Source organism: Anser anser, assembly GCF_964211835.1.
Source record: "Anser anser genome assembly, contig: HAP1_SCAFFOLD_51, whole genome shotgun sequence".
NCBI lineage: Eukaryota > Metazoa > Chordata > Aves > Anseriformes > Anatidae > Anser > Anser anser.
In genome coordinates this window covers 1111237-1180637 of record NW_028154169.1, presented here as the reverse complement: position 1 = coordinate 1180637, position 69401 = coordinate 1111237, and the positions used below count along the sequence as shown (strand labels likewise).

The window sequence follows — 69401 nt, the reverse complement described above, 5'->3', positions numbered from 1 at the left end:
GCCGTTTATCTGCCTCCTCCTCCTGTTGATTTTGGTCAGGAGTTCCTTTCTCAATTCGTGCCAGCCTCCTGCCACTTGGCTTACTTCCCGTGTGTCAGGTTGGACCGTTCATGAGCTTGATGAGGAGATGATAGACCAAGGAGGGAGCAATGGTTTGAATCCAAAAGAAGGGAAGATTTAGATTAGATATGAGGAACAATGGACAAGAAACAAAGAACCACCAAAAAACCCCACCAACACTTTTGATTAAAACTTCAAAAATTATTTGGTATTCATTACCTGTGAGGTTTACAGAAGTTGCCAGATATATTTTTTTCTTGGGGGTGAATCTGATAAATTCTTTTAAATTGAACTGTCACTGACAAACCTGTGAGTCCAAAGAAATAAATGCTTAGAGGTGCTGCAGTGCACAGCAGGGTAGCAGTGGCTATGTCACCCAGGTGTCCCAGTGGGGCCGTGACACGGCAGCCCAGCTGGGATAAAGCGCCAGGGATGCAGGCAGGCCCCAGTTGGGATGGAAGCCCCTGGCAGCAGGCAGCAGACGGCAGAGCAGGGCAGGACAGGGAGGTGAGTGCGCGATGGAGCAGGGGCTGAAGCAGTGTGCGAGGCTGAGCAGGGCCAGAGTCCCGCTGCAGCCTGAGCAGGGGCTGGAGCTCAGCAGCTGCTCGAGCAGGGGCTGGCTTTGAGCAGTCCCACAGCACAACGGGAACCAAGTGTCTGCTGCACAAACGGTGTTGCAGACGTTCAGCCTCAGCGGTGACAGGAAGGATTTTGGGTGTCCTGGGAAGATGCTTGGATGTCTTGGGGAGATCCTTGGGTGCTCCGCGATGAGGCACGGGTGCTCCAGGGCTATGTTTTGGTGTCAAGGAAGGTGCTTGTTTGTACCAAGGATGTGATGGGTGACACAGGGTGATGCTTGGGTGTCCTGAGGATCTACGTGGTGCCCCAGGGAGAAGATAGGGTACTCCAGAGAGGTCTTGGCATGCTTCAGAGAGGTGCTTTTTGAACCATTAAGATGCAGAAAGATCTTAAAGATTGCGTGCTCCAGAGAGATCCTTGTGTGTCCAGGGAGACAGTCAGGTGCTGCAGGGAGCTGCTTGGGTGCTCCCGGTTGGTGCCTTCTTTTCTCTGGAGGTGCTGGGGTGCCCTGGACAGATACCGGAGAGCTCCAGCGAGTGCTGTGTGCTCCGTAAAGCTGCTTGCTTTCTCTGGGGAGATGCCTGAGTGCCCCAGGAAGTTGCTTGGGTTCTCCAGAATGGTACTTCGATGTCGTGGGACATTCTTGGAGGTGCTTGGCTTCCCTGGGAATAGGGTAGTGTGTGCTGTGGAGAGAGTTGGGTGCTCCCAGGATGTTTTTGGGTGTCCCCAGGGGATGAGGCAGTAGCCCTGTAGATTCTTTGGTGTCCCACAGAGGTGGTTGGGTATTGAAAGGAGAAACCTTGGTGAGCAGGAGGGCAGCGGTGGCTGTGTGATCGAGGTGTCCCAGTGGGCAGGGGGCAGCGGTGGCTGTGTCACCCAGGTGTCACAGTGGGTGGGGGGCAGCGGTGGCTGTGTCACCCAGGTGTCCCAGTGGGGCCGTGACACGGCAGCCCAGCTGGGATAAAGGGCCAGGGTTGCGGGCAGACCCCAGTCGGGACGTAAGCCCCTGGCAGCAGCTCTGAGAGCGGAGCAGGGCAGGACAGGGAGGTGAGTGCGCGATGGAGCAGGGGCTGAACCGCAGTGTGAGCCTGAATGGCCCAGGAAACTCAAAGGATGTGCTGGTGTGTGCAGAGGAGATGCTTGTGTACTCCCCTGAGATGCCTGGGTGCCTCAGGAGATGCTTTCTTGCTCCATGGAGATTCTTCGCTATCCCAAGAATATTCTGGGTGCTCCCCAGGCTGCTTAGCTGCTCTATCCAGATGCTCCCTGGGTGTGCAGGGAGATGCTTGGTTTCTGCAAGAAGACACCTGGGTGATGCAGGGAGTTTCCTGGATGTCCCAGGAGGATGGACTGGTGATCCTGAAAGTTTCTTGGTGGCTGCAGACAAATGCTTGAGTGCTATCTGGGGATGCTTGTGTACCCTAGGAGATGTGCTTGTGTGCCCAAGGGAGAGGTTTGTTTGATCCAGGGCAAAGCTTTGTTTCTCCAGGGAGGATTTTGGGTGCTCCAGGGAGATGGTTGGGTGCTTTCTGTGTGATGCTTGGCTCCAGGGAGACGCTGGAGTGCTGTGGGGAGATGCTTGGCTCCTGCACGTTGGTGTTTGTGTCCCCTGGGGGATGCCCGGGTGCCCACGGGGACATACTTGAATGACTGTGGCAGGTACTTGTGCACCCCATGCAAGCTCTTGGGTGCCAAGGGAGGTGCTTCCCATCTCCAGTGAGATGTTTGTGTGCCCCAGGTGGTGTTATGGAGCCCTGGGGAGATGGTTGAATTCTCCACTCAGATGTAGGAGTGTGCTGGGGAGATTCTTAGGTACTGCCATGAGGTGCTTGGGTGTTCCAGGGAGGTGCTTGTGTGCTGCAGGGAGACGCTTGGGTGACTGGGGAGAACTTTGGGTGCTCCCGGGAGGTGTTTGTGTGTCCCAGGGATATGCTTTTTTGCCCTGAGGAGATACTTGTGTGCCCTGGGAACATCGTTGGGCTCTCTAGGAAGATGTTCCTCTTCCCCTAGGGGACACTTGGATGCCCCAAGAGGTGCTTGGGTACTGCAGAGAGCCGCTTGCATCCTCAAGGGCTATGCCTGAGTGCTCCAAGTGTGTTGTGCAGTGCCTTAGGGATGTGCTTGGGTGCCCCTGTGAGAGGTCTGTGTGTGCCTGGGGGTACATGTGGCCCCGAGGCAGGTGCTTGTGGTCCCCAAGGATGTGCTTGGGTCCCCCAGGTGGTGCTTGGGTGCCATGGGAAAATGCTTCCCCAGGGAGATGCTTGTGTACCCGGGGAGATGTTGGCTGACCCAGGCCCACGGATAGTTTCTCCAGAGAGGTGCTTCATTGCTGGAGGGAGATTCCTGGGTGCTCAGAAGACGTTCGGGGTGACCTATGCAGATGCTTGAGCACCCACGAGTGAAGCTACTGTTCCCCAGGCAGGTGCTTGGCTCTTCCAAGGAGGTGCTTGGCTTCTCTCTTTAGGTCTGTGGGTGGTTCAAAGTAATGCTTGTCTGCCTTTGGGCGGTGTTGGAGTGCATCAGGAGGTGAGAGGTTGTCCTGGTTCCAGTTAGGACAGAGTTAAGTAGCTCATAGTAGCTCATAGTAGCTGGTAGGGTGCTATGTTTTGGATTAGGATGAGAAGAGCGCTGATAACATGCTGATGTTTTAATTGTTGCAGAGCAGTGTTTACACCAGGCCAAGGACTTTTCGGCTTCTCGCTCTGTCCTGCCAGCGAGCAGGCTGGGGGTGCAGCAGGAGCTGGGAGGGGACAGACCCAGGACAGCTGACCCAAACTGGCCAAAGGGGTATTCCATACCATCTGACGTCATGCTAAACAATATATAGGGGTGGCTGGCCGGGGGGGGGGGCCGGCTGCTCGGGAATAGGCTGGGCATCGGTCAGCGGGTGGTGAGCAATTGCATTGTGCATCACTTGTTTTCTTACACATTATTATTGTTAATACTATTACCATTATCACTATTATTATTATTATTGTTATTATTATTTTCCTGTCTTAATAAACTGTCTTTATCTCAACTCACAGGCTTCACTTTCCCGTTTCTCTCCCCCATCCCAGAGAGGGAGGGGGGAGGGTGAGCGAACGGCTGTGTGGTGTTTAGCTGCCAGCCGGGTTAAACCACAACAGAGGTTTAGACAGTGCAAATTCTCTGTGCTCCAGTGAGGTGCATGAGAGCCGTGGGGAGGTGCCTGTGTCCTCCAAAAAGAAGCTTGGGTTCCCTGGGGAGAATGTTTGTTGCCTCAGGGACAGAGCTGTGTTCCTGGGAGTTTCTTTGGAGCTCCAGGGAAAGGCTTGGGTGCTCCAGGGTGACCCTTGGGTTTCTTGGGGAAATCCTTGGCATGTCCTGAACAATGTTGGAGTTCCCAGGGGCCAGGGAGTTCCTTCCGTGTCCAGTAAGATGCTTGGTTTGTCCCGCAGGATGCTTCTGTTCCCTTGGGAGATGCCCGCTCTCCACAGAGAGATGCTTTGATGGTGAGTGTGATGCTTGGCTACTGGCATGAGATGCTTGTGATCCCCATGGACGTGCTTGTGTTTCCAAGGGAGGTGCTTGGGCTGCCCAGGAAGATCTTGGCGTTTCCTGAGAGGTGGTACTCAGTGGATGCTCGTTGGTGCTGCTGGAGTGACTCAGGAAGATGCCTGGGTTCTCTGGGGTGGTGCTTGGTTCCTCAGGAATATCCCTGGGTGCCTGAGGATACGCTTCGCTCCTCCTATGGAATGCTTGGGTCCCTAAAATGTTCATGCTTGTGTGCCCTGCAATGATGCTTAAAGAAATGGCTGCAGGGAGCTCCAAATGTTTCCATTGGTGTTCCAAAGCAATGTGCCTGGGGAGGAACTGTGTAGCTCCAGGGAGAGGCTTGAGTGCTGTGCAGAGATGCTTGGTTCCTCCAGAAGGATGCTTCTGTTCCCTAGGGAGATGCTTGTTTTCCCAAGAGAGGTGCTTTGATGGAAAGTGTGCTTTTTGGCTACTGAAATACTGAGATGCTTTTGTTCTCCGAGGATACACCAGAGATGCCTGCGTTACCGAGGAAGATCTCTGTGTTCCCTGAAAGATGGACTCAATGGGTACTCAGTGGAGATGCCGGGGTGACACAGGAAAATGCTTGGATTCTCAAAGGATCTCCTTGGTTGCCCCAGGAAGATTCCAGGGTGCTCCAGGGAGGTTCCTGAGTAACCTGGGAAGGGCCTGACGTGCCCAGGGGAATCCTTGTCTCCTCCAAGGTTCTTCAGGGCTGATCCAGGGAGTTTACCCCGGGGGCATTCTTTGGAGCTCCAATGGAATGCTTGGCTTCCTGGAATTTTTTTTTCCAAGTTGCTTTAGTGGTTCAGAAAGACGCTGTTGTTCCCAGGGTGTATTTGAGGGTCCTCCAGGGAGGTCCATCCAAGGTCTTCCCTGGACAAACCGTGGGGAGATGATCAGAAGGTGCTTGGTTTTCCTGGGGATATGCTCAGGTGCCCAAAGAGGTGCTTGTGTTCCCCGAGAGGTGCTTGGGTGCTCCAGGGCAGGAGCCTGGCTCTTAAAGATTGCATGCTCCAGGGAGATCCTTGTGTGTCCAGGGAGACAGTCAGGTGCTGCAGGGAGCTGCTTGGGTGCTCCTGGTTGGTGCCTTCTTTTCCCCAGAGGTGCTGGGGTGCGCTGGACTGATCTTGGAGTGCTCCAGTGAGTGCATTTGTTCCTCAGTAAATCTGCTTGCTTTCTCTGGGGAGATGCTTGAGAGGTATTCGGGTGCTTGAAGGATGTACCTTGGTTCCCTGGGGAGATGCTTAAGCACTCTTGGTATTTTCTTGACTTTTCTAAACAACCCTTTAGTGGTCTGGGACAATTTTTCAGTGCATCCGCAGTGAGATGCTTGAGTACTAGAAGGAGATGCCTGGGTCCACAAGGAAAATGCTGATGTTCCCTGGGGTGCCCACGGGGACATACTTGAATGACCTAAGGAGAGTCTTGTGCACCCCATGGAAGCTGTTGGGTGCCAAGGGAGGTGCTTCCCATCTCCAGTGAGATGTCTGTGTGCCCCAGGTGGTGGTATGGAGCCCTGTGGAGATGCTTGGGTTCTCCACTCAGATGTAGGAGTGTGGGTTTGAGATTCCTGGGTACTGCCATGAGGTGCTTGAGTGTTCCAGGGAGGTGCTTGGCTTCCCTGGGGAGATTTTTGGATAATACAAAGAGAGGCTTTGGTGTTCCAGTGAGGTGTTTAGGTGCCCTAAGGATATGCTTGAGAGCATCTCCTTCATATACCAAACACCTCCCTGGGCAACCAGATCAACACCTGTAGGTGCCCAAGGATCTGCAAAGGCCACCCAAGAATATCTTTCAAGCAGCCAAGAATCTCCCTCCAGCAATGAAGCACCTCTCTGGAGAAACCACACATCGCCCTGGGTAAGCCAAACATCTCCCTGGGTACACAAGCATCTCCCTGGAGAATCCAAACACCTTCCTGGAGCACCCAAGGAGTTCCTCGGGGTCTGTAAGCTTTTTCTCATGGTACACAAGCACCTCCTGGGACAACCAAGCACCTTGCTGGGGACCGGAATCACCTGCTTGTGAGTCAGAATTTCATCCAGAGTCACCCTAGAATCTCACAGGGGCAACCAAGCAGCTCTCTAAGGGACTCAGCAGCACAAGTGGAGCACTCCAGCACCTCCCTGCACCACACAAACTGCTCTCTGCAGTACCCAACCACCTCCTGGGGCTTCCGAGTGTCTTCTCAGAGGAACTGAACAGCTTCCTAGAGAGCCCAAGAATATTCTCAGGTCAAACAAGCTTCTCCCCAGAGCACATAAACATATCCCTGAGGCACACAAACACCTCTCTGGAGCATCCAAATTCTCCCCAGGTCACCCAAGCATCTCCCTGCAGCACACAAGCACCTCCCTGGAACACTCAAGCACCTCATGGCAGTACCCAAGAGTCTCCCCACTGCACTCCTACATCTGAGTGGAGAACCAAAGCATCTCCCCAGGGCTCCATAACACCACCTGGGGCACACAAATATCTCACTGGAGATGGGAAGCACCTCCCTTGGCACCCAAGAGCTACCATGTGGTGCACAAGCATCTAGAAGGGTCATAATATGTCCCCGTGGGCACCCACGCATCGTGACAGGGCACATAAGCACCTCCTTGGAGATATCAGGCACCTACCTAGAGCATTCAAGAACCTACCCTAAATAAGAAGAATATCCTTCAAGCACCCCAGCATCTCCATACTTCTATCTAATACCTTCTTGGAAGACCCAAGCACCTCTCTGTGGAAGAGTAGCATCAACCGTGGGCACCCAAGCATCTCCATGGGGCACCCAAGAAAATCCTTGCAGGACCCAAGCATCTCCACACAGCAATGAAGTACCTCCTTGGAGAAACCTGACAAACATCTCCCTGGGGAACACAAACACTTTCCTGGAGGACCCAAGGATCCCCCTGGAATCCCCAAGCATTTTTCCAGGGCACACTAGCATCTCCTCGCTTGACCCAGACAACCTTCCTTGAGCGCATGAGAATCTCTCTGGAGCACCCAAGCATCTCCACAAAGCATCCATGCACTTTTGTGGGACACCCAGGTTCCTCCCATTGATGACAAAGCCTGTCCCTGGGGTGTGCAAGCAATCCCTTATGAACCCAAGAAATTCCCAGATCACACAAGCATCTCCCAGAGGCATCCAAGTACATTCTGAGAACACCCAAGCATCTATTTGGAGCAATAACGCACTCACTGTGGCACCCAGGCGTGTCCCTGGAGCACCCAGACATGCCCCCGGGGCACCCAGGCATCTCCTTTGAGCATTGTAACATCTCCCCAGGGCACACAAGCACCTCCTGGTACAAACAAAGATTGCCCTGGACACCCAAGTCTTGACACGGAACTCAGAACCGTCTCCCCAGGGTACACAAGCACCTCAAGGGATAGCCGAGATCCCCCATGGGGACCTCCAGCCCCTCCCCATGGTTCACTAAAACCTCCCTGGGGTACACAGATATGTCTCTGGGAACCGAAAGCATCTCCACAGAGCATCCAAGGCTTTCTCTGGAGCACTAGGAACCTCCCTGGGGTATAAAAGCATTACAGGGGCACCCAAGAACCTCCCTAAGGCACATCTGTCCCCAGGCAGAGCTCCAGGCACTCCAGCTGCTCATTGACAGGGAGGGCGATGCCCCCTCCTCGTGTCCTTAGCCTGTCCTTCCTAAAGAGTCCGTGTCCTTCCATTCCAACACGCCAGTCATGGGAGGAACCCCCCCACATCTCCTCAGTGCCAGAGGTCATTTCATAGCAGCGGGCACAGATGGGGCTGAGGGACTCAGTGCGTTCTTCTTGCCTTAGTCTTTGCCAAAAAGCTCCCTCTCCTCTGAGCTCAGGGATATGGGAGAGAACCAGAAAATGGAAAGAAATTGTCGGTTGAGGTGAAAATTGTTGAAGGGGACAGAAAAGGAAGGGAGAATAATAACAACGGAATTGTACCAAGCAAGGACAGCCAGCAGCATCCTGGGCTGTGTGAGCCGGGAATGGCCAGGGGATACAGGGAAGGGATGATCCGGAAGACGGCATCCAGATTTTGGGTCCCCAGGACAGGAGGGATGTCAGCAAGCTGCAGCGGGTTTGGCACAGGGCCCCCAAGATGCTCTGGAGCACTCTGCCTGTGAGGAGAGGCTGAGGGTGCTGGGCTTGTCCAGCCTGGAGAAGGGCAGGACGAGGGGGACCTCCTCTGGCTGTAGCTCTGAGGGGGTTGTGGAGGATGCAGAGCCAGGATCTTCAGCTGGGTTCAGGGTGGGAGGGCAAAAGACAACAGCTGTGAAGGTGAAAGAGGAGAGCTTCAGGCTGGAGAGAAGGCAAAAAGCCTTTTCACCATGAGCTCAGCCAGGCGTCACCTGGAGGCTGTGCAGTCTCCATCTTTGCTGGTTTTGCAAAATGCAACAGGATCATGCCTTGAACAGCCTGTTCTGGCTGTGCTTGTGACAACTTGGGCTGCAGGCCTCCTGAGGTCCCTGCCAACATGCCTTGTGGTCCTTTGACCTCAGGCCCAATTTCTGCTGGCGACAGAGGAGATGCTGTGGGGCCTGAATCCTCCTGTGCTGTAGGGGACCATCTAAAGCCAGGCAGGTGAACTCCGTCTCTTCACCTGTCTGAAGGGAATGCATACTCTGTCCTGGCCCTAAAGGACAGCTGAGCATCGTTTCTACTTTTGCCACACTTTCCTTTCACCTGGAAAAATGAATATTGCATGCAGGTTCATGGCCCTGATTTCCTCCATCTGTGCAGCGAGGTCAAAATCTCAGTGTTATTTACTTTTCTGCAAAGACTGTGAATTGTCATGGACCTTGCATGGGCAGATAAGATTTGGGGGGCAAGGGGGGGGCGGGTCACAGGGCTTTGTACAAGATGCAGAATGATCTTATTTAATGGTGTTGGCCTAACAATACTAGAAATGTTTTGAAATGTCAATAAAAATTAAAAAAAAAAAAGAAAACAAAACTAAACAGAAATAAAGGCAAACTTCTAAAGCATTGATAGTTTACGATTGATGCACATTTCCGCTTTTACAATTTTTGTGATTTTGTTTTCCTTTGTTTTAATAGTTAATAATGGCCAATGTTGATGATCTGAGACACACTGCCCAGCCTCCACCTGCAGCTCCTGAGGGCCTCCGGTCTCCCACAGGTCCTCTTGACAGCTCCCAACCCCAGTACAGAGGGGCCTCTGAACCTAGCAAGGTCTGCCTGGAAGGGTGAACAAACTATTCCAACATAGGAAAGAAAATAAAAATAAATAAATAAAATTTAAAAAAGAGCACACGTTCATCACCTCAAACACTCTGTCTAAAACAGTTCTTGTATGGCCATCCCTTGTGGAAGGTGACCGTCATTAGCTGCAGCTTGCACTGGGCACACAGCTGAGGAGAGTGTTTTACTGTTTACTGAACTGCATCACACTTACCTTTGGTTGGTTTTCAATGGGGAGCAATCCTTCTGTGCCTGCGTGCAGGCAGTTCTGTGGGGAAAAGGTCTGGGAGTTGGTGCAAAGGAGCTGTAACATGCAGCTGCAGCCCCGACTGGAGAAGTCTGATGGGAGGAGAAGTGCTGCAAGTCCCAGGTGGCTCCTGAGAGAAATGGTGGGGCTGGGGAGGTGAGGAGCAAGGTTGCCCACAGACTGTCTGGCCTCAAGGGACTGCTCTTCCAAGCTGACCAGGCCTCTTTAGGAGACCCTCTGGATCAATAGCAAAGGGAGAGGGCAGGGAATCGAAATACATCAAGAAAGAATCCAACCTGAAGGGAAAACTCTCTTGTTATCAACTGTTCATTGAAATCTGCCTCATTCGCTACCGTCCCGAAATCTCCCCACTTAGATGTACAAGCCCTGAAGCCTTGAAGGAACTGCTGGGCAGAAAGAGGGCACAGGAGGGCTCTCTGCATTGTACTGAGCCCCAGGGTGTATTTGGTGCTGAGTCCGTGGACCTCTGGTCCTGAGAGGAGATAGCGCCGGGCGCACAAGAAGGTAAGGCCAGAAGAAATGCTGAAGTTTCTGGGAGTGTTAATTGGTCCCACTGGGGGCCATTACCACCACAGCTCCCCCACGGACCTGTTAGAGAAGGAAATGGGAGGCAGTGACGACAGGCAGGCAAAGGCAAAGTAAAGGTGGCCCTGATGCCGAGCAAAACCTTCATGTGTTTTATCAAAGCAAACACCAAGGCCTGACACCCAGCTCTGGGAAGAGAGCTTCTGTCCCTCATGCTGCTCTTCAAGGGGCAGTGGGATCTGGGCTGTGTGATGGCAGCTAAAGGACAACAGTACAACACCAGTGCACAGGGCTGCAGGGAGGCCACATGGTTTCAGTGCCAGGAGCACAATGTGTCGTCTCCTGGGTCCCAGTGACAGAGACAACAGTCAGAGCCAAGGGGACAAAGACCTCTGCTCTGTCAGGGCCTTCCAGCCCTGTCAGTGCCCTTGGACGTCTCCCCACAGGTTGTCCTATCCTGCCCCATGCCTGAACCATTTTCCCTGCAGCCTGGGGACATCCAACCTGCTTCCCCACCGCAGCATCTCCCTACCCATACTAGGAACTGCTTGTGCTCACTGTCTTTGACTTGAAACGCAAAGCCATCGGCTGATCCAGACTCCCTCTGAGTCACCACAGCACTGCCCTTGGAGTGCCATTTCTTTCTGCTCATCACCATGCTGGACCTCCAAAACGGAGATTGTGGTGGCTTTCCTTTCTCACGTTCTTTCTCCCTACCCAAAATGGGCCACCATCTCTGAAAGCAGATTTCCAGCTCTCAGGAGCTCCTACAAGAGTGCCCTGAGCCTGAGCTTCACCAGGCCTAGGAAGCGCAGGGCTCTCAGCCTCCACACGCATGACCCCTAGCCCTGTCTTGGCACACCTCCTGTGAACCCTCTCCATTCCTCACTATTCCTTCAGAAAAGGAGCCTCATACTGGGAAAGACTCTTCCAGTTAGGGCCACACCAGTGTGGAGTCATGGAAGATGAGAAGTGCCTTGCCTGGGTGGACACAATCCTCCTAGTGCAGCCCAGTGTGGACATGACCATATCCGTGTTTAGCACTGCCGGCTCATATGGCATCCCTGGTTGTGCCCAGGCTCTTTTCCTCCTGGTTGCTCTTCCTGCAGTCCGGTCCAAGCCTGCTGTCATGTATGGAGCTGTTCTGCCCCTGATGCAGAGCATCACAAGGTGGGAAAGAGAGGCTCTCTTCTCCTTGGAAAATGCAATGAGATTTATTCACCAAATCCAAGAGTTTCACAAGAAACTGCCCATTCTGAAATGTACCGCAACGGAACCTGGTCATGGAAGTCATCTTCAAGCATGTAGAGGATATGTTGATCAGGAGTAGTCAGCATGGATTCCCCAAGGAGAAATCACGCTTAACCAACCTGATAGCCTTCTATGATGAGTCGACTAGCTGGGCAGATGAGGGGGAAGCAGTGAATGTGGTGTTCCTTGATTTCAGAAAGTCCTGTCCCCCAGGGGTAATTACTGGGTCCAGTCTTGTTCAGCTTATTCACCAATGACCTCCTTTTCTTTTGGCTCTATATCAGGATCTGCCTTTGTCCCAGCAGCTGCAGTGCCTTGCAAGGGGCTGGGGCTGTGGTGGCCATGCCCGAGCTCTGCAGCAGCCTGTGGCAAGGCAACCGTGAGCGTGGTTGCCACGAGCCCTGCCTGCCCTCCTCCTGCCACGCTCCGTCAGGCGGCTGCAGCAGAGGGGACCCACAGCCAGCCCCTGGCTGTGCTCTGCCACCCGCCTCTCCAGTGCCATCCCTGCTGCCTTGGGGTGCTCTGTGACGCGCTGGGTGACCTCACAAGGCCTGCCGGCCAGCACATCTCCTGCGGGGCAACCAGGCCGCACAGCGGCAGGGACCTCACCACCGCCCTTCCAGCCTCCTCCCCTCCCCTCGGCCACGGCCTTGACTCTGCTGGCAGGAGCGGCCTTGGGAGGCGCTTCCTGGCCTCCTCTCGATAGCGAGCTGAAAGGAAAAATGGTCTCTTCCTTGACAGAACAATGGCATCAAATTTGAAAAGCTTCATTGGCAGGTAGGTGAAACCTTTACTAGGTTTTGTTAGATAGAAGGAAGTTTAGAAACTTTCATGCCTGATGTTAGCTTACTCACTAATTAGTCAGCTTTATCTATAAGAGCCTCCAGACTTGTATCTCAGAATGAGGGCAAGCCGACCCAGGCCTAGAGGATGTGTCAGAAGATTAGGCGAGGAACTCATGCTCTGCGTATATCCTTGGATGTGTAAGCAACTAAGCTTTGTATGCATGCCTAAGATGAAAGAAGAAGAGAAGAAAGATTTAGATGGCTTGAGCATGGAGAAGAACTGGATTCAACTAACGAACATAGTGAGGAAGATTACCGATGACCACCAGAGACCCCTGAAAGACCACCAGTGGAAACAAATGTGCATGGGTCAGAGACATTTACTGATTTTAATGAGTTACAGGAAATAGTATGAATATGTTTTGGGGAAATCTGATTAACATGTATGTTTTGATTGTATATAACCCCTATAGCTCAAACAGTTCTGTAAGCACACTAGGTGGAGTGATCCCCACTAAGTCCAGCACCTCAATGAAAGAACGCCTGCTTTCTAAAACTCCAAATTGAGTCTTAGAGAGTTCCTTTGACTGGCTTTTACAGTATCACCCTCGCCTCCTGCCAGCTGCTGCCCACTCATGCTCCTGGCACAAACGTGGCCCCGCACCAACACCACCGCTCGTGCTGCCTTTGCCTCCTTACCCTGTCCTCTCCCTCGACTCCTTGTCTCTGCCAGGCCCCCCTTCCACACCCAAATTCATCCTTTTGCTCTCACCACCCTCTCCCCTGCCCAGCAGGATGGCAGAGCCAGGGCAGGACATGGGAGAGTTAGGCCCTGTAGCGCCCATGCAGAACGCTTGTGGCAAAGTGGGAGCTGAGATTGGGCTCTGTGGTGCAGAGGATGCCCCATGCAGAAAAGATGAGCTTAAACAGCAACTTTGCAGGGGGGGTCTCCAGCTTGGTTTGGCACGGGAGGCTTCTGGCCACAAAGGGGCAATGGATGGGTCAGCCACAACTTCTCTGGGCAACCTGTTCCGTTGACCACCACCCCCAAAGGAAAGAATGTCATCCTTATACCTAATTTTAAAGTACCCTCTTCTAGTTTTAAAACATTACCTAAAGGCCCCTTTAGGTACTGGAAGGCTGCTATAGGGTCTCTCCAGGCTGAAGAGAACCAGCTTTCTCAGCCAGTCTTCATTGAAAAGGTGCCCCAGCCCCTCTGTCATGTTTTGGGCCTCTTCTAGACTCCTTTGAATACTTCCATGTCCTTCTAGAGTTCGGGGCCCCAGAGCTGAATGCAGTAATCCAGGAGGGGTCTCCCGAGAGCGGAGTGGAAGGACAGAATCACCTCTCTCAAGCTTTGGGCCAAACTTCTTTGATGCAGCCCAGAATACAGTTGGCTTTCTGGGCTGCAAACTCACATTGCCGGCACAGGTTGAGCTTCTCATCCACCAACACCCCAGGTCCTTCTCCTCAGAGCTGCTCTCTAGCCATTCTCCAGCCAGCCGGTAGTTGTGCTTGCGATTGCCCCAATCCAGCTGCAGGACCTTGCACTTGGCCTTTGGGAACCTCATGAGGTTCTCACAGGAAAATCTCTCAAGCCTGTCCAGGTCCACCTGCATATCATCCCCTCCCTCCAGTGTATCGACTGCACCACCCAGCTTGGTGCCATCAGCATACTCGCTGAGATTGCACTCAATCACACTGTCCGTGTCACTGACAAAGTGTTAAAACAGTGCTGGTCCCAATACTGGCCCCTGAGGAACACCACTCTTTACTGACCTCCACTTGGACATTGAGCTGTAGACTCCAGCTCCTTGAGGGTGACCATCCAGCCACTTCCTTACCCACCAGGTGATCCATCCATCACATGCATGTCTCTCCAATTGAGAGACAAGGATATGGTGTGGGACAGTGTCAAATGATTTGCACAAGTCAAGGTTCATGACGTGAGTTGCTCTTCCCCTCTCCACCAATGCTGTAAGCCCATCGTAGAAGGCTACCAGATTTGTCAGGCACGATCTAGTGAAGCCATGTTGGCTGTCACCAAGAGCTACCAGTTTGCTGTCGCCACCAGTCCAGAAGGCAGGGTAGCGTGATATGTCAGAGAGAGGCATTTGCAATGAACGTGTGCAAGGAGGGTGACAGAAATCTCATGGGAACACTGGGGGTAATTACTGGAGTTCTGCACAGAGAAATGTCAGGGCTCTGTGAGGTGCCCACATCTGAGCTGGCCTCACGTACTGCTCATACACACTGGGCTCTTCAGAGACACGGGTCCCTGCCTTGCACACACACAGGCAGTGCACTGCACACTTGCAGGGTCCCTCTGGCTCCTGCAGCCGCTGCCAGAGGCTGGAAGGCACCTCAGCCCTGCGGTGCATCGCCCTGCTCTGCCCTCCTCTGAGATGCCCCAAGGCACGAGGAATGGGCACAGGGACCTCGGAGGTGCAAGGAAGCACATCTCAGAGCTGCGTTCAGGTCTTGCACTTTGGACTAGATGATCTCTGAAGGTGCATTCCACCGGGCCTGTTCTGTGCTATTCAGGCAGATGCCCCGTGGTTGTTACTCTCAGGATGAAGGGACCTGAAGACACTCTGCCCCACTGGTCTTCATGACACCCCTAGGGATAGCTGATGGCCTTTGTGCTCGCTCTTGTTCCTCTCTCCATGTGCGTACGATGTGCCTGCAGGTAGCAGCAGCAGCAAAGGGTTTCTGTTCCCATGTCTCCCTTGGGGGAGTCCAGCTGTGTCACCCAAGTGCCCAATGCCTGTCCCTGCCTGCGGTCCCAGCATGGCCACACAGCAGCACTGGCACCAAGCTGCAGGAGCAGCCAGGCCTTACACCGCCAGCAGGGCTCAGCAGGAGAGGGTGGCAGTGGCAGGAGAGCAGCTCTGCATGGACCCAGCGCTGGTGCTCCGGGGCTGGACTGCTGGGCCACGACTCTTTTCCCCTCCACCTCTGCACACAGGAACTGTCCGTGCAGCTACAGTAAAGGCCCTGGAGGAACGATATAAGAAAAAAATGTTACTTTATTTGGTTTAAATGGAAAACCAAAATGAAGAATATTATTTCTAAGTGAACAAAATTACTCAGAATATTAGTGGAAAGTACCAGCAACAGCAGAAAAAAGGGCAGGCATGGCCTATCGTGAGTAACGTTTTCAGGTGTTCTCAGAAGAAGAGAGGCAAGAATGTTTTTTGGTTATGAAAAACACCTGGTCATCAGTGTCCATATGGCATTCTTGAGCTCCTGGTTCCTCATGCTGTAGATGAGGGGGTTCACTGCTGGAGGCACCACTGCATACAGGACTGCCAGCACCATGTCCAGGGATGGGGAGGATATGGAGGGGGGCTTCAGTTGGGCAAACATGATGGTGCTCATAAAGAGGGAGACCACAGCCAGGTGAGGGAGGCACGTGGAAAAGGCTTTGTGCCATCCCTGCTGGGACGGGATCTTCAGCACGGCCCTGAAGATCTGCACATAGGACAGAGCAATGAAAACGAAACAACTCCCAAATAGAAAAGCACTAACCACAAGAACTTGAACTTCCCTTAGGTAGGAGTCTGAGCAGGAGAGCTTGAGAATCTGGTGGATTTCACAGAAGAACTGGTTGAGGGAATTGCCACAGCAGAGAGGCAGTGAAAATGTATTGGCAGTGTGCAGCACAGCGTGGAGAAAGCCACTGCCCCAGGCAGCTGCTGCCATGGTGGCACAGGCTCTGGTGCCCAGGAGGGTCCCGTAGTGCAGGGGCTGGCAGATGGCGATGTAGCGGTCGTAGGCCATGATGGTGAGAAGAGATAATTCTGCTGAAATCAAAAAGACTAGCAAAAAGACCTGTACAGCACATCCTGGGTAGGAAATGTCCCTGGTGTCCCAGAGGAAATTGGCCATGGCTTTGGGGACAGAAGCGGAGATGGAGCCCAGGTCAAGGAGGGCGAGGTTGAGGAGAAAGAAGTACATGGGGGTGTGGAGACGGTGGTCGCAGGCTACGACTATGATGATGACCCCGTTGCCCAGGAGGGCAGCCAGGTAGATGCCCAGGAAGAGCGCGAAGTGCAGGAGCTGCAGCTCCCGCGTGTCTACGAATGCCAGCAGGAGGAACTCGGTGATGGAGCTGCTGTTACACATTTCTTGCCTCGGAGCAAAGGAGCCTGTCCAAAAGAAGCAAAGACTGTGCAAAATTTAAGGACTTCTTTGACTGCAATCCATTGAATGACTCAACAAACACCACACAAACTAAAACACTGCCTCACTGTGCAGCAGCCAGTCCTGGTCTGCAGCAACAGGTAAAAGGGAACCCGGAGTGATCTGAGAAGTCCACAGGCCAGGGACATGTCCCTGCTGCAGGACATGAGGAGAAGGTCAAATACTTCCCTAAGAAACAACAAAGGTGATGTCGGTACCGTCTGTATGCTGAGGTGTGTGAGGTGCCTCAGAGCAGCAGCAATGCTCAAGGAGCCTTAGTCTCTAGTACAGATGTTCCTACTCCATTACCACCCTTCTGCCTCAGCACATGGGCAGGAAAATGAAGCAGATTCTAAAAAGTGCACTGCCTTCAGGTACCTGTTGCTGAGCAGTTCTGCTGTGCAGTGCCCTGGGGAGGTGTGGGGCTGTGAGCAGCCTGCCCCAGGCAGCAGGCTCTGGGCAGCAGCAGGACCCTGCCCTGCCGTGCCGTGCCCTGCCGGGGGGGCTCCTTCCAGCCGCAGCTTCTCCCCGCAGCCCCTGGGCAGCTCCCCGGGCAGGCTGAGTGCTGAGCCTGGCAGGCGGCAGAGGCCCTGCCCCGCCACACAGCCCCTGGGGCACAGCAGGGACCCTGCTCTGCACCACAGCCCTGGGCACCCCTGCCTGCACCCCCGGCTGCACAGCCTGCAGCCGGCCCCAAGAGAACAGAGCCCTCGGGCCCTGCACGCTCACCCTGCAGCACACAAGCCCTGTGTCCTTCAGCTCCAACACCGAGCGTCCTCCTGACAGCTGCCATCGCCTGAGGGCTGTGCCAGCTCCAGGAGAGCCTGGCAGGGTGCGCAACGGCATTGCCCTGCACCCAGACACTTACCGTGGGGAGGTGGCTGTGAGTATTTCTCCCTCTGCCAGCTCTCCCCTGCCTTTCTATGCCAGGCTGCCCTGAACCTCTCTCCCCCTCCTCTCCTCTCCCCATGCCAGCTGCATGCAGTGTCCCCAGCCCTGCTGTGCCTGGCACAGGAGCTGCTCGTGGGTGGCTGAAGCAGCTTCTCAAGTAGTCCAAGTCTGATGCAAACTCCAAAGCCTCTCCCAGTGTTAACGGTGCCACTGAGGGACATTACTGACAAAGCCTCCCCATGGACTTGTTAGAGCAGAAAAGTGCAGGCAGTAATGATGGGGAGACCAAGGCCCAGGAAAGGTGGCCCTGGTGCTGAGGAAACCTTGATGTGCCCATGAAGTCCAACAGTCGGGCCCTGACCCCAGCCTCTGGGAAGGGAGATCCTGACCCTCCAGCAGGGTTTAGGGCTCTTTCTGGGTCAGTGCGCAGTGGGTAAGGGCAGTGCCAAGTACAAGGCTACAGGAGGACATCTCCTAGGCTCCTGGAGGGGGACGAGGAGGCATTGAGACCCTAATGCTGTAAGGATGAGGTGTCTCCTCATAGGCCTCACTGACAAGAGCCAGAGCCCAGCAGACAAAGCTGTTGGCTCTGTCGGGGGCTTTCATCTTCCAAAGGATCCTTAACAATAACCATCACAGGCCGTCCTATGCTGTCTCATGTCTGCACCTGTTACCCTGCAGGACTTAGATACCCACCTTGCTTCCCCACCTTGCTCTCACCTGAGCACCTCCCTGCCTTGACTGATGTCTCTCCATCTGCCCTCAGTAATCCATGAAACACAAAGCCAGGGGCTAATCCTGACACCCTCTGCGTGACGTCTTGCACCATAGCTCTGCTCTTCAAGAAGCATTTCACCTCAGCCCCCATCTCACCACCCACACCCAGTCTGAATTTTGTGATGTCCTTTCTTTCCCATGTTCTTTCGGACAAAGAGGAAAAACTCCACCATCACTGCAAGCACCCCTCGAGCAGTCTCAGCCTACTTCTCTACTGCCCAGAGCCTGCAAGACACAGGGCCAAAGAAGCCCAGGTCCCTCAGCCTGGGCCACCCTGCTCCAGAGGTAGCCACATCAGCACTGAGTCGAGGGGGACAATAACCCAAGTGGTCTGGGTGGCCCCCACTGCTGCTAGTGCAGCCCCGTAAGGAGCTGGCCTTGCTCCCTCTCAGCATGTCCCACTGGCTCCTATGGTGTCCTCGTAGCACCCACACCTTCTCCTCAGGGTCCCCCCGCAGCTGCTCACGTCCAGCCCTGCCCTGATGGATGCAGGTATTCTGCCCCACGTGCAGCACTGGCCACGTCTCCTTGCCACCTCCAGGGGGTTTCTGTTGGCTGAAGGCTGGACATTCCCAAGGTCCCCCTGCCCTGATGCTCCCTTTTGTCTCCTGTTCATGGTTGGGTGCCGATGGCTCACCCTGATGGTGGTGACTCTCACACGATAACAGCGTGAGGAGTGTCAGGACTCTACAGGCACTAAGGGAGGTACTTGTTTAGTGGAATTTCTGACCAAGGCAAGAATTACCATGAGAACCATCCCTGAAACACCCAATGACACTACAAAGCAAGCAAAGCCAGGACCAGAGGGAATGTGTGTTGGGCTCTTTGTATGCTAGGATATTTTCTGGGAAAACCTACACCTACACAGACACACGTGGAATATGGATCCCTTCAGCACGAGGAGCAATGGTTTGAATTCCAAAGAAGGGTAGATTTAGATTAGATATGAGGAAGAAATTCTTTTCTTATCTGGGTGGTGACTCCTAGGAACAGGTTGCCCAGAGAAACTGTGGATGCCCCATCCCAGAAAGTGTTCAAGGGCAGGTTGGATGGGGCTTTGAGGAAGCTGGTCTGGTGGAAGGTGTCCGTGCCCGTGGCAGGAGGGGTGGAATTAGATGACCTTGAAGGTCCCTTCCAAGCCAGTCCATTCTATCAGTCGATGCTCAAACATCAACCATCTCCCTGCACCCCTCCTCTCTGCAGGGACGGGACCATATCCCAAAGGAATCCTCCAAGCAGGTCCCTCAGCAGGCCCAAGGCTGCTCACCTCAAGTCCTCTGCTTTGCCTTGTGCAAAAGAAGGGCAACGGAGCTTGTGAATGCTCAGCAGAAGTGCTGAGACACAAAGCTGGCCAAGCAAACCCAGACACAAGGACAAGACACAAAGCAGGAGGATTCCTCTTAACAGAAGAGTAGAGCAAGCAGCTGGAAATGGAAGATCTCTTTATAAGAGAACTTTCCAAACTAGAGAAGGAGAAAAGCGTATGTGTGGACCTTTAACAAAAAAGGAAAACTTGCTAAACGTGGACAGGAAGCAAAGAAAGAAATAAGAACACCAATACTTTTGATTAAAACTTCAAGAATTATTTGGTATTCATTACGTTTGAAGTTTATGGAAGATGCCAGAAATATTTTTCTTGGAGGTGAATCTGACCCATTTTGTGTCACTGACAAAGCTGTGAGTCCAAAGAAATAAATGCTGAGTGGTGTCCCAGTGGGCAGGGGGGCAGCGGTGGCTGTGTCACCCAGGTGTCACAGTGGGCAGGGGGCAGCGGTGGCTGTGTCACCCAGGTGTCCCAGTGGGGCCGTGACACGGCAGCCCAGCTGGGATAAAGCGCCAGGGATGCAGGCAGGCCCCAGTTGGGATGGAAGCCCCTGGCAGCAGGCAGCAGAGGGCAGAGCAGGGCAGGACAGGGAGGTGAGTGCGCGATGGAGCAGGGGCTGAAGCGGTGTGCGAGGCTGAGCAGGGCCAGAGTCCCGCTGCAGCCTGAGCAGGGGCTGGAGCTCAGCAGCTGCTCGAGCAGGGGCTGGCTTTGAGCAGTCCCACAGCACAACGGGAACCAAGTGTCTGCTGCACAAACGGTGTTGCAGACGTTCAGCCCCAGCGGTGACAGGAAGGATTTTGGGTGTCCTGGGAAGATGCTTGGATGTCTTGGGGAGATCCTTGGGTGCTCCGCGATGAGGCGCGGGTGCTCCAGGGCTATGTTTTGGTGTCAAGGAAGGTGCTTGTTTGTACCAAGGATGTGATGGGTGACACAGGGTGATGCTTGGGTGTCCTGAGGATCTACGTGGTGCCCCAGGGAGAAGATAGGGTACTCCAGAGAGGTCTTGGCATGCTTCAGAGAGGTGCTTTTTGAACCATTAAGATGCAGAAAGATCTTAAAGATTGCGTGCTCCAGAGAGATCCTTGTGTGTCCAGGGAGACAGTCAGGTGCTGCAGGGAGCTGCTTGGGTGCTCCCGGTTGGTGCCTTCTTTTCTCTGGAGGTGCTGGGGTGCCCTGGACAGATACTGGAGAGCTCCAGCAAGTGCTGTGTGCTCCGTAAAGCTGCTTGCTTTCTCTGGGGAGATGCCTGAGTGCCCCAGGAAGTTGCTTGGGTTCTCCAGAATGGTACTTGGATGTCGTGGGGCATTCTTGGAGGCGCTTGGCTTCCCTGGGAGTATGGTAGTGTGTGCTGTGGAGAGAGTTGGGTGCTCCCAGGATGTTTTTGGGTGTCCCCAGGGGATGAGGCAGTAGCCCTGTAGATTCTTTGGTGTCCCACAGAGGTGGTTGGGTATTGAAAGGAGAAACCTTGGTGAGCAGGAGGGCAGCGGTGGCTGTGTGATCGAGGTGTCCCAGTGGGCAGGAGGCAGCAGTGGCTGTGTCACCCAGGTGTCACAGTGGGGCCGTGACATGGCAGCCCAGCTGGGATAAAGGGCCAGGGATGCGGGCAGGCCCCAGTCGGGATGGAAGCCTCTGGCAGCAGGCAGCAGAGGGCAGAGCAGGGCAGGACAGGGAGGTGAGTGCATGATGGAGCAGGGGCTGAAGCGGTGTGCGAGGCTGAGCAGGGCCAGAGTCCTGCTGCAGCCTGAGCAGGGGCTGGAGCTCAGCAGACTGGCTTTGTTGGGGAGATCCTCGGGTGCTCCGGGAAGAGGCATGGGTGCTGCAGGGATATGCCTTGGTGTGAAGGGAGGTGCTTGCTTGCCCTGAGCGAGACAGTTGGGTGCCTCAGGAAGGTGTTGGATTCCTTGGGGAGATGCTTGGCAGTTCCACCAAGATGGGTGGTGTGCCCAGGGAGGTGCTTGCGTGTTATGCCAAGATGCTTTAGGACCTGCAGGGAGATGCCTGAGTGACCAGGGCAGAACCTTGGATGCAGCAGGGTTATGCTTCTGTGCTCTGGGGAGGGAGGTGCTTGTGTGCCCTGGGCATGTCCTTGGGCTCTCTAGGAAGATGCTCCTATTCCCCTAGGAGATACTTGGGTGCCCCAGGAGGTGCTCGAGTACTGCAGAAAGCAGTTTGTCTCCTCCAGGGAGGGTCTCCAGAGACATGATTGGGTGCCCCCGTGTTGTGCTTTCTTGCTCGAAATTGATGGTTGGGTGCTCTGGGAATGTTCTTTTGTGCCTCCAGGAGAAGACTGTGTGCTCCTGGAAGGTGCTTGGATGCCCTGCGGAGATGCCAGCATGCCCTGGGAAAATGCTTGGGTACCCCAGGGAGATCCTTGGTCTTCAAGAGAGGTTCCTGGGTTCCCCAGAGAGATGTTTGGCTGTCCCCCAGAGATGGATGGTTTCATTACCCTTCAAAGTAATGTTTGTTTGCTTCTGGTTGATGTCTTAGTGAGTCAGGAGGTGAGGGGTTCACAGTGGAAAGTTTTCAGCGCCCCAGTGAGATGCTTGAGTGCTGTGGGGAGGTGCATGGGTCCTTCTGGAAGATGCTTGTGTTCCCTGGGGAGAAGACTGGTACCTCCGGGATCAAACTGTGTTCCCGTGGAAATGCCTTGGAACTGCAGGGAGATGCTTGGGAACTCTAGGGAGCCTTGGATGTCTTGGGTACATCCCTGAATTGTCCAAGAGATGTTGAGGTTCCCAGGAGACATGTGAGGGTGTCCCAGGGAGGTGCAACAAGCTCCTCCCTGGAGAAGCAAAGCATTGCCCTGGTTCACACCAACATCTCCCTTAGGCACACAAGCACGTCCCGAGGGTACCCAGGTTGCTCCATGCAGCACACAGGCATCTCCCTGGAGCACCCAACAGTCTCCCCACACCACCAACCTGTCTTCCTCGCAGGACCCAAGCACCTCCCCAAAGCACATGATCTTTCTCAAGGAGCATTCAGGCACCTCCCTGGAGAAGACAAGCACCTCCCTATTGAAAGCCAAAATCTTCGCTGGGAGCACAAGCATCTTCCTGGAGCACCCTCCACAGCACCAAAGCATCTCCGTGGAGCACCCAAGCACCTCCCAAAATACGCTAACGTATCCCCAGAGCTCCCAAGGAAGTTCTTTGAGCATCTGAGCAACTCCCCAGGGCACTGAAACATTCAAACATTTCCCAAGGTCATCCAAGCATCTCATAAGAATATCCAAAATTCTCCCCAAGGAAACAAGCCCCTGCTGAGAGCCACCCAGAGCACCCCAAGTCCCATAGCACGTCCTAGCTCACCCAAGTCTTTCTGTGGGGCAAGCAAGCATCTTCCCAGGGCACCCAGGCATCTCGCTGGTTCCATTTGCTGGGACAGCTATGCATGTCCCCAGGACACCCAAACACCTGACTGGGGCATTGAGGAACCTTCCTGGAGCATCCAACTGTCCCACCAAGCCACCCTGGTTTCTCCTGGAGCATGCATATGAGCCAGCAGTGTGCCCTGGCAGCCAGGAGGGCCAACCGTACCTGGGATGCATCAAGCATGGCATTGCGAGTCGGTCGGGGGAAGTGATTGTCCCGCTCTGCTCTGCGCTGGTGCGGCCTCACCTCGAGTACTGTGTGCAGTTCTGGGCACCGCAGTCCAAAAGGACATTAAACTGTTGGAGAGTGTCCAGAGGAGGGCGACGAAGATGGTGAAGGGCCTAGAGGGGAAGACATATGAGGAGCGCCTGAGGGCACTGGGCCTGTTCAGCCTGGAGAAGAGGAGGCTGAGGGGGGACCTCATGGCAGTCTACAACTTCCTCGCAAGGCGGTGTGGAGGGGCAGGGGACCTATTCTCCGTAATCATCAGAGACAGGACCCACGGGAACGGTGTTAAGCTGAGGCAGGGGAAGTTTAGGCTGGACATCAGGAAGAGGTTCTTCACCGAGAGGGTGGTCGCACACTGGAACAGGCTCCCCAGGGAAGTAGTCACTGCGCCAAGCCTGTCTGAATTTAAGAAGCGTTTGGACTGTACACTTAGTCACATGGTCTAAAATTTTGGGTAGAGCTGTGCAGTGCCAGGAGTTGGACTTGGTGATCCTTATGGGTCCCTTCCAACTCGGGATACTCTATGATTCTATGATTCTATGATTCTATGCCTCAGGGAGCCTTTGGGACTCTCTTTGAGCAAGTTCTGATGTGATGGCAACTCCAAAAGATGACGTGAGCCTTCAGGCACGGCCCTTTTAGGAGGGAAATGCTGTTCTGGAAGCCAGCTGTGTCACTCAAGTGCCCACTGCCTGTCCCTGCCCGCGGTCCCAGCACGGCCACACAGCAGCACTGGCACCAAGCTGCAGGAGCAGCCAGGCCTTACACCGCCAGCAGGGCTCAGCAGGAGAGGGTGGCAGTGGCAGGAGAGCAGCTCTGCATGGACCCAGCGCTGGTACTCCCGGGCTGGACTGCTGGGCCACGACTCTTTTCCCCTCCAACTCTGCACACAGGCACTGTACCTGCAGGCACTGGAAAGGACCCAGAGGAAGGGCATAAGAAAAAAAGGCACTTGAATTGGTTTAAATACATAAGCAAAACGAAGAATTATATTTGTTTGTGGATAACATTTGAGAAAATAAAATTGTAAAAAAAAAAACAACAACACAAGAACATAAGACCCAGGGGCTTCGCCTATCATGAGTAACATTACGAGTGATTTACAGAAGAAGGCGGGCAATCTATTGCTCAAGAAAAACACCCAGACATCACTTTCCACATGGCAACCTTGATCTCCTGGTTCCTCATGCTGTAGATGAAGGGGTTCACTACTGGAGGCACCACCAAGTACAGAAGTGCCAGAACAAGATCCAGGGAAGGGGAGGAAATGGAGGGGGGCTTCAGGTGGGCAAAAATGACTGTGCTCATAAAGAGGGAGACCACAGCCAGGTGAGGGAGGCACGTGGAAAAGGCTTTGTGCCGTCCCTGCTGCGAGGGAATCCTCAGCACCAGCCCTGAAGATCTGTACATAGGACAGTAAAACGAAGACAAAGCACCCCCCAAACAGAGAACCAGTAACCGCAAGAACTTGAACGTCCCTTAGGTAGGAGTCTGAGCAGGAGAGCTTGAGGGTCTGGGGGATTTCACAGAAGAACTGGTTGAGGGAATTGCCACAGCAGAGAGGCAGTGAAAATGTATTGGCAGTGTGCAGCACAGCGTGGAGAAAGCCACTGCCCCAGGCAGCTGCTGCCATGGTGGCACAGGCTCTGGTGCCCAGGAGGGTCTCATAGTGCAGGGGCTGGCAGATGGCAACGTAGCGGTCATAAGACATGACAGTGAGAAGAGAAAGTTCTGCTAAATTGAAAAAGATTATCAGAAAGATCTGTGCAACACATCCCACATAGGAAATGGCCCTGGTGTCCCAGAGGAAATTGGCCATGGCTTTGGGGAGAGTGGTGGAGACGGAGCCCAGGTCGAGTATGGCAAGGTTGAGGAGGAAGAAGTACATGGGGGTGTGGAGGCGGTGGTCGCAAGCTATGGCAGTGATGATGACCCCGTTGCCCAGGAAGGCAGCCAGGTAGATGCCCAGGAAGAGCGCGAAGTGCAGGAGCTGCAGCTCCCGCGTGTCTGCGAATGCCAGGAGGAGGAACTCGGTGATGGAGCTGCTGTTACTCATTTCTTGCCCCTGGACAAGGTAGTATGTCCAAAAGAAGAAATGACATTGTAAAATTCAAAGACTTCTCTTACCAAAATACTTTGCATATCTCAAAGAGCAGCCACACACAACACATTCTTTCGCATTCCTTTCACAGGAAGAGCTTTCTGCAGCTGCTTGTCTTTTCTCTGGTTGGTGCTCTGAGGGTGCCACAAGAAGCAGGGGGCTGTGCTGTGGGCTGTGCAGCAGTCAGTCCTGGTCTGCAGCAACGGGTAAAAGGGAACCCGGAGTGATCTGAGAAGTCCACAGGCCAGGGACATGTCCCTGCTGCAGGACATGAGGAGAAGGTCAAATACTTCCCTAAGAAACAACAAAGGTGATGTCGGTACCGTCTGTATGCTGAGGTGTGTGAGGTGCCTCAGAGCAGCAGCAATGCTCAAGGAGCCTTAGTCTCTAGTACAGATGTTCCTACTCCATTACCACCCTTCTGCCTCAGCACATGGGCAGGAAAATGAAGCAGATTCTAAAAAGTGCACTGCCTTCAGGTACCTGTTGCTGAGCAGTTCTGCTGTGCAGTGCCCTGGGGAGGTGTGGGGCTGTGAGCAGCCTGCCCCAGGCAGCAGGCTCTGGGCAGCAGCAGGACCCTGCCCTGCCGTGCTGTGCTGTCCGGGGGGGCTCCTTCCAGCCGCAGCTTCTCCCCGCAGCCCCTGGGCAGCTCCCCGGGCAGGCTGAGTGCTGAGCCTGGCAGGCGGCAGAGGCCCTGCCCCGCCACACAACCCCTGGGGCACAGCAGGGACCCTGCTCTGCACCACAGCCCTGGGCACCCCTGCCTGCACCCCCGGCTGCACAGCCTGCAGCTGGCCCCAAGAGAACAGAGCCCTCGGGCCCTGCACGCTGGCCCTGCAGCACACAAGCCCTGTGTCCTTCAGCTCCAACACCGAGCGTCCTCCTGACAGCTGCCATCGCCTGAGGGCTGTGCCAGCTCCAGGAGAGCCTGGCAGGGTGCGCAGCGGCATTGCCCTGCACCCAGACACTTACCGTGTGGAGGTGGCTGTGAGGATTTCTCCCTCTGCCAGCTCTCCCCTGCCTTTCTATGCCAGGCTGCCCTGAACCTCTCTCCCCCTCCTCTCCTCTCCCCTTGCCAGCTGCACGCAGTGTCCCCAGCCCTGCTGTGCCTGGCACAGGAGCTGCTCGTGGGTGGCTGAAGCAGCTTCTCAAGTAGTCCAAGTCTGATGCAAACTGCAAAGCCTCTCCCAGTGTTAACGGTGCCACTGAGGGACATTACTGACAAAGCCTCCCCATGGACTTGTTAGAGCAGAAAAGTGCAGGCAGTGATGATGGGGAGACCAAGGCCCAGGAAAGGTGGCCCTGATGCTGAGAAAACCTCGATGTCTTCCTGCAGGATCCATGGATCTCCTCACAGCACTCAGGCATCTCACTGGAGCACCAAAGCATCTCCTCAGGGCACCCAAGAACCTCCTGAAATACTCTAATATATCCCCAGAGCTACCAAGGAAGTTCTCCGAGCATCTCCCCAGGGCACTGAAACACTCAAACATTTCCCAAGGTCATCCAAGCATCTCAGAAGAATATCCAAAATTCTCCCCAAGGAAACCAGCGCCTCCTGGGAACCACCCAACAGCACCCCAAGTCCCATAGCATGTCCGAGCTCACCCAAGTCTCTCTGTGGGGCAAGCAAGCATCTTCCCAGGATACCCAGGCATCTCGCTGGTTCCATTTGCTGGGACAGTCAGGCATGTCCCCAGGACACCCAAGCATCTTCCTGGGGCACTCAAGAACACCCTGGAGCACCCAAGTGTCCCAACAAGCCACCCTGGTGTCTCTTGGAGCACGGAAGCATCTCTGTGCAGTACCCAAGCATCTTCCTTAGGCATATTAAAACCTCCTAGGGCATTTCCCTGGAGAAGTCAAGCACCTAGCTATTTGCACCCAAGCATTTCCTCAGGGCACCCAAACACCTCCCTGGAACACCCAAGCACCTCACTGGAGTACCCAAGGGTCTCCCCTCTGCAATCCTACATCTGAGTGGAGAATTCAACCATCTCCCCAGGGCTCCAAAACACCACCTGGGGCACACAAACATCTCACTGGAGATGGGAAGCACCTTCCTAGGCACCCAACTGCTTCCGTGGGGTGCACAAGCACCTGCCACAGTCATTCAAGTATGTCCCCGTGGGCATGGAGGCATCCCCAAAGGGATACAGACACCACCGTGCAGGAACCAAGCATCTCCCCACCGCCCTCCAGCATCTTCCTTGGAAGCAAACAGCAAACTACTCACAAAGTCACACAACGGTCTCCATGGAGCACCCAAAATCCTCCCTGGAGAAATAAAGCTTTGCCCTGGATCAAACAAGCCTCTCCCTTGGGCACACAAGCACATCTCCTAGGGTACACAAGCATCCCCAGATAGCACTCAAGCCTTTCTCTGCAGCCACCAAGAAACTTTCAGGATCATCAGTCCATCCTCCTGGGACATCCAGGAAACTCCCTGCATCACCCAGGTGTCTTCTTGGAGAAACCAAGCATCTCCCTGCACACCCAGGGAGCATCTGGATAGAGCAGCTAAGAAGCCTGGGGAGCACCCTGAATGTTGTTGGGATAGCCAAGAACCTCCATGGAGCAAGAAAGCATCTCCTGAGGCACCCAGGCATCTCAGGGGAGCACACAAGCATCTCCTCTGCACACACCAGCACATCCTTCAAGTTTCCAGGGCCATTCAGGCTCACACTGTGCTTCAGCCCCTGCTCCATCGCGCACTCTCCTCCCTGTCCTGCCCTGCTCTGCCCTCTGCTGCCTGCTGCCAGGGGCTTCCGTCCCGACTGGGGCCTGCCCGCACCCCTGGCCCTCTCTCCGAGCTGGGCTGCCGTGTCACGGCCCCACTGTGACACCTGGGTGACACAGCTACCACTGACCCCCTGCCCACTGTTACAACTGGGTGACACAGCCACCGCTGCCCCCTGCCCACTGGGACACCACTCAGCATTTATTTCTTTGGACTCACAGCTTTGTCAGTGACACAAAATGGGTCAGATTCACCTCCAAGAAAAATATTTCTGGCATCTTCCATAAACCTCACAGGTATTGAATACCAAATAATTCTTGAAGTTTTAATCAAAAGTGTTGGTGTTTTTATTTCTTTCTTTTTTTCTTGTCCATGTTTAGCAAGTTTTCCTTTTCTTGATAAAGTTCCACACACATGCTTTTCTGGTTCTGTACCTTGGAATGTTGTCTTATAAAGAGATCTTCTATTTCCAGCTGCTTGCTCTACTCTTCTGTTAAGAGGAATCCTCCTGGTTTGTGTCTTGTCCTTGTGTCTGGGTTTGCTTGGCCAGCTTTGTGTCTCAGCACTTCTGCTGAGCCTTCACCAGCTCCGTTGCCCTTCTTTGTACACACTGCAGCACCTCAATGTCCTTGCAGTGAGGGGCCTCAAACTGAACACAGTATTCCAGGTGTGGCCTCACCAGAGCTGACGACAGGGGATGGACTCTTCCTAGGCATCTACCTGGCTGCCCTCCTGGGCAACGGCCTCATCCTCACCGCCGTAGCCTGCGACCACCGTCTCCACACCCCCATGTACTTCTTCCTCCTCAACCTTGCCCTCCTAGACCTGGGCTCCATCTCCACCACTCTCCCCAAAGCCATGGCCAATTCCCTGTGGGACACAAGGACCATCTCCTATCAAGGATGTGCTGCACAGGTCTTCTTTTTTTGTCTTCTTGGTTGGAGCAGAATACTCTTTTCTCACAGTCATGGCCTACGACTGCTATGTTGCCATCTGCAAGCCCCTGCACTATGGGAGCCTCGTGGGCAGCAGAGCTTGTGCCAAGATGGCAGCAGCTGCCTGGGGCAGTGGCTTTCTCTATGCTGTCCTGCACACGGCCAATACATTTTCCCTGCCCCTCTGCCAAGGCAATGCTGTGGACCAGTTCTTCTGTGAAATCCCCCAGATCCTCAAGCTCTCCTGCTCAGATGCGTACCTCAGGGAAGTTGGGGCACTTGTGTGTAGAATTTCTTTAGTCCTTGGTTGTTTTGTTTTCATTGTGCTGTCCTATGTGCAGATCTTCAGGGCCATGCTGAGGATGCCCTCTGAGCAGGGCTGGTACAAAGGCTTTTCCACTTGCCTCCCTCACCTGGTCGTGGTCTCCCTGTTTCTCAGCACTGGCATGTTTGCCTACCTGAAGCCCCCCTCCATCTCTTCCCCCTCCCTGGACATGGTGGTGGCAGTTCTGTACTCGGTGTTGCCTCCGGCAGTGAACCACCTCATTTACAGCATGAGGAACCAGGAGCTCAAGGACGCAGTGAGGAAACTCTTTGGATACATGTTTCAAGCAAGTATGTGCACACATACATCTTCAACATTAGTCATGTGCCTATGATCCTATCAGGACACTGAGGTTTTTTTTGAAATAAACTGTTAGGACAATTTTCTTTAATTTTCTTTCTTTCTTAGTGTTGCCTAAAGCTTGTGAATTAGATTTATTGTTATTCTTACCATCCAATATTTAATGTTTTTTTTTTAGTTTTGACCTAGTCATCTAATGTACTTATAGAATGGGGCTTCTCATGCAGATAAAGAAAATAAAGAGTAGAGCAGAAATTTACTGGTCTCATATCCCATCTCCTCCCATCTCTTGTGTAGCTAGGCTGGGCTTGGGAGAGGGCAGGGAGGTGGGGAGCGGTGAGCAAGGGCTGGGCTGGGCTGGGCAGTGCCCGGCAGAGGGCAACAGCAGCATCAGGGAGCGGTGGGAGCATGCAGGGGAGGGCTCCCAGCAGGGCTTGGTGCTACAGAGCCAGGGCTGTGCAAAGGGAGCCGAGATCTGCAGGGGCAGGGGAGAGGAGGCTGCTCTGGGCCCTTGCTGGCCTGGGCAGAGCAGGAAGGGGACCCAGGGCATTCGTCTCCTCACCGCAGCCTGCCAGGACCTGCAAGGCGGTCATGGAGAGTCCAGGGCCAGGCTCTGCCCTGTGGTGCGCAAGGAGAGGGCAAAGCCACGGGGTGTGGTGTGAAGCAAGAGGTGCTGGGCCTGCAGAGCAGGAAAAGCTTTGTCCCCCAGCTCGGGGCTCTTCCCCAGCCAGGTGGCCATGAGCCCCACCTCTTTTTCACATTCATATCCCTAGCTGGAAGGGGACGATTTCCCAAAGTGGGGACAAGCTGATGGGTTCTGTCTCAACCATTTGACCTGTCCTGTTCTTGAGTCTTGCAGCCTGAATTTGCCACAGATGACCCAGGATGGTAAATGGATGTTCAGCTGTCTAGTAGGAACAAAGGAGAGTATCTTGGGTTCCCAATGGCCTTTTCAACTTTGGGTCAGTCTCAGGAATTCACTGAAGAAGGGGTGTGTCCTTGAAGGGGTTTGTGTGCTGGGCTGGACTGTAGTTGCAGGGATAAAGAGCACTGCTGGCAGTGGAAGTGCCCTGGGAACTCCATCTACCTCCACCTGAATCCCCCAAGGGGCTCTGGTCTCCTGCAGGTCCTTTCTGACAACTGCAAATCCAGGGAAGTACCTCAAATACAGTGTGGTCTCTGGTGGTTTTTCCTGATTGCTTATGGTCAGACAGCAAAGCTCTCCCTCAATACCCAGTAATTTCACGAGTACTTAACTAATAGAGCAACTACTCATCACTTCAAAATATCCAATCTTTTCCATAAAATGTCACACAGTGTAGTTTCTACCATGAAGAAATGTGGATTTTCAGGATGTAAATTCTGTGCAGGAGAAGAAATACTGGTGTTCACCTGTACTTGCAGTGTCATCACTTTGTCTATCGTGATGTGCTTCTTCATCTTCCAGGTACATCCACGAGTTTTGATTAAACAGAACATGCTGAATCTCCCTTTTCCAGCTTCCTGTCTGGACCTATGCACTTCCCATGGTTCTCCTGGTTTGCCCTCCCCTTACTCTTTGATCATTTAGATGTCTCTCACCCAACCCAGTTGCTGCTTTGAGCTTCGAGTTAGAAGCAGCCCATCTTGCCCATCTGTCAGTAGTCTGCCTAATTGTTTCCTTAGCAAGAACCTCATAATTTCTCAATGAATTCATAAGACATGGATCAATACTTACACTATTATTTTTAATTTCCTATCTATCAGTATAAAATACTTCTTGTATGGTCATCCTTTTGGGAAGGTAAACCTCACAGGAGGCATACAAGATGAGAAGATTGAGGAGATTGCTTTTTTTTTTTTTTTTAAATTGCAGCATGTTTTCCTGTTGTTTGTTTGGAAACAGGAAAAACCCTTCTGCACTTGTGTGCAGCCAGGTCTCTAAGGAAATCAGGGGGGAGCTGGTGCAAAGGAGCTGTAACATCCAGCTGCAGACTTGAGTGAAGTCTGGTGTAAGGAAAGGAGAAGGAAGTGTCAAGTGGGCAATGGGACAAATGGCACTGCTAGGATGGTGAGGAGCAAGGTTCTCCATGCAGTGTCAGACGTCAAGAGTCTGCTTTTCCTCCCTATGCAGGTCCCTTGGATCAATATCAATTAAAGAATAGTACTTCAAACCGAAATTCAACTAAATGCATCCTTTAAGATGAGAAAGGATTTTTATTAGGTGTTTTTTGCAATCTTCCTCCTTAACTATACCATGAAAGCTCTCCAATTAGCTTTACAAGTCTTGAAGTCTTGAACAAAACTAAGCAAGAGATGTAAGGAGTTTCTTCATTTTAATGAGTTCCATGGTGTATTTTGGTGCTGAGTCTATGAAGCTCAGGTACTGAGAGGAGAGTGATGCAACTGTGTAAGCCGGTAAAGTCAGAAGGAAAAGCTGAAGTGACTTGGAGTATTAATGGGCCCCACTGATGGCTATTACTAAGACAGCCTCCCCAGGGACTTGTTAGAGCAGCTAATTGGAGGCCATGATTACAGACAGGCAAAGGCAGTGTGCTGAGTAAGGTCTTGGTTTGTTTTGATGAAGCAGGAGGTCCAAAGTCTATCACCAGCTACTGGAGGGGAGATCCTGCACCCCCATGTCTGGCACAGGCCTTTTCCTGAGGGTCTGTGGGATGTGGTGGGCAGTGTGATGCCAGAGAAGAACACTGGTATGACACGTCCCAGCCTCTGCACAGGGTTGCAAGGAAACAAAGAGGCCCCATTGCAATAACTACATCTCATCTCCTCATAAGCTCTAGACAAAGGGACAAAAACCTCAGGGCTGTTGGGGCCTTCCATTCTTGCCAGCACCCTCTGCCTTCTCCTCTGCAGGCTCTCCTATGCTGTCCCACACTTTGCCCTATTTCCTTGAAGTCTGCAGACACCCATCTCTGTTCACCACCTTGCTCTCATCCCAGCATTTCCATCATTTCACCAATGTCTCATGAACCCTCACCAGCTGTTCCTTAAAATACAAAGCCATGGTCTGATCACAGATACTCTGTGGGTGACCTCTTGCAACACAGCATGACACCTTGAGGGACATTTCTTCATCCTCGTAGACAGTGCCAACCTTCCAAGGTGCACTTTGTGGCAGTTCTTTCTTTCCTGCTCTTTCCTACTACCAAAGAAAGCCTCATCAGGGTGGAAACCACTCCTAAAGTAGGCCATTTCAACCCATCAGCCTTCTTGCAGCCTGTCAGCTGACTAGACAAGTTACCTAACCAGCATCTTCCAAGCCATGGGCCTGCTGCTGGCCTTGCAGGTTCTTAGGTAGACACACCCAAGCCTTGTGCCTCCTGCTGTCCGGTCATGTACTCAAGCAGAAGGGACAGGACAATCCATATCCAGGCCTTCTTTCTGTATGGGTTCCTGGGTATCTACGCAGAGGGGATCCCACAGTCAGCATGCCAACCAGGTGCCTTCTGCTTACCTACCAGGGCTACTGGCACACTGGCCAAAAAGTACAGATCCCAGGTCTAAGTCCAGGGTGACCCGTCAGCTAGTCCAGAGAGAAGTGACCTCACAGTCCCTTTCTGTGGCATGTTCCTGCTGCTGCCCTATCAACTGCAGAGACAGAAGTGACCTCACAGTCACTGCCACAGTCACATTCCTCCTGCTGGTGTAGGATATCTTGAGGCAGAGCTGAGCTCATCAGATCATTCCCACCCATCTCCTCCTTGTGGCCCACAAGCTGATCAGATCCATGGCCCCCCACATTCATCTTTGAATGCCATGTGACTGCACAGCAACCTCACGGTTCCTGCCCTGCCCCAAGGGGTCAAGGGCATAAAGGTGAGGGTTAGGAGAGGGGCTGAAGGTGAGGAGGTTAATGCACACGAACAGGGGTTTAGGATGTTCATTATTCATGTATGGGATTAGGGCTCACCTTTCTGGGTTAGAGATTAAGCATGTGTGTAATGGGAGGGTTTGGTGTTCTGCTTGGGGTGTAAGGTCTGTGGTTTTGTGGTTATGTGAAAGCTCTTTGCTTTAGGGTTTTGTTTAGGGTTTTTCTGCCATGAAGTCTAGGGTTAAATAGAGCATTTTAATGGTAGTGTTAAGGGCAGGGATCAGGGTGAGCAAGAGAGTAAAGGTAAGGGAGAGGGGTTTGGGCTGAGTTTTGCTTCAAGGGATACTTTGAGGTCAGGCTTTACAGTAGTGGATTCCTGTCAGGGTTTGGAGTAGCATTTAGGTTTAGGGATAAAGATTACATGTTAAAATAGGGGAAAGGCTTCACATGACTGTTTTAAGACTGTTTTATAGCAGGATCTGCATTACCTGAACCCTCTTACCTTTTCGGAATCGTTAATTTCTGTTGGCCAAGCTCCTCTTCCCTACCTCAAATCTCACATCTCTCCTGTCCAGCCTTCACCTGACCTTCCAATATCAGTCATCTTTTTGGAAGCAGGATTCTCATGACACTCATGATCTCAGAGTATGTGTCTCACTGCTGTTGGCCACTGCGTTCCTGAGAAAGAAGCAGCTCCTAAGCCAGCATGGAGCACCCTGCATAATGTGCCCAACAGCTCTGCACCACCACAAACGTGTGTGTCCTGCCTACAAGTCTTGGTTCCACAATGGCTCCTATGGGTCCAGAGTAACTTTTCCCAGGTCCTCATGCATGCTTCAGTTTCCCCCAGGCATCTTGCAGGCAGTAGCTGTCTCTGTGTAGAAAACAGAAAGCAGTCCTGAAGGATGACTTTAGGCAAAAGCTGATACCTCTGACATGACAACCTGTGTCCAAGACCTCTTCCCCTATGGGGCCTACCTCGTACTTAGGAAGAGTGGATCTCACAAACTATGTGCAAAGCAGGCTCATACGCTGACCTATCACGGACACTGGCAGATGCGAGCCTAAATGCACCGTTCCCAGCCAGGAGTCAAGGGATGACCTGTCAGCCACTACAGAAAGAGCTCAACTCACAATCCACTTTATAGACATTGACTTAGGACTGGATTAGGCATTTCTGAGGCATCACTAAGCTTATAGTACCACACCTACAAAATACCCCCTTTTTGGCCCAGGACCTGCCCAGCTAGAAGCGAGCTGGTTGTGATCCTTCCAGCCCATGGCACTGCTGCTAGGCTCCCAGCCTCTCTGACACACAGGAGCCAGTTATGCACCAGTCTTGTGAGGTGCTAGGGCAGGAGGGACCTTGCATGCAATGTTCCAACCCCGTGCCTGTTGGTAGCCTCTAAACTCCTTGTGCACAGCAAAGGTCATGCTCAGGTCCAGAAGCCATGTGCCTGAAGCTGGCCTAGAAGACACACAGGGGAAGCACCCTCCCATCCCCATCCCCATCGCCATCCCCATCGCCATCCCCAGCCCCAGCTGGCGGTGCTGCTCTGCAGAGAGAGGGGGCTGTGGTGCCTGGGGCACGGTGGCACTCGTCAGGGCTGTGCTGGGCAGGCTGGGAGGCAGACCCAGCTCATGGGGTCACTGCCATTGCCCCAGGGCTGCAACAAATCACTTGCCAGACTCCTTTGGTGGGGCTGCTGCGTGGCCTGGGGCTGCAGAGCTCTCCTCTGCCTGCTCACACCAGACTGAGCACTTGAGCTCTGGTCAGTCCACCTTGGACAGGCTCACACTCTGCGGGCTCCATTCACTGCACTCTCTCAGGCTCACGCTGCCCCTGACGATGTCCCCGCATGCTCTGCACACACCACTCTTGCCAGCAGGTCCCACATGTCTCTCCAACCCTCCCGTCTTCCCCTGCAGTAGTGGCCCCTCACCGCAGCATGTTGGTGCATCTCCAGGCTCAAGGGTGTTTCCTGAGGGCCTGCCCCGTGTGGGGAGTGGTGGGGAGGAAGAGAGCAAGGTCAGCTCCTTGGGCATGGCCGAGCACAGCCCAACTATCCCGCACCACGGGCAGGCCCCTTGTCCCAGGCTGAGGCACACATGCAACGTGGACACTTCTCCATCAGCCCAGCTTCACGCAGGGTCCTTCAGCTCTTCCCCAGTCCCATGACTCACCAATTCCTCCTCCTCCACCCACAGACATACACTGGTTTCCATCTGGGGACTCAGGCAGTACTTTAAGGATCTGCTAAAGCCCTGAATTTCCTCGTTTCTCACAGCCTCCACTCAAGTCTTTCTCCTTCCCCTCCCCAGTGCAGAGCACTGCCTCTCAGGTGGCACTCAGTGACCCTTCAGAAGGGCCTTTGGGCTTCCTCAATTGTCCTGGTCCTTATGAAGACTTCCTGGCTCCTTCCAGATCTCAGAAGGATCCTTCTTGTCCAGCGTGGGGCCCTCTATTGTCTCTGGATGGGACAGAGTTACTCTCTGCAGATCAGCCCCTGTGGTGCTGTGTTTTTGATATATGACCAGAGCAGTGTTGGTCACCCACGGCTGTGGGTGGGCAAAAGGCTGGGAGGGGAACCCGCTGTGACAGCTGACCCAGCCTGACCAAATGGACATTCCATGGCACATAACATAGTGCTCAGCAATACATATTGGGGTCATCTTTCCAAGACAAGGTGGCAGTTTCTCAGAGACTGCCTGCCCAACGGTCTGCTGGTGGGAACTGATGAGTTACAAAATGTTCATCATGTTTAGCGTTTGATTTTGATTTCTTTCTTTTTTCTTTTCCTTTCCCTTCCTTATGTGTCTTTCTCTCAATTTGTGGGTTTTACTTATTTATGCTGTTCTGTCCCCTCTGCCCTCTAGAGGAGGAGGAAGGAGGCAGCCAATGCATGTTGCTGTCTGGGGTGAGCAAGGAGGAGGCTGGCTATGGTGCAAAGAAATGGAGGTCTGTGAAGCCGCAGGAGCCCTGGTCTCTTGCCTGGGAGATCCCCAGAACAGAGTGCCTGTGCCCCGCAGGGCCAGCCCCACTCCCCAGGCCAGCACAAGAGGCCTGGCCCAGGCACAGAGCAGCCTGCCCGGAGCAGGTGCCTGCACAAAGAGCTTTCTCTTCTCCTTTACCCATCTGTGCAGGCCCAGAAATGCTGCCCTGCTCTTTCCCAGGGCCACCCCTGCTCCCAGAGAGCCTTGCCCAGGGCAGTGTGCCTGTGCTGGCCTGGCTGGCCATTGCTGCTTCCCTCCCCGTGCTCCCTGCAGGGCCCTGAGCTGGCAGTGCTGCTGTGCAGAGCCAGGGGGCTGTGGTGCCCTGGGACACTGTGGGGACTCCCCACTGCCCGTGCTGCTCAGGGTGCTGGACAAGTGCTGCACCAGACCTGGCCCACGAGGCTTCGAAGAGGGTCTCCTCAATTACAGTGCAGTCTTATGTGCCTTCAGTTGCTGGCTCTTCACCACCTCCCCTGGCATTGCAGAGCCCTCCTTAGCCCACAGAGTCCTCTGATTCGCCTTTTCCTTTGCTAATCTTCTTTGGATGATCACTAATTTTATGAGGTTTTAATCACTACCTAATGAGCACGTTGTCCTAGGGTTTCCCTGATGTCTCCTGGCAGCTCCAGATTCCCCTCCAGGCTGGCATCATCAATCCGCCCCACTGCAGGGTGCGTAGTCCCATGAAGAGGAGTCCAACACCAGTTGTCAGATTAGACAGGTGAGGCCATAAAGAGAGCTCTTGGTCCAGTCCTTGGCTACTCACACACCACCCTGGGACTTTCATTCTGTGTCCTACACTTCATGAAGAATCCCAGAAAACAGAAGAGCAGGGAGCAACCCCTTGGCTCTATACTTGGCAGCAGCTTTGGAAAAGGCATCCAGGGTTCTAGGTTTGCCCTGAGCAGCCCCTTTTGTTACTGCCGTGGTATCAGGGAGGCCAGCTGTGACACAGGGCTGCACAGTGCCTGCTGCTGCCTGCAGCCACAGGGATGCCACTGCAGAGACAACAGGACTGTCAGCAAGGTACACGAGACCTCAGGGATAACCCAAATACAAGAAGCACAAGAGAACAATGTAGAAGCCAAAAGAGAGCAGCAGTGAAAAGGTCTTGTCCTGCTGCTGGCCATGGCCATGGCTTCAGGGATGCAGCAGCCCTGACCCGAAGGCAGCAGAGAGGCAGAGACCAGCAGGCAGTGAGGGGCAGCCCCGAGGGCCACCGGGGCTGCCCGCCCATGTTGCAGCTGGGCTCTTGGCCCCGAGCCTGTCGTGCATGGGGCTGCTCTCCAAGCTCCAGAGGAGATGGGAAGAGATGGCAGCTGATACCATTGAGGTTCTCATGGATTTTTTATTGTCTATACCTACAGAGGAAGCCTAGTTCTACAGGTAGATTAGATGACCCGATAGTAAATAAAAAAATGAACAGGCAGGTTGCTAAGATTAACATTTAACTCAAAATATCACATATTTGCTAAAATAATAGTAAAGAATATTAATAATGAAAGATTCCCTGAACTCTTTTTGGATATGCTAGCAGAATGGATAAATTGACGAGAACTTTACTGATGCTTTAAGAAACACGTTAATTGTTTGTTTATAACATCCTTCAGTTCCTGGTTCCTCATGCTGTAGATGAGGGGGTTCACTGCTGGAGGCACCACCGAGTACAGAAATGACACCACCAGGTCCAGGGGTGGGAGTGAGTTTGAAGGGTGCTTCAGGGAGGCAAACGTGATAGTGCTGACAAAGATGGAGACGACGGCCAGGTGAGGGAGGCACGTGGAAAAGGCTTTGTGCCGGCCTTTCTCAGAGGGCATCGTCAGCACTGCCCTGAAGATCTGCACATAGGACAGCACAATGAAAACAAAACAACCAAGGACTAAAGAAATGCTACACACGAGTGCCCCAACTTCCCTGAGGTAGGCATCTGAGCAGGAGAGCTTGAGGATCTGGGGGATTTCACAGAAGAATTGGTCCACAGCATTGCCTTGGCAGAGGGGCACTGAAAATGTATTGGCTGTGTGCAGGACAGCAGTGAGAAAGCCACTGCCCCAGGCAGCTGCTGCCATCTTGGCACAAGCTCTGCTGCTCAGGAGGCTCCCGTAGTGCAGGGGCTTGCAGATGGCAACGTAGCGGTCGTAGGCCATGACGGTGAGAAAAGAGTATTCTGCTCCAACCAAGAAGACAGAAAATAAGACTTGTGCAGCACATCCTTGATAGGAGATGGCCCTTGTGTCCCACAGGGAATTGGCCATGGCTTTGGGGAGAGTGGTGGAGATGGATCCAAGGTCGAGGAGGGCAAGGTTGAGCAGGAAGAAGTACATGGGGGTGTGGAGACGGTGGTCGCAGGCTATGGCGGTGAGGATGAGGCCGTTGCCCAGGAGGGCAGCCAGGTAGATGCCTAGGAAGAGCCCGAAGTGCAGGAGCTGCAGCTCGCGCGCGTCTGCAAATGCCAGCAAGAGGAACTCACTCACAGAGCTGCTGTTGGGCATTTCCTGGTTCTGGGCATGGGGTCCTGCTCAAGGCGTAAAAGGTAGTACAGATTTATCTGATTATAACTAACTCATTTTCGGCCTCACAAGCAGACATTGGTCAGGTCCCTTTCATGAGTTATAAGACACTGACTGAGGGTGTCCCTGGAAGAAGGGGACTTTGCGGTGGTCAATGTAGTAGTCAGTCCTCATCTAGAACAATAAGGAAAGGGGAACATGTGGGAATCCTTGATTAAATTCACTCCTGATATGTTGTGATTATCCGCATTGCTGTTCCGAATTCACCCAACTGCAGAGCAGGGCTGTGAGAAATTCATCTTTGTATATTTTCATTCCTTCTGCACTCCACGTGAAACCTTGTGGACCCTGAGATACAAAGGGACTGTCCCTTTAGTGCAGAGTGCCCTTCAGAGGGGACAGCCAGTCTGTCAAAAAAGGCTGGTCTCTTCTGCTAGCATGTGTATGAGCTGCAGGATAACTACATGTTCACCTGAAAAGAACCAGGACACTGCTGAATCAGGGCTCAAAGTGCCCATCTCCAGACCCCTCACCCTGTCCCCGTACCCCACTTCCACCCAAGCACACCGAGGGCTCACTCCATTTGCATGTGAAACCCCCATCCCCAGCCAGCCTGGAAACAAGAATAGCAGCAGCATGGCCAGCTGGAGAAGACAAGAAGAATGCCAGTGTGCTGCTGTCAGGGGAGGCAAGGCCAGGGAGGGACAGACGGACACTCAGCAGACCCTCCTCTGCTGCAGCTCTGCCTGCAGAGAACACAGCTTATGCTCACTGCAAATGCTTTTTGCTCTTCTTTGGCCTGCAGACACCTCCCAAAGACAGGGGGTTTGTAGCTCCTAAAGATCAGCTTGGATCAAACCTGAGAGGACCACAATATGATGTTGGTGCAGTCTGTGAGATGAGGTTTGGGAAGGTACTTTACAAATTTCATCACTGACATATTGATTTCTCAGTGCAATGCTCCAGGAGTCTCAGTTTCCTGTACAATCCTGACAACACATTACCATGAAACCTGCCTCCCCTCCACTGCAGGAATCTGAAAGCACAGACTGCAGAAAAATCCTTACCCTTCAGATAAATCAAGCCTCGATCTTCCTCTTCAAATGCCCCCTCATAAATGCCATTCTCTAAAGCACAGCATAAACAGAGAGACCTATCCTGACAGATGCTGTCAGCCATCAGATGTGCCAGCTGTAGAAGAGCCCTTTGGCAACTGCACCTGCGTTGCCCTGCTGCCAGAGACTCACAGTGTCTAGAGTCTGCAGATCTGTCCTGCCACACACTGCCCTCTCTTTTTGCACTCCTCACTGCCTCCAAGCTCTCTCTCCTTCTCTCCTCTCCCCATGCCACCTGCGGTCAGAGCCCCCAGCCCTGCTGCGCTGTGCAGAGGAGCTGCTCCTGGGCAGAGCTGTCTCTCTGCACCAGGGCCCTCTTGCCAGGAGTTCCCCTTGGGCCCAGGAGCCCGGCCATCTCAGCAGCACAGCACCCGACACTGGCATCATAGAATCATAGAATATCCTCAGTTGGAAGGGACCCATAAGGATCATCGAGTCCAACTGCTGATCACTTGCTCTGTGCCATTAGACTCCCTCGAGGTGTCCCCAAGGCCTCAGAGCTGACAGCTCCTTAAGTCTCTCCTGGGGTGTGGTGTTTCAAGCAGACTCAAGTCATCACCGACTGCTTCTCTCTGTAGATGTCAGAGACTTATTTTTTAAAATGTGATTTGTGCTGTTGGACTGTGGTTGTCAAACATGTTGTGCTTTAACCTGTTAGGCACCTCAGCACCACATAGATTTTAGCTCACACCCACGTCCCAAAAGACAATGGGTTGAAATAATGATAGTTTAAAAGGACAGAAAATGAAGAGATAGTAATAACAGTAACAATACTAATAATAAATAATAAATTTTATTTTTATTATTATTATATGTATAAAGCAAGTGATGCACAATGCAATTGCTCATCACACACTGACCCATGCCCAACCTTTCCCCAAGCAGGGGTCCCCCTGAATCTGGACAGCCTACATTAGGATCTCCTGTGCAGGTCCCTTGAGCTTACTTTGGTTTAGGACAATACAAGCTTTCAGAAGGATCTGGAACATTTGCTTCCCTTTCTCAAATACTTCTTCTGCTGTGCTACCCCATGTAGTGATGTCATTAAGGTATTGCAGGTGTTCAGGAGCTTCCCCCTATTCTAGAGCAGTCTGGATCAACCCACGGCAAATGGTAGGGCTGTGCATCCAGCCCTGTGGCAGTCAATTCCAGGTGGACAGGACGGCCCTCCATGTGAAAGCAAAGTGTGGCCTTCACATTGCTGCCAAAGGGATGTAGAAAAATGCATTAGCAATATTAATTGTGGCATAACACTTGGCTGCCTTTGACTCCAGTTCGTACTGAATGAAGTTCTAGCATGCCCGGCACAGCAGCGCTCAGCGGTGTTGTGACTTCATTCAGGCCACAGAAGTCCACCGTTATTTTTCACTCACCATCAGAATTTTGCGCTATCCATATGGGACTACTAAAGGTTGAGCAAGTGTTGCTGATCATTCCTTGGCTCTCCAGTCAATGAACCAGCTCATGCATGGGAATCAGGGAGTCTCTGTTAATGCAATATTGCCTCAGGTGCACTGTTGCGGTAGCGATTGGCACCTGCTGTTCATTGGCCATCAGCACCTCCACAGCAGAAGGGTCCTGTGAAAGAGTGGGCCAGGTAGACAACTGTTCCCTGTCCTCCGTCTCCAAGGCAGCTATGCCAAAAGCCCACCAATATCCTTGTGGATCTCTGAAGTACCCTCTCCTGAAGCAGTCTATGTCAAGGTTGCACAGATCCTCCAGGTCAGTCTCAATGGGTTGCTTTTGCCACTCCTTCCCAGTGAGACTCACTTCAGACTCCAATACAGTTAACTCTTGGGTTTGATGTGCCAGGCCAATAATCCTCAAAGTCCAAGACACCCGATTGTCCCCTTCCTCCCCCTGGATGGAGGCTGGGCCCCTCTAGTCCTGCTCATAGTATTCATTACTCTGTTTGGAGGACTGCCGACTAGAAACTGGAGCAGCAATTTTCTCAGAACTCCTTTATGCCAATGTTTTTCCTTGCGTTTCATGTATCCATGCCTCTAGGGTCGAGGTAGATTTTTGCATCCCATTTTCACATGGCCTTTCCATGGTCACACAGTTCAAACCACAGGGTGGCACATAGTATGCCCCCACTATATCAACTTGAGCAGAGAGATGCTTACACCTGATAGTTGAGGTATTGGTTCGTGCAGGTGTGGAGGAAGATGTATTCTCTTGTAGTTCTTGCATCTCGTGAGAAAGTTTCTCTCTGAATGAGATGCAGGCCCATAGGGAAGAAGAGAGACTTTCTTTGTGATGCCATAGTTGCCTAGCCAATTCATCCACTGTGGGTTCCTCTTGGTCTTTCTAGCTCATTTCTGCCAATGAGTTGGCATATGATGATGGTGTGCTCTGTACAAACTTCTGCCATATGGGTCATGTGTATTTGACTTCATCTAGATCTTTGGATAGCTGTTTGTTGTCTAAGTTTCTACTAATCGCCTTCAGCATGGCTAATTCCCTCAGGTACCGGACACCCCTCTGCATGTTGGTCCACTTTCCTGGTTGACATACAAGATCTTTCTTGAAGGGATACCTTTCCTTCAAGCATGACAGGATTAAGTTCCTTGTGTCCTTTTCCAATGGCTTTGCCAATTACTCCTTCAGTAGAGGGTGATTCCGGCTGCTTGGCTTCCCTGTCCTCTAATTCCAGGCTATTGGCACTGTTCTCCCAGCAATGGAGCAGCCAGCTGACAACATACTCACCAAGATGGTGGCTGAAATAATTTCCCATATCTCATAGCTTACACTGGGAAAGGGATCACTTGGTTTCTGATGTTTATAAGATCTCTTCTTCTTTGTCCTCCTGCTTCCATGATGGCCCAGCTTTGGAGAAACCTGCCTCATCTTCTTCCTCCTTTCTTGTCCGGGTAGAAGTTTCTTTCATTTCTAAAGAAAAACTGACTTTCAGACCCATTGTTTTCTCTTGCATGTAGAGGCAACCGATACTGACACAGGTTGGTTCTCTGGCCCAGCCATGGGGCCCATGATAGGGACTGGAGTGGCTGCAGGGCCCAACACAGGAGTTGCTCTGGTTGCAGGGCCTTTCAGAGGAGTTGGAGTGGCTGCAGGGCCTATCTCAGCTTTTGGAGTGGCTATAGGTTCTGTCACAGGGGTCGGTTTAAATTTAGGCCCATCTCAGGAGCTGGAGCACCTGCAGGGCCTGTTGCAGGGTTTGGAGTGGCTGCTGGGCCCTTCACAAGGGTGGTAGTGGCTCCTGGGCCTGTCAGAGGGACTGGTGTGTGCCTGCAGGAAAAGTCGTAGGGACTGGGGAGGAGTTGATTGTGGCTTGTTAAGCATAGGTCAAGGCCCAGCACATTGCAGTGATTTGTGTCTCTTTGGAATTGCCAGGGTGATGACACACCTTTGTCAAGCATTTAACCAGATTTTCAGGATTCTGCACTTGCTCTGGGGTGAAGTTCCAAAGCACTAGAGGTGCCCACTGCTCTAGGTGCCTGCCCATATCCTCCCACACTCCCTGCCACTCCTAACTCTCCTGCCTTGGGGCAGATCCCTGGAGGGCATGTTTAAGTAGTTGTTTTAAACTTATACAAAACCTGAAACACATTCAGGAGATGTAAAAATAGGAGCATGCCGGTTTGACCAACCCAAGGATATTCAAAGCTTTGAAGAGCTATTGTAATTAGCCTGGAGGAGAAGGGGGAGGTGAAAGAGAAACGGAATAAGATTTTATTGTTGTTGTTGTTATTATTATTATTATTATTATTATTATTATTATTACTATTATTATTATTATTACTATATACACCAATAGACTTAGGATATTTTTGTGTGCTTATCAAAAGACAGAAAAGGTGATGGTGATTAATTGGAAAGTGTCAGACCTGAGCATGACAAACATGGTATGGAATGAGGGGTGGATATTGTCCTAGTTTTGGCTGCAATAGAGTAATTTTTTCTTCCTAGTAGCTGGTATGGTGCTGTGCTTCATATTTACAGAATCACATAACAGTTTGGGTATGAAAGGACCTTAAAGATCACATAATTCCAAGTCCCCTGACATGCGCAGAGACACCTTCAACTAGACCAGGTCGCTGAAAGCCCCATGCAACCTGGCCTTGAATGCATTAAGGGCTGGGGCATCCACAACTTCTCTGGGCAGCCTGTTCCAGTGCCTAATCACCCTCTGAGTAGGGAACTTCTTCCTAAGGTCTAATTTCAATCTACCTTCTTTCAGTTTAAAACCATTACCCCTAGTCCTATCACTACACTCTTTGATGAAGAGTCCCTCCCCAGCTTTCCTGGGGAGTGCCCAGGAAAGCGTAGTAGAAGGCCACTGTAAGCTCTCCCCAGAGCCTGCTCATCTCCAGGCTGAACAACCCCAACTCCCTCAGCCTGTCTTCATAGGACAGATGCTCCAGCCCATTGATCATCCTCATGGCCCTCCTCTGGACTCGTTCTAATAGATCCATGTCCTTCTTGTGCTGGGGGCCCATGAGCTTGAATGCAGTACTCAAGGTGTGCCCTCACCAGGGCTGAGTACAGAGAGACAATCACTTCCCTACTCCTGCTGACCACAGTATTCCTGGTACAAGCCAGGATGCTGTTGGCCTTCTTGGCTACCTGAGCACACTGCTGGCTCATATTCAGCAGACTATCCACCAATATCCCAAGTTCCTTTTCCCATGGGCAGCTGTCCAGACATCCTTCCCCCAGCATTGCATGGGGCTGTTGTGCCCCAAGTGCAGGACCTTGCACTTAGCTTTGCTGAACTTCATACAGTTGGCCTGAGCCCATGGGTGCAGCCTATCTGGGTCCCTCTGCAGAGTCCTCCTACCCTTGAGTAGATCAACATTCAGTCCTAACTTGGTGTCGTCTGCAAACTTACTGAGGGTGCACTCGATCCCTAGGATATCCTGGTTTGGAGAGGAGCAAGGGCTATAGCAAGGCTCAAAGTCATAACAGGACCGAGGGCTTTGTGTCCATGGCTCTGGCTGTTGTCTCTGCCACTGAGGCCTATGAAGAGACAGCTTATCGTTAAAGCACCAGGGGTTCATTACCTCCTTGCCACCACCCATGAACCAGGCAGGGGTCGTACCATTCTCTTGCATTTGGCAATGCACATCCCCATCTCCTACTGCCCCAGGAAGAGCCCTGAGCAAGGTGTGAAGGGAAAGGATCTCCCTTCCCAGGGTCAGGGGGGTCAAGGCCTGGCCCTTGTGCTTGGTGAAAAACATCCAGTTTTCCTACACATCAGTGTCACGTTCACACTGCCTTGGTCTACTTGTCCTCACTTCCTCCAGTGTTCTGCTCTAACAAGCTCCAAGGGAGGCTGTGTCAGTGCTGGCCCTGGGGGGGACACTGCAGGAAACTTGCATCACACTTGGACTTCTTGAGAGATGTCTTCAATTGTCTCTCAGTGCCTGAGATTTTTTGGGCTCATCACCAAAGCCACCAGAGGGGTGATTACAATGCCTTGGGCTGGGCCTCTGCTGCTGAGCTAGGCTGGGCTCGTGGGACAGAGAGAGCTCCTGGCAAGAGGGCCCTGGTGCAGAGAGACAGCTCTGCCCAGGAGCAGCTCCTCTGCAAAGCACAGTAGGGCTGGGGGCTCTGACCACAGCAGACCCAGGCAGAAAGGGATTTCGGGCAGCGTGGAGGGTGCGGGCAGAGGAGAGCTCAGTGCAGGAGAAATCTTCACAGCTCTGCACATGGTAAGTCTCCGGCTGAAGGACAGTGCAGGGGAGGTTCCTGGAAAGGGCTCCTGGATCCAGGATGTCTCTGCCTGGCCAGGACCTGCCAGGATGTCTCTCATGGCTTGTGCAGTGTGGAGGAGAAGGTGCTGCAGGGCACCTGCAGGGGTGCCCAGGGCTGTGGTGCAGAGCAGGGTCCCTGCTGTGCCCCAGGGTCTGTGTGGCGGGGCAGGGCCTCTGCCGCCTGCCAGGCTCAGCACTCAGCCTGCCCGGGGAGCTGCCCAGGGGCTGCGGGGAGAAGCTGCGGCTGGAAGGAGCCCCCCCGACATGGCACGGCATGGCACAGCAGGGCAGGGCAGGGTCCTGCTGCTGCCCAGAGCCTGCTGCCTGGGGCAGGCTGCTCACAGCCCCACAGCACTCCTGGGGCATTGCCCAGAAAGTTTTGACAGAGAAAGGGCATGGCAGGGGCTGCCTGCAAAGAGAAGGCACTTTCTGCAGTCTCTGCCTGCATTTTCCTGCTCTGATTTTTGGGCAGGCTCTATGTTAACAGAGTGGCGGAATTTGCACAGGTGACTGAGCTTCCTATTGCACTGAACTGAGAAGTAAACAAATTAGTTATGAACCTGAGAATATCCCTTCCCTTCTCTCTTCTTATAGACCGCACCAGGGTTCTTCTGAGCTGTTCTTCAGGACCGGTAGACAGGGAGAGGTCTCTATACCTGTCCCTGTCCCCGGGATTTATCTGCAGGGCAGAGCTGGGCACACAGCGGCTGGGATGGGGTCTGTGAGCATGGACAGGAGGAGAGGTGGGGACAGAGAAGCAGCTGTTGGCAGGGACAGCTGCAGGCAGCAGGGACATGGGCAGGCAGTGAGAGGGAGTTGATCCCTCCCTTCCATTCCTGCACTGCAGGCGCCTTCCTTGCAGCAGCTGCTGGTCTCCTCCCCTACCCAGCACAACTTCTGTCATGGCATGGAGAATCTCCCTCTCCTCTTCCTTTAAGGCCGTATTGTCCAGGGCAGGAGCTACATCTTGTGCAGCCAGAGCTCCTGCAGAGGATAATTGCCAATTAACATTGCCAACATCTTCCAAATGGGATGGGGTGTCTGAATCCTTAAACTCTGTGTAAGGAGACACATTTGCTGCACCCGCTCCTGCCACCTTCCTCTGTGGCAGAAGGCATCCTCCAGAGCTCTTTACCCTCTGCTGTCTCTGCAGGGCAGGTGGCACAGGGGTGTAAGGACATGCTCTACCTCACCGACAGCTCAGCCTCTGCACTGGCTTGGGTCCGCCCTGCCTGCACATGCCTGCTTCTCTCCCTTGCCCAGCATGGCAGCTGGTGGTGTCTGATTCTGACAGGGAGTGCTGTGCAAGGAGGTTAAAGCAGAATGTTTAAATAAAACTCCCTGTTCTCTCCTGCCAGACACAAGTGGTCCACGTACTCATTTCATCTCTCAGGGTGGTGAACATGGAAGACACACATGGAATCACACAACCAAACACCCCTCACTCCACAAAGGGAGCCCATGGCCCTGGTGGACCCTCCGTGTACCACTGCTGTGGAACAGAGGTGACCCATCAGGAGCTGCTGGGCAGGGGCAGCTGCTGTGTGAAGGAAATTAGCCAGTGCAAAGCTCCAGTGGCTCCAGCCAGGGATGTGCAAAAATATCCTCTTGGAAAAAAGGAAATGTAAAGGCTGTAATAGGGACTTAACTGAGTCTTGCTCAGAGAATTTTCTCCTAACATTCTATATTTTTTCTCATTGGTCAGTCTCCCTGATGAATTTTATGAAATGTCCAACAGCAGCTCTGTGAGCGAGTTCTTCCTGCTGGGATTTGCAGACACGCGGGAACTGCAGCTCCTGCACTTTGGACTCTTCCTGGGCATCTACCTGGCTGCCTTCCTGGGCAACGGCCTCATCCTCACCGCCGTAGCCTGCGACCACTGCCTCCACACCCCCATGTACTTCTTCCTCCTCAACCTTGCCATACTCGACCTGGGCTCCATCTCCACCACTCTCCCCAAAGCCATGGCCAATTCCCTGTGGGACACAAGGGCCATCTCCTATCAAGGATGTGCTGCCCAGGTCTTCTTTTTTGTCTTCTTGTTTGGAGCAGAATACTCTTTTCTCACCGTCATGGCCTATGACCGATACGTTGCCATCTGCAAGCCCCTGCACTACGGGAGCCTCGTGGGCAGCAGAGCTTGTGCCAAGATGGCAGCAGCTGCCTGGGCCAGTGGCTTTCTCTATGCTGTCCTGCACACAGCCAATACATTTTCCCTGCCCCTCTGCCAAGGCAATTCTGTGGACCAGTTCTTCTGTGAAATCCCCCACATCCTCAAGCTCTCCTGCTCAGATTCCTACCTCAGGGAAGTTGGGGCACTTGTGTTTAGTGTTTATTTAGGCTTTGGATGTTTTGTTTTCATTGTGATGTCCTATGTGCAGATTTTCAGGGTGGTTCTGAGGATGCCTTCAGTGCAGGGCCGGCACAAAGCCTTTTCCACATGCCTCCCTCACCTGGTCGTGGTCTCCCTGTTTCTCAGCACTGTCGTGTTTGCCCACTTGAAGCCCCCCTCCATCTCTTCACCATCCCTGGACCTGGTGGTGGCAGTTCTCTACTCGGTGGTGCCTCCAGCAGTTAACCCCCTCATCTACAGCATGAGGAATCAGGAGCTGAAGGATGCTTTAAGGAAACTGATGCCTTGATGTTTTTCAAAATCAAGAAATTGCCCTTCATCTTCTGCATATGACTGATAATGGAACACGTTACAGACACAAGAGTTATTCTTTTGGTTTTGTGGTCATTTTAAATACTCTGCAGGGCAGTGCCAGCAGCTTGAGGCTGTGTAGAAAGTGGGTTGCATGGGGAAGGGGTTCCACAGCGGCTGTCCAGGCCAGCGCAGATGTGCTTACCTGGGAAATGCTCCATGGGAGATGGGATGTTACAGGAGAAGAGCAGAGCCCCCTGTGTGTGCAGGGGAGACATGGGAAGAGAAACCCTTTGCTGCTGGTGCCAGCAGCAACATCATATGCACATGGAGACATGAACACGAGCACAAAGGCCATCATCTATTCCTACAAGTCTCATGAAGTCCAGACAGCAGACAGTGTCATGAGGCCAAGTAACATCCCCTGGGAAGCCACCTGAAGGCAGCTCTGGGATGTGCTTCCTTGAACCAAGATCCCTGTGCCCCTTTCTCATGCCCTGGGGTGTCTCAGAGGAGGGCAGAGCAGGGTGAGGCACTGCAGGTCTGAGGTGCCTCCCAGCCTCTGGCAGTGGCTGCAGGAGCCAGAGGGACACTGCAGGCACTTCAGTGCACTGCCTGTGTGTGTGCAAGGCAGGGACTCATGTCTCTCAACAGTCCCGTGTGTCTGAGGAGCACAGGAGGCCAGCTGAGGTGTGGACACCTCACAGAGCCTGGCATTGCCCTGTGTGGCTCCAGAAAAAAAAAACCACCACTGTCCTGGTGAGATTCCTGTCACCCCCCTTGCACAGGTTCATTGCAGATGCCCCTCTCTGCTATGTCACACTACCCTGCCTTTCTGGACTGGTCCATCAGGCATTTGGATCAGCAAGATTTTTGGGGACTTAGAAAAGGCAGGCATCAAACGCATCTTAAGGAATGACAAAAAATAAAAAAATAAAAAAATACAAAAAAAGGCGAGGAGAATTGCAATTGTCACCTCTGCCCTAGTGGACATAATGGGGAAAGTCTTGCCACAGCCATCTTCAGGTACATGGAGGAAAACCAAGGGATTGCTGAAGCAGTCGGGGAGGGGAAAGAAAGGAATGTGGTGAACCTGGACATTATCAAAGTCTTTAAATGGTCTCCTGGAGTCTCCCTTTAGCCAGACTGGTGATATTTGGACCGAAGAAGGGGATGATGATGGGGAGGGGAAGGTGGCTGGACATTAATGGTAGAAAGTCCTCTTGGCAGCCAGTTACCAGCAGCATCCCTTAGTGATGGGCACTTGGGCCAACACTCTTGATCCTGTTTACTATCTCCCTTTATGACGGCGTGGAGCACATTTTCAGTTCATTTGTGGCTGATGCCAACTAGGTTGAGTCCTTGACCAACTTCACCTTGCGCAGAGCACAACACAATGTGGGCCACTGCAGGGAAAGTTAACTCCATCCCAAACAGACCCAGTACAAGCAGACACCTGGTTGGCATGCTGATTGTGAGATTCCCCTCTGCCTACATTCCCAGTAAGACCCTTACACGAAGAAGGCCTGTATACAGTTTGTTATGTTCCTTCTTGGAGGTAAGGACCCAGACTTGAGAGGTTGCTTGTGGGAATCTCATGAAGTTCAACATGGGCAAGCGCAAGGTCACGGAATCAGAGAATCATTAAGGTTGGGAAAGACCTTCAAGATCTGGTCCAACCACCATCTGGTCCTGCACCTGGGTCAGGGCAATCCCAAGCACAGATACAGGCTGGGTGGAGAACGGATGAGGTGATTCTCCCCCTCTTCTCTATCACAGTATCACACAGTATCACAGATTTCTAGGTTGGAAGAGACTTCAAGATCATCGAGTCCAACCTCCGACCTAACACTAAGTACTCCACTAAACCATATCGCTAAGCTCTACATCTAAACGTCTTTTAAAGACCTCCAGGGATGGTGACTCCACCACCTCCCTGGGCAGCCCGTTCCAATGCTTAAGAACCCTTTCGGTAAAGAAGTACTTCCTAACATCCAACCTAAAACTCCCCTGTCGCAACTTTCGCCCATTCCCCCTCGTCCTGTCACCAGGCACGTGGGAGAACAGACCAACCCCCACCTCTTTACAGCCTCCTTTAAGGTAACTGTAGAGAGCGATAAGGTCGCCCCTGAGCCTCCTCTTCTCCAGGCTGAAGAAGCCCAGCTCCCTCAGCCGCTCCTCGTAAGACTTGTTCTCCAGACCCCTCACCAGCTTGGTCGCCCTTCTCTGGACTCGCTCGAGCACGTCCATGTCCTTCCTGTAGCGAGGGGCCCAAAACTGAACACAGTACTCAAGGTGCGGCCTCACCAGAGCTGAGTACAGGGGCACAATCACTTCCCTAGACCTGCCGGCCACACTGCTTCTTATACAGGCCAGGATGCTGTTGGCCTTCTTGGCCACCTGGGCACAATGCTGGCTCATATTCAGCTGACTATCAACCAATACTCCCAGGTCCTTCTCGGCCAGGCAGCTTTCCAGCCACTCATCTCCCAGCCTGTAGCTCTGCTTGGGGTTGTTGCAGCCCAGGTGCAGGACCCGGCACTTGGCCTTGTTGAACTTCATGCAGTTGACCCCAGCCCATCGCTCCAGCCTATCCAGATCCTCCTGCAGAGCCTTCCTGCCCTCGAGCAGATCGACACACGCACTTAGCTTGGTGTCATCTGCAAACTTACTGAGGGTGCACTGGACGCCCTCATCCAGATCATCAATAAAGATATTAAAGAGGACCGGCCCCAGTACCGAGCCCTGGGGGACACCACTAGTGACCAGCCTCCAACCAGATTTGACTCCATTCACCACAACTCTCTGGGCCCGGCCATCCAGCCAGTTTCTAACCCAGCGAAACGTACGCCAGTCCAAGCCCCGAGCAGCCAGTTTCTTGAGGAGAATGTTGTGGGGAACGGTGTCAAAAGCCTTACTGAGGTCAAGGTAAACCACATCCACAGCCTTTCCCTCATCCACCAAGCGCGTCATTTTGTCATAGAAGGAGATCAGGTTCGTCAAGCAGGACCTGCCTTTCATAAACCCATGCTGACTGGGCCTGATCGCCTGCTTGCCCTGCAAGTGCCGCGTGATGACCCTCAAGATAATCTGCTCCATGAGCTTTCCTGGCACTGAGGTCAAACTGACAGGCCTATAGTTCCCCGGGTCTGCCCTGCGGCCCTTCTTATAGATGGGCGTCACATTGACTAGCCGCCAGTCAACTGGGACCTCCCCCGATAGCCAGGACTGCCTATAAATGATGGAAAGCGGCTCGGCCAGCTCCTCCGCCAGTTCTTTCAGTACCCTCGGGTGCATCCCATCTGGCCCCATCGACTTGCGCACATCCAAGCTCCGTAGCAGGTTGCCAACCATTTCCTCATGGATAGCGAAGGCCACATCCTGCTCCCCATCCCCTTCCACCAGCTCAAGGCACTGGGTATCCAGAGAACAACCGGTATTGCCGCTAAAGACTGAGGCAAAGGCGGCATTAAGCACCTCAGCCTTTTCCTCATCGTAACTAGGTTTCCCCTCGCATCCAGTAAAGGATGGAGATTCTCCTTAGTCCTCCGTTTCGCGTTGATATATTTGTAAAAGGATTTTTTGTTGTCTTTAACGGCAGTAGCCAGGTTGAGCTCCAGATGAGCTTTGGCCTTTCTAATTTTCTCCCTGCACAGCCTCACTACATCCTTGTAGTCCTCCTCAGTGGCCCGCCCTTTTTTCCAAAGATTATAAACCCTCTTTTTTCTGCTAAGCACAAGCCGCAACTCTCTGTTGAGCCAGGCCGGTCTTCTTCCACGCCGGCTCGTCTTTGGGCACGTGGGGACGGACCGCTCCTGTGCCATCACGATTTCCTTCTTGAGGAGCGCCCAGCCTTCCTGGACTCCTCTGCCCTTCAGAACCGCCTCCCAAGGGACTCGGCCAACCAGCGTCCTGAGCAGCTCAAAGTCAGCCCTCCGGAAGTCCAATACAGCAGTTTTACTGGTCCCGTTCCTGGCCTCGCCAAGAATAGAGAACTCTACCATTTCGTGGTCACTCTGCCCCAGACAGTTTCCGACCACCACATCTCCCACCAGTCCTTCTCTGTTTGTGAAGAGAAGGTCTAGCGGGGCACCACCCCTGGTAGGTTCGCTGACCAGCTGTGTCAGGAAGCTATCTCCCACGCTCTCCAGAAACCTCCTAGACTGCTTTATCTGTGCCGTGTTGTGTTTCCAGGATATGTCCGGGAAGTTGAAGTCCCCCACGAGGACAAGCGCCGACGATTTTGCAACTTCTGTCAGTTGCCTGTAAAACTCCTCATCCGTCTCCTCATCCTGGTTCGGTGGTCTATAACAGACCCCGACCAGGATGCTAGCCTTGCCGGCCTTCCCACGGATCCTAACCCACAGGGATTCAACCTTATCATTCCCAGCCTGGAGTTCCACAACATCAAAAGATTCTCTAATGTAGAGAGCCACGCCACCACCCCCTCTGTGCTGCCTGTCCCTCCTGAAGAGCCGATAGCCAGGCATTGCAGCACTCCAGTCATGGGAGGGGTCCCACCACGTCTTCGTGATGGCAACCAAGTCGTAGCCTGCCTGCTGCACGATGGCTTCCAGCTCCTCCTGTTTGTTACCCATGCTGCGTGCATTAGTGTAGATGCACTTCAGCTGGGCCATCGCCTTCTTCCCCGGCCTAGCCATTGTTTCCCCCGGCACAGCTCCAACAAGCCTTGTTTGAGCCCCGTCCCCCTTCTTACCTAGTTTAAAGCGCTCTCTATGAGCCCCTCCAGCTCCTGGCCTAGGATCTGTTTTCCCCTTGGAGATAGGGACCCGTCTGGGGCCATCAGGCCGGGTGCCGAGTAAAGCTCCCCATGGTGAAAAAACCCAAAATTTCTATGCTGGCACCAGCCTCTGAGCCACCTATTAACCACATGAGCTTTCCGTGTCCTCTCCGTGCCTCTCCCTTCCCCCGTAGGGATGGACGAAAACACCACCTGCACTCCCGCTCCCTCCACCAATCGTCCCAGCCCCCTATAGTCCTGTTTGATGGCCCTGAGGCTTCTCTTTTCAACATCATCGCTGCCAGCCTGGACTATCAAAAGCGGGTAATAGTCAGAGGGGCGAACCAGGTTTGGAAGCTTCCTGGTAACGTCTCTGACCCTGGCCCCAGGGAGGCAGCAGACTTCCCTATGTGTGGGGTCAGGCCGACAAATAGGGCCCTCCGTTCCCCTGAGGAGGGAGTCGCCCACAACAATCACCCTTCTTTCTTTCTTGGTGGAGGCAGTCCTGAGGCGTGGAGTCAACTTCCTCACCTCAGGCATCCTCCTGGGTAGGCTTCCTACCTCATCCTCACCCACCGGTCTCTCAAGATCCAGGGCCTCAAACCTATTGTTCAAGGGCACCTGGGAAGGCGGCACCGGAAGGGGAGGGCATCTCCTGCGAGGTCGAGCAGGGACCTGTCTCCATTCCTCCTCAACTCGCAGGTCCCCTCCCTCTGCCCGATGGCGACAGGGCAGGGGGTCCACCCCCCTTTGGAGCGTCTCACCCTGGTCCCTCTCCCTCCGGTCCTGCAGGGAGTTGCTCCACCAGTCTACCTCCCACTCGCACTCCCTGATATCCCTCAACCTCTGCACCTCCTCCTTGAGTTCCACCACCATGCGGACCAGGTCGTCCACCTGCTCGCACCTCACGCAAGCAGTCTCTCTGCCTCCCGCCGATGGCAGCAAGAGGCTCAGACACTCCCCGCATCCGGAGACCTGAACTGCCACATGTTTGAACGGGCAGTCGGTCTGGGTGTGTACTGACTTCCTAGAGAAAGCACCGTGCCTGGTGGAGACCATTGCAGCCCAGCTGACGGGAGAGTGCTGTTAGAGGAGTTGTCCCTATGGGCGGGTGTGAGTGCTCCGCCCTTCCTGCCCGCCCTGCCTGTGCTAACTGCCTCGCTAACTGCCGCGTCACTCCCCCCACGTCACTCCCTGTTTTCCGGCCCTGTTCGCTGCGCTCCTGGTCGCTCGCGCTCCCTAAGGGCTGCCTTTGAACGGCCGGGGGGAGGAGCTGTCGCTGATGCTGCTGGCTCCGCCTACGCCTCGTCAGCCTCCCTCACGAGGGCTGCCGGTGCCTGGCGGCTCCCTCACGTAGGCTCGATGCCCGAAAAATAGCCCTGCCTGTCCCGATCCCGCGCTCCGCTGCAGCATGCGTCTGCCCCGGAGCCGGTCGCCTCGGCAAGTGGCTCTGAAATGGCGGTGGTGCCCGATTTAAAAGGCCCGCCGCTGACGCTGTCGCTGACGCTGCTGGCTCCGCCTACGCCTCGTCAGCCTCCCTCACGAGGACTGCCGGTGCCTGGCGGCTCCCTCACGTAGGCTCGATGCCCGAAAAATAGCCCTGCCTGTCCCGATCCCGCGCTCCGCTGCAGCACGCGTCTGCCCCGGAGCCGGTCGCCTCGGCAAGTGCCTCTGCTCTCTTGAGACCCCACCTGGAGTACTGCATTTAGCTCTGGGGCTCCCAATATAAGAATGACATGAAGCTATAAGAGCGAGTCCAGACAAGGACTACAAGGATGATCAAGGGGCTGGAGCACCTCTCCTATTAAAACAGGCTGAGGGAGTTGGGGTTGTTCAGCCTGGAGAAGAGAAGGCTCTGAAGGGACCTTATAGCGTCCATCTGCTACTTAAAGGGGGCCAACAGGAAAGTTGGGGGGAGACTTTTTCTCAGGGTGTGCAGTGATAGGACAAAGGGAATAGTTTTAAACTTAGAGAGGGTACATTTAGATTAGATATTCAGATGAAATTCTAGATTTCGAGGTGAGGCACTGGAACTGATGCTGTGGGTCCAGAGGTCACCCAGAGGGAGTTTGGATCAGCCCATGCCCTTGTGTTTGAAGGAACAGCTGGTGAGAGTGGAGAGGCTTCAGTGAAATCATGGGAATACCAGAGTGAGAGCAAGGTGGGGAAGAGAAGTGGCTGTCTGCAGACTTCAGAGAAATGTGGGACAGTATAGGAAAGCCTGCAGAGGAGAAGGCAGAGGGCTCTGACAAGAATGGAAGGCTTCCGCAGCACCGACATCTATGTCCCCACAGCCATGGCTTATGAGGAGATATGTTATACTCATGGCACTGGGACCATGCATTCTCCTCTCAACCTGTGCAGACGCTGGGAGGTGTCATACCATTGTCCTTCACATGGTATTGTGGGCACTGCCCCCTACTCCACAGACCCCAGGAAGATCTCTGAGTGAGACATGGGGCTGCAGGATCTCTCCTCCAGTGGCTGGGATCAGGCCTTGGACCTTCTGCTTCACCAAAACAAAACGAGATTTTCTCAGCACAGTACCTTTGCCTGTCTGTAATCATGGCCTCCAATTATCTGCCCTAACAATCCCCGTGGGAGGCTTTCATAGTAAAAGAATAGAATAGCCAACAGAGTATATAGAGTACTCTAATACTATGGAACAGAGTAGCCAACAGAGGTGAGACAGGTACTCTGATATAATGAAAGCCATCAGAAAGCTGATGCCAGTTAGATGACTGCTATGGGGAGGTCAGGAGTAGCCTGGCCAGGAGAGATGTGAGATTTGGGGTAGGGAAGAGGAAGGGAAGAGGAGCTTGGAAACTTACATTTGTAGAGGTAAGAGGGTTCATGTAATGTTGATGCTGCTGTAACACTGACTTTAAAAAGTCATGTATGGCCTTTACACTATTTTCAACAGTAACATTAATCCCTCAACATAAACATTAGTCCAACACCCTGATAGGAATCCACTACTGTAATGCAGAACTCAAAGTATCCCTTGAAGCAAAACTCAGGCCATAGCCCCTTTCCCTTACCTTTACTCTCTTGCTCACCCTAATCCCTGCCCTTAACACTAGCATTTAAATGCTATATTTAATCCTAGACTTATTGGCAGACCTAAATGCAACCCTAAATCACGAAGCTTTCCCATACCCTAACTAGAGACCTGAAACCCTAAGCAGAAGGGAAACCAACGGGTTTCCACTTACAAAATTATAGTGTAAGTATTAATCCACATCATATGAATTCAATAATAAATAATGAGGTTCTTGCTAAGGAAACAATTAGACAGACTGCTGATAGATGGGCAAGCTGGGCTGCTTCTACCTGAAGCTCAAAGCAGCAACTGGGTCGGTGAGAGTGGTCTGAATGATCAAAGAGTAAGGGGAGGGCAAACCAGGAGAACCATGGGAAGTGCATAGGTCCAGACAGGCAGCTGGAAAAGGGAGATTCAGCATGTTCTGTGTAATCAAGACGGGTTTTGTGCCTGGAAGATGAGGGAGCACACCATGATAGAATAGTGATGACAATGCAAGTACAGGTGAAGATCAGTATTTCTTCTCCTGCAATGAACATACATCCTGAAAGTTCATACTTCTTCATGGTAGAAACTACATTGTGTGACATTTTATGGAAGGGATTGAATCATTTGAAATGATGAGTAGTTGCTTTATTAGTTAAGTACTAATGAAATGACTGGGTATTGTGGCAGAGTTTTGCTCTCTGACCATAAGCAATCAGGGAAAACCACCAGAGACCCCGTTGTATTTGAGGTACTTCCCTGGATTTGCCGCTATCAGAAAGGACCTGCAGGAGACCAGGCCTCCTCTCCCCTGCCCCTGCAGCTCTGGGCTCCCTTCACGCAGCCCTGGCCCTGCAGCACCAAGCCCTGCTGGGAGCCCTCCCCTGCATGCTCCCACCGCTCCCTGATGCTGCTGTTGCCCTCTGCCGGGCACTGCCCAGCCCAGCCCAGCCCCTGCCCACCTCTCCCCATCTCCCTGCCCTCTCCAGGCTGGACTAGCCCCAGGGCAGTGCCCACCGCAGGCTACTGCAGGGCTGTGGGCACGGCCACCACCGCCCCAGCCCCTTGCAAGGCACCGCAGCTGCTGGGACAAAGGTGGCTCTGGGCCTCCCCAGCTGACCCTGGGCTGGGGCCAGCCACGGCTCGGGAAATGGACGTCTGTGAAGCTGCAGGAGCCCTGATCTCTTGTCTGGGAGATCCCCAGCACAGAGTGTGTGTGCCCGCATGGCCAGCCTTGTTTCCCAGGCCAGCACAAGAGGCCTGGCACAGAGCAGCTCCAGATTCCGCTCCAGGATGCCATTTGCCATCAGCCCCAGCACCAGTGGGACACTGCCAGACAGATAAGTCAAAGGCCAGTTATTGTTTACTGGGCCATAGGCAATCAAGAAGGCAGCTCCAAGTCCAGCCCACTGTCCCACACAGAAGAGAGGTAGAGACCAGCCAGCAGTGAGGGGTAACCCCAAAGGCCACCAGGGTTGGTCCTCCATGTGGCAGCTGGGCTCCTAGCCTTAAGACCCTCCTGCGTACTGGGGCTGCTCCCCCAGCACCAGAGGAGATGGGAAGAGATGGCAGCTGAGACCAGTGAAGTTCTGATGGCTTCTTAATGTCGATATCTACACTGGAAGCCTAATTCTATAAGTAGATTAGAGGATTTAGTCAAAGTAAATATATTAATGAACAGGAAGTATACCTGTAAAGAATAATACTATTTAAATCAGTATCAAAGTTTATGAAAATAATAAAGAAAAATAATAGGAAAAATTGTCACGTCAGTTTCTAAAATAGCCTGGTAGTCTTGATAGGGTTATTATTAATAAATTCATTATGATAATAATGACAATAAAAATAATATGATATGAATCACAATAATGTTATCAATATTCATGCTTAAGAGGCAAAAATAAAAACAGCTTCTTCACTGCATCCTTGAGCTCCTGGTTCCTCATGCTGTAGATGAGGGGGTTAAAGGCTGGAGGAACCACCGAGTAGAGAACAGCCACCACCAGGTCCAGGGACAGGGAGGAGATGGAGGGTGGCTTCAGGTAGGCAAACATACCAGTGCTGACAAAAAGGGAGACCACGGTCAGGTGAGGGAGACAAGTTGCAAAGGCTTTGTGCCGGCCCTGCTCAGAGGGCATCCTCAGGACCACCCTGAAGATCTGCATGTAGGACACCACAATGAAAACAAAACAAGAAAACACGAAGGAAACACTAAACACAAGTGCCCCAACTTCCCTGAGGTAGGAATCTGAGCAGGAGAGCTTGAGGATGTGGGGGATTTCACAGAAGAACTGATCCACAGCATTGCCTTGGCAGAGGGGCAGAGAAAATGTATTGGCTGTGTGCAGGACAGCAGTGAGAAATCCACTGCCCCAGGCAGCTGCTGCCATCTTGGCACAAGCTCTGCTGCTCAGGAGGCTCCCGTAGTGCAGGGGCTTGCAGATGGCAACGTAGCGGTCGTAGGCCATGATTGTAAGAAGAGAAAACTCTGCTCCAGACAAGGAAACAAACAAAAAGACCTGTGCAGCACATCCTTGATAGGAGATGGCCCTTGTGTCCCACAGGGAATTGGCCATGGCTTTGGGGAGAGTGGTGGAGATGCATCCCAGGTCGAGGAGGGCAAGGTTAAGGAGGAAGAAGTACATGGGGGTGTGGAGACGGTGGTCGCAGGCTACAGCGGTGAGGATGAGGCCGTTGCCCAGGAGGGCAGCCAGGTAGATGCCCAGGAGGAGCCCGAAGTGCAGGAGCTGCAATTCCCATGTGTCTGCAAATCCCAGCAGGAAGAACACGCTCACAGAGCTGCTGTTCGGCATTTGCAATTTTTGGGCACGGGTTCTGCCAAAGGATGAAAAAAACATTCATAAGTTACAGACGACTTATCTGAGAAAAACCGATCTGCTAAAGAATTAAAAATAGACTTGTCTCTCTTAACCCCCCAAAATGATTCTCCCGTTTCAAGCAGAGACTTGGCAGGTCCCTTTAATGCTTCTGCTTGACAGTGCCTGAGGGTGTCCCTGTGAAGAGTGGACTTTGCTATGGGCAACGGAAGAGTCAGTCCTGCACTACAGCTAGAGGTAAAGAAGAACATGGGGTAATCTCCGATTCAATCACCTGATAATAAAGAGCTTTTCCATAGTGTTGCTCACACTTCACCCAACAGCAGAGCAGGACTGTGGGGATTAATTTCTGTAATATTTGTCTTCTGCCTATCACTCTCCTGAGGAATTTTTAAAGGCATAAATCCTGGGCATTTCTGGTGCATTCCAAGTGAAACCTTGATGATTCTCAGAGGCAAAGGGATGGTCCTTTTAACGCTGAATGCCCTTTAGAGTGCACAGCCAATCTGTCCATCAATATGGGTCTCAGCTGCCCTGTGCTGGTGTCAATTTGAGCTGCAGGTCAATTGCACTAAGAGGTTTACCCGAAAAGAATCAGGACACCGCTGGGAGCAGAAGAATCTGGTCTCAAAGTGCACATCTCCAGACCGCTCGCCCTGTCCCCGTACCCCACTTCCATCCAAGCACACTGAGGGCTCACTCCATGTGTATGTGAAACCCCCATCCCCAGCCAGCCTGGAAACAAGAACAGCAGCAGCACGGCCAGCTGGAGAAGCCAGCAGGAATGGCAGCGTGCTGCTGCCAGGGGAGGCAAGGCCAGGGAGGGACAGACGGACACTCAGCAGACCCTCCTCTGCTGCTGCTCTGCCTGCAGAGGAGGCAGCTCCTGCTGGGGACACCGGGGGCTTGAGGGCAGAGGCTCTGCTGGTGGGAGAAGAGGGAAGGCACCTGCCCTGCAGGGGATGGCAGGGAGGTGCTGAGCCCTCCCTCGCACAGCATTTGTGGCAGCAGCTCCCTCCCACCGCTTGTCCGTGTCCCTGCTGCCTGCCCATGTCCCTGCTGGGAGCTGGTTCTCTGTCCCCACCTCTCCTCCCTGTCCATACTCACAGACCCCATCCCACAAGCTGTGTACTCAGACTCACTGAGAGTCCCCTCCACTGCAAGAGTCTGAAAGCACAGAATCCAAAAAAAGCCTTCCTCTTCAGGTAAACCAAGCCTCAGTCTTCCTCTGGAAATGCCATTTTATAAATGCCATTCTCTAACGTATCTTATACACTTTGCTGGAGAAACAGAGAGACACATCCTGACAGATGCTATCAGCCATCGGATGAGACATCTGTAAAAGACCCCATTGGCAATCCCATTTGCACTGCCCTGCTGTCAGAGACTCACGGTGTCAACAGTCTGCGGATCTGTCCTGCCACACACTGCCCTCTCTTGTTGCACTCCTCACTGCCTCCAAGTCCTCTCTCCTTCTCTCCTCTCCCCATGCCACCTGCGGTCAGAGCCCCCAGCCCTGATGTGCTGTGCAGAGGAGCTGCTCCTGGGCAGAGCTGTCTCTCTGCAGTGCTGCCCATTTGCCAGGAGCTCCCCTTGGGCCCTGAAGCCTGGCCCAGCTCAGCAGCACAGCACCCGACCATGGCATCACTTGCTCTGTGCCACTGGGCTCCCTTGAGGTGTCCCCAAGGCCTCAGGGCTGACAGCTCCTGAAGGCACCAGGGTTTCTCCTGGGTGTGGTGTTTGAAGCAGACTGAATTCGTCACCAACTAATCCTCGCTTAATGTGGGAGAGACTGATTTTAGAAGTGTGATTTGTGCTATTAAAATTTGGTAATCAAACATGAGAAGAAATGATGCCCACCCTTAACCCCTATTGTGTTCCCACTGTCTGGCAGGACACCTCAGCCATGACTGCTTGGGATCATTTCACCCCACTGAATACCCTTCTCCATTTCTTTTAGGAACTGAGAAAGAAACATCTTGCTCATTGGTGTCCTAACAAAATGGGAAGGGGGGGGGGGGGGGGGGGGGGTGGACCAAGGATGCTCTAAAATGGTTTCCATGAAGGGAATGGGACACTAAGACACCATTCTCTGAGTTTCCCCAGCTGTCCATCTGGAAGGTCCTCTACCCATAGACAAATCCCTTCCTTCCCTTTCACATGACCAGCACGGTGACTGGGATGTGGAACACCCTCATCATTGTGATGGTGGCTGCAAACAAACACCTGCAGATGCCCGTGGGCTTCTTCCTTGGGGATTTGTCCCGCTTGCACACCTTGTACAGCTCCACCACACTGCGCCAGATGCTGGCCAGCTTCCTGACTGGGGAAAACACCCCCTTTGCTCACAGAGGTGGGAGCACTATCAGCTGCACCTTCTGCATGACCGGAGTGCTTCTTGCTGGGGGCCATATCCTACGGTCAGTCCTGGGCTGTATGCCATCCCTGTTCTCTGCAAGGCTCGAGAAGTGGAAGGTCTGACTCCAGAAGGCGGCTGTACCTGAATCAGAGGAATTTCTCTCACGTATAGTAATTATTTCTTCTCCTCCCAGCTACAGTGCTGTGGCCCCAGTGTCATGAACCTCTTCTGTGGTTTTGCCCCGTTGCTGGAGCTCTCCTGCAGTGGCACAGTGATACTCATGGTCTTTGCTTTCATAATCTACATTTTGGATCCAATCTTCCTCTTCCTTCTCATGCAGTATTCATGTGTATGTGTCCTGTGTTGTTGCCCAAGGCCTTACCCACCTGCTCTTCTGTCCTCATGAGCGTCACTTTTCTGTGACACCATCATCACTCTCCCTGTGAAGTGCATAACAGCGCATAACAGAAGCTACTAATACAATCATCGAGTCAAAAAAAGAAATCAGTATCTTATTCCCTTTAGGCTTTTGGTACAGCATTGTGTTTGCAGCAATCATAACATTAGTCTTTCCAGTCAGGAACAGGACATAATCATAAGCATGCTTCAAAGTTTCTCTTGTAGAGAGAAGAACTTTTGGTCTTCCTCCTCAGATATTTTAACCAAGCCCTTTCCCACACCATCATCATCTTCCCAGTCAGTCCTCAGGTTGCTTAAAGGTGGTGTGGAAATGGTGAGAGAGGTGCTGGTGGAGCTGCAGATGTCACCATAAGACCTCTCTCAAAGATCTTGGAAAGGCCAGATAACTGAGAGACGTTCCTCAGGATTTCGAAAAGGCAGATGTGAAAGGCATCTTCTACAAGAAGGGTAAACAGAAGGATGATTAAGCCTAACCAAGGATTAAAATGCCAGCCTTAAACCTAGCCCTCTAACCAAACCAAAACTACAAGCCTCAAAACCTATCCTAAACCTTGAGCAGGCACCTTGAGCAGAACACCAATCCCTCCCTTGAAGCCCTTGCCATTCCCTTAACCCCAGAGGGTGACCTCTAATTCCTAAACATTAACCTCATTATCCACTCCCCAAAGACCTCCACCATGCACACAGCACATCTGATCTTCAACCCCACTCCTACCCCTAACTTCAGCTGTTTGTCCCCTTGGAGCAGGCCAGGGATTGTGAGGTCCTGGAGCAGTCACATGGCATTGGAAGAGGCACGTGAGGTGACAGGTATGTGATCTGATCAAAGGCCACATGGACGAGCTGGCTGGGAATGCTGTGATAAGGTCAGGTGTGCCTCAGGATCTGCTGGGCAAGCAGGAGGCACATGGCTGTGAAGGAGGCTGGGAGGCCACTTCTGTCTCTGGAGCTGATGGAGCAGCAGGAGGAATGTGGCACAGAGAGGGACCGTAAAGGGCAGAAGCATGCACATGACATTGAAGATGATGGCGAGACAACTTCTGTTCTGGTCAGGTGACAGACCACAGGAAGGCTGATGGGATGGGAGTCATGCTTGAGGTAAATATTGTGAGACCATAGAATCATAGAATGGCTCATGTAGGAAAGGACCTTAAAGGTCATCTAGTTCCAACCCCCCGGCCATAAGCAGGGATGCCCCCCATGAGATCAGGTTGCCCAGGGCCTCATCTAACCTGCTCTTGATCAACTCCAGGGATGGGGAATCTCTAAGGTCTCTTGGCAACATGTTCCGGTGCCTCACCTCCCTTTAAGTGAAGAATTTTCTCCTAACCTCTAATCTAAATCTCACCTCTTTTAGCTTAAAACCATTCTCCCTTGTCCTGTCATTATCTGACTGAACAAAGAGTCACTCTCTATCTTTTTTAGAAGCCCCCTTTAAGTACTGAAAGGCCACAAAGAGGTTACCCAGGGGCTTTCTCTTCTCCAGGCTGAACAGTCCCATCTCTCTCAGCCTTTCTTCATAGTGGACGCGCTCCAGCCCCTTGATCATCTTCTTGGCCTTCCTCTGGACCCGTTTTAACAGATCCACATCCTTCTTGTGCTGGGGGCTCCAGACCTGGACACAGGACTCCAAGCGGGGCCTCACAAAGGCAGAGCAGAGGAGGACAGTCACCTGCCTCCACCTGCTGGCCACTCCTCTTTTGATGCAACCCAGGATGCAGTTGGCCTTCTGGCCTACAAGCTCGCAGTGCTGGTTCATGTTGAGATTTTTGTCCAGCAGAACCCCCAAGTCCTTCTCTGCAGGGCTGCTCTCAATGAGTTCTTCTCCCAGCCGATCCTCCTGTCTGGGATTTCCCCAGCACAAGTGCAGCACCTTGCACTTGGACTTGTTGGACCTCCTTAGGTTCACAGGGGCCCAAATTTCAAACTTGTCCAGGACCCTTTGGATGGCATCCCTTCCTCTGTTGTATCAACTACACCACTCAGCTTGGTGTCATCTGCAGTCTTCCTGAGGGTGCATTTGATCCCACTGTCTATGTCATTGATAAAGATATTAAACAGCACCAGTCCCAGGACAGAGCCCTGAGGTACACCACTCATCACTGGCCTCCACTTGGACATAGAGCCATTGACCACTGCTCTCTGGGTGTGACCTTCAAGCCAACTCCTTATCCTCTCAATGGTCCACCTATCAAAAGGATATCTCTCCAATTTGGAGACCAGGATGTCATGTGGAGCCATGTCAAAGTCTTACAGAAGTTCAAGTGGATGACATCGTTCAGTCTTCCCTTGTTGTCTGATGTGGTCACTTCATTGTAGAAAGCCATCAGATTGGTCAGGCACAATTTACCCTTTGGTGAAGCCATGCTGGCTGTCTCTAATCACCTCTTTGTCTTGCATGTGCCTTGACATTGATCCCAGGAGGATCTTTTCCATGATCTTGACAGGCACGGAGGTGAGGCTCACAGGTCTGTAGCTCCCCAGGTCCTCCTTTCTACCCTTTATAAAAATGGGAGTGACGTTTTCCTTTTTCCAGTCACTAGGGACTACACACCATAGCCAGGGCTCTTCAAATATGATGGAGAGAGGCTTGGCAACTACATCAGCCAGTTCCCTCAGGACCCTGGGATGCATGTCTTTGTGCCCCATAGACTTGTACACGTTTAGTTTCATCAGGAGGTCTCAAACCTGCTTTTTACTTACAGCTGGTGGGACTTTCCCCCCAGCCTCCATCTATGGGTTCAGGGAAATGAAAGACTTGGGAAGGCAAAAAACTTGCTGAGTACTTCATCCTTCTCCATATCTGTCATTACCAGTTCACCCTTCTCATCCATCAGAGGGGTACGCTGTCCTTGGCCTTTCTTTTCTGAGCAATGTATCTATAGAATCCCTTCCTGTTATTCTTTGCATCCCTTGCCAAGCTCAGTTCCATCCCTACATTGCTTTCCTTCTCCCATCCCTGCACTTCCAAAACTGAAACACGTGTGAGGGCCTGGGAAATGTAACCCTGGATCTACAGAAGCCATTTGGGAAACAAAACTTGTAGGTAGGAAGCGCGATTTTGTGGAGGTGCAGAGCTGATGGGCACATTGTGCAGGATGTTCCTAAAGACCTTTGGGTCCTTTTCATTCCTGACTAAATGCCACTTCCTTCTCAGGAATGGAGTAGCCAACAGAGGTGAGACAGATACACTGAGATGTTAAATGTCATCAGAAGGCTGATCCCAATAAGATACGGGGAGGTCAGAAGTAGCCTGGACAAGAGAGATGTGAGGTTTTGGGGTGGGAAGAGAAGCATGGCTAGCAGAAATTTATGATTCTGTAGAGGTAAGAGGGGTCATTTAATGTAGATGCTACAGTAACACTGATTTAAAACAGTCATGTATTGCCCTTACCTTATTTGAACCAGTAATTTTAATCCTTACACCTAAATGCTACTCCACCACTCTGAGAGGACTCCACTACTCTAATGCTTGAACACAAAGTATCCCTTGAAGCATAACTCAGGCCATAGCCCCTTTCCCTTACCTTTACTCTCCTGCTTACCCTAATCCCTTCCCTAAACACTAACATTAAAATGAACTATTTAGCTCTAGAGAAGTTCTTGGCAGACCTAAAAATACCCTAAACCACAGAGCTTGCCCATATCCTTATGACAGACCTGATACCCACAGAAGAACACCAAAGCTTCCCATTAAACCTATGTTTATCCTCTAACCTAGAATGGTGAGTCCTAGTCCCTAAAGGACTAGAGAGAGGTCAGCCTTACCTCAGGATGTCCTGACCCAGCAGGACACCAGTGACTGTGGAAGTGACAGTGAGGTCACTTCTGTCTCTGCAGTTGATAGGGCAGCAGCAGGAATGTGTCACAGAAAAGAACTGTGAGGTCACTTCTGTCTGTAGCTGGCAGGTTATCCTTGACTTAGACCTGGGATCTGTACTTTCTGGCTGACATCTGCCAGTGGCCCTGCTAGGCCAGCAGAAGGCACCTGGTTGGCATGCTGCCTGTGGGATCCCCTCTGCCGACATACCCAGGAGGACCCAGACAGAAAGAAGGCCCGCATATGGGTTGTCCTGTCCCTTCTGCTTGAGTCCAGGACTGGACGGCAGGAGGCACAAGGCTTGGGTGTGTCTAGCCAAGAACCTGCAAGGCCAGCAGCAGGCCCATGACTTGGAAGATGCTGGTGAGGTGACTTGTGTCTGGTTGGCTGAGAGGCCTCAAGAAGGCTGATGGTTTGGGATGCCTACTTTAGGGGTGGTTTCCACCCTTATGGAGCTTTGTTTTGTTGTAGAAAAGAGCAGGAGAGAAAAAACTGCCACAAAGGCACCCTTGGAAGGGTGGCACTGGCCATGAGGAGGAAGAAATGTCCAGGGGAACATCTGGTCTTGCTGCTAGAGACTGAGGCAAAGAACGCATTAAGTGCCTCTGCCTTTACCTCATCCCTTGTCAACAGGTTTCCCCCCACATCCAGTAAAGGATGATGATTCTCCTTAATCCTCCTTTATTAAAGTATTTATATAAACAGTTTTTATTGTCTTTCAAGTAATGGATGGATAGAGCTCCAGTTGGGCTCTGGCCCTTCTAACTTTGACCTGCACAGCCCCATAACATTTAGGACGCAGCTCCAGACAAACTGACAGCATGCATGACAAGGAAGCACAGAAGAGGTGGAACCTGGCAGCCTTCCATCCTCTACCCTTCTGGGACTCTGAGCTGCAATTCCATACAACTGGTTACTCCTGTATTATCCAAACTTTCCTGCAAGTCCTGATGCTGCTATCTTGTCAGAGATAACACAATCACACAAAAGTTGAATTGTCTGCCTGCAGACATTAACAGCTGACAGTGTCAGTGTGGGGGAACCTTGAGAAACTGCAGGATTTTGCCTACAGAAACCTCTTGACATTTACAAGGAAAAGAGCCTAGTCCTACACCAGAGGAAGAGGAACCCCACACATCAGGACAGACTGGGACCCTGCTGAGTGAGCAGTGCCCAGGAGGAGGAGGGCCTGGGCACCATGAGGGATCTCATATGAGCTACTCAGCTAAGACCCAGTGTGACACCACACGGACAAGGGCCTACAGCCAGCAGGGAAAGAGGTGCAGGTCTGGGAGACGCTAGGATACTCTGGTCTTCAGAGGAGCAAGAACATAGGCAAGGCTGCAAGTCCCAACAAACTGAGATCTGAGTCAGCAAACTGAGATCTTTGGGTCCATGCCTATGACAGTTATCTCTGTCACTGAGGCCTACGAGGAGACAGCTTATTGCTAAAGTACCAAGACCTCCTCACCCCCACCCATGAACTAGGCAGGGGTCGTACTGTTCTCCTGCACTTGGCAATGCACATCGCCATCTCCTACTGCACCAGGAAGAGCCCTGAGCAAGGTGTGAAAGGAAAGGATCTCCCTTCCCAGGGACCAAGGGTCAAGGCTTGGTTCTTGGGCTTGGTGGAACACATCCAGATATTCTACACACCAGTGCCACCTTCACACTGCCTTGGTCTACTTTTCCTCACTGCCTCCAATGTTCTGCTCTAGCGAGCTCCAAGGGAGGCTATTTCAGTGCTGGCCCTCAGGAGGACACTGCAGGAAACTTGCATCACACTTGGACTTCTTGAGAGATTTCTTCAATTGCCCCTCATTGCCTGAGGTTCGTGAGCTCATCACCAAAGCCACCAGAGGGGTGATTACAATGCCTTGGGCTGGGCCTCTGGTGCTGAGCTGGGCCGGGCTCGTGGGACAGAGAGAGCTCCTGGCAAGAGGGCCCTGGTGCAGAGAGACAGCTCTGCCCAGGAGCAGCTCCTCTACAAAGCACAGCAGGGCTGGGGGCTCTGACCACAGCAGACACACAGAGAGGAGAGGAGAGAGGGATTGGAGGCAGTTGAGAGTGGGAGGATGCTGAGGGCTAACTGCAAGAGAAATCTGCACAGCCCTTGACAAGGTAAGTCTCTGGCTGCAGGGCCATGCAGCTGCAGGTCCTGGAAGGGTCTCCTCCTGGGTCTTGTTTCTGGGAGGGCAGTGGGCAATGGAGTAGGCTTTGAGGCTCCTGCTGGATTGCACTGTGAGGTGAGGAAGTCTGACAGAAGCCCCTTGAAGTGCCATAACCCAGGTACCCCTGGTTAGCCAAGAACAGAGTTTCCAAGCCTCCTCCAGACACTGCAGGGAGTGCAGATGAATGCTGGGACACCCCAGCTTGCAGATATCCAGCTCAGTTTTTGGGGCATCCTCCTGGACTGCAGGCTGCTCTCCAGCAGAATGCAGCTGTGTCATGGAATCCTTGTGTTGTCCAGGTGCCCCAAGGAGAAGACGGCTCCATGCTAATGCCATGTTCGTGCTGCTGGATGGCTGTCTGTGGGCAGCTGGAGTGAGGCTTCTGCAGCCCTGTCTAGGAAGGAAGAGCTGAGATCCTGATCAGGCACCTGTCAGCAAATGCCCAACAGCAGCTCTGTGAGCGAGTTCCTCCTGCTGGCATTTGCAGACACGCGGGAGCTGCAGCTCTTGCACTTCGGGCTCTTCCTGGGCATCTACCTGGCTGCCCTCCTGGGCAATGGCATCATCCTCACCGCCGTAGCCTGTGACCACCGTCTCCACACCCCCATGTACTTCTTCCTCCTCAACCTCGCTCTCCTCGACCTGGGCTCCATCTCCACCACTCTGCCCAAAGCCATGGCCAATTCCCCCTGGGACACCAGGGCCATTTCCTATCAAGGGTGTGCTGCCCAAGTCCTCTTTTTAGTCTTCTTGGTTGGAGTGGAGTATTGCCTTCTCACCGTCATGGCCTACGACCGCTACGTTGCCATCTGCAAACCCCTGCACTACGGGAGCCTCCTGAGCAGCAGAGCTTGTGCCAAGATGGCAGCAGCTGCCTGGGGCAGTGGCTTTCTCACTGCTGTCCTGCACACGGCCAATACATTTTCAGTGCCCCTCTGCCAAGGCAATGCTGTGGACCAGTTCTTCTGTGAAATCCCCCACATCCTCAAGCTCTCTTGCTCACATGCCTACCTAAGGGTGGTTTTTCTTCTTATAGTTAGTCTCTGTTTAGCATTTGCGTGTTTTGTTTTCATTGCATTTTCTTATGTGCAGATCTTCAGGGCTGTGCTGAGGATGCCCTCTGAGCAGGGCCAGCACAAAGCTTTTTCCATGTGCCTCCCTCACCTGGCTGTCATCTCTCTGACTGTCAGCACTGCCATGGTTGCCTACCTGAAGCCCCCCTCCATCTCCTCCCTTTCCCTGGACTTGATGGTGTCATTTTTATACTCGGTGTTGCCTCCAACAGTGAACCCCCTCATCTACAGCATGAGAAACAAGGAGCTTAAGGATGCCTTGTGGAAACTCTTTGGACACCTGCTTCTTCAGCATCCATAATGTGCCTTTAACACTAACGTGATACACAGTTTATCTGAAAAGACTCTTAATAAAATAGATTTTAATTCTTCTTCTTCTTCTTCTTCTTCTTCTTCTTCTTCTTCTTCTTCTTCTTCTTCTTCTTCTTCTTCTTCTTCTTCTTCTTCCTTTTCTTCTTCTTCTTCTTCTTCCTCTTCTTCCTCTTCTTCCTCTTCTTCCTCTTCTTCTTCCTTTCCTAAAACCTGTGATTTTGATTTCATTCTATTTGTGGTGTCCTGTATGTTAATCATTTTATTTACTTTCACAAAGTCACCTAATCTACCTACAGAACTAGGCTTCCTGTATTGAAAAAGACAATAAAAAAGCCATCAGAAATTCACTGGTCTCAGCTGCCATCTCTTCCCATCTCCTCTGCAGCTGGGGGAGCAGCCCCAGCACGCAGGAGGGGCTCAGGGCCAAGAGCCCAGCTGCCACATGGAGGAGCAGCCCCAGTGGCCCTCGGGGCTGCCCCTCACTGCC

General features: G+C 52.7%; 4 protein-coding genes and 2 pseudogenes across 6 annotated transcripts; 3 read left to right on the top strand and 3 right to left on the bottom strand.

The window, feature by feature from the left end:
* Positions 1-15184: 15184 nt before the first annotated feature.
* Positions 15185-16427, bottom strand: LOC310890450 (olfactory receptor 14C36-like). Its single transcript, XM_083852806.1, has one exon. The coding sequence runs from the start codon at positions 16308-16310 to the stop codon at positions 15384-15386; it is 927 nt and encodes a 308-aa protein (XP_083708932.1). The 5' UTR covers positions 16311-16427; the 3' UTR covers positions 15185-15383.
* A 6667-nt stretch (positions 16428-23094) lies between these two features.
* On the bottom strand, positions 23095-39272 carry LOC310890464 (olfactory receptor 14C36-like; annotated as a pseudogene). The gene is made up of 2 exons: positions 37769-39272; positions 23095-25044 (listed from the first exon to the last, which is right to left on the bottom strand). The product of its transcript is annotated as an olfactory receptor 14C36-like (transcript).
* LOC310890447 (olfactory receptor 14C36-like) lies at positions 26821-30504 on the top strand (annotated as a pseudogene). The gene has a single exon. The product of its transcript is annotated as an olfactory receptor 14C36-like (transcript).
* A 7804-nt stretch (positions 39273-47076) lies between the features above and the next one.
* On the top strand, positions 47077-48151 carry LOC310890463 (olfactory receptor 14C36-like; the record flags this gene model as incomplete). The annotated part of the gene is made up of 1 exon (XM_083852819.1): positions 47077-48151. Exon 1 carries the CDS (start codon positions 47237-47239, stop codon positions 48149-48151), a length of 915 nt encoding a protein of 304 aa, XP_083708945.1. The 5' UTR covers positions 47077-47236.
* Positions 48152-57796: 9645 nt separating this feature from the next.
* Positions 57797-58862, bottom strand: LOC310890462 (olfactory receptor 14C36-like; the record flags this gene model as incomplete). The annotated part of the gene is made up of 1 exon (XM_083852818.1): positions 57797-58862. Exon 1 carries the CDS (start codon positions 58778-58780, stop codon positions 57797-57799), a length of 984 nt encoding a protein of 327 aa, XP_083708944.1. The 5' UTR covers positions 58781-58862.
* Positions 58863-67888: 9026 nt separating this feature from the next.
* LOC310890441 (olfactory receptor 14A16-like) lies at positions 67889-69021 on the top strand. Its single transcript, XM_083852799.1, has one exon. The coding sequence runs from the start codon at positions 67968-67970 to the stop codon at positions 68901-68903; it is 936 nt and encodes a 311-aa protein (XP_083708925.1). The 5' UTR covers positions 67889-67967; the 3' UTR covers positions 68904-69021.
* The last annotated feature ends 380 nt before the right edge of the window (positions 69022-69401 follow it).

Bases quoted from the DNA above. Each gene is read 5' to 3' on its own strand.
- LOC310890450 (XM_083852806.1), bottom strand. From the start codon at position 16,310: ATGTGTAACAGCAGCTCCATCACCGAGTTCCTCCTGCTGGCATTCGTA.
- LOC310890441 (XM_083852799.1), top strand. From the start codon at position 67,968: ATGCCCAACAGCAGCTCTGTGAGCGAGTTCCTCCTGCTGGCATTTGCA.